General features: G+C 39.2%; 2 long non-coding RNA genes across 2 annotated transcripts; one reads left to right on the top strand and one right to left on the bottom strand.

Annotated features, from left to right (window-relative positions):
* Positions 1–4,573: 4,573 nt before the first annotated feature.
* On the bottom strand, positions 4,574–14,113 carry LOC107812117 (uncharacterized). Its single transcript, XR_001654075.2, has 3 exons — positions 12,538–14,113; positions 12,319–12,392; positions 4,574–4,857 (listed from the first exon to the last, which is right to left on the bottom strand). It is a non-coding gene; the product is annotated as an uncharacterized LOC107812117 (long non-coding RNA).
* A 16,994-nt stretch (positions 14,114–31,107) lies between these two features.
* LOC142179820 (uncharacterized) lies at positions 31,108–59,731 on the top strand. Its single transcript, XR_012708306.1, has 2 exons — positions 31,108–31,922; positions 59,184–59,731. It is a non-coding gene; the product is annotated as an uncharacterized LOC142179820 (long non-coding RNA).
* The last annotated feature ends 12,358 nt before the right edge of the window (positions 59,732–72,089 follow it).

Below are 72,089 nucleotides of genomic sequence, written 5' to 3'. Positions count from 1 at the left end.
ATGCAAATGCGACATATTTTTTTTTATTTTTTATTAATTTAACAAATAAACATGTATACAAAAATACCACATAAATACAAAATTGTATACAAGGGAAAATTGTTTTTTTTTTGAATTTTTTTGGGAGTGATTCTCATATAGGGCAAAAATCACGTGCTCACAGGTACACATATAAGGGACAAGTTAAGGGTCCATTTGCTGAGTTCCTTGAAAGTGAAGTTATAATTGCTCAATATACCATGTCAGTAACACCACAAGAAATGGTGTAGCAGAAAGAAGGAACCGGACATTAATGGACATGGTAAGAAGCATGATTAGCAGATCAAGTTTACCTTTATCCTTATGGAGTGAAGCCTTAAAAACCGCTGTGTATATTTTAAATAGGGTTCCACCAAGGTTGTCCCCAAGACACCTTTTGAGTTATGGAAAGGATGGAAACCTAGTTTAAATCATTTACACGTTTAGGGATGTCCAACTGAAGTGAGGGTTTATAACCCACAACTAAAGAAGTTGGATGAGAGAACAATAAGCGGTTATTTTATAGGCTATGCAATTAACTCTAAGGGATTTAAGTTTTATTGTCCTTCTCAGTCTCCTAAAATTGTTGAAGCAAGAAGCGCTAAATTTCTTGAGGAACATGAAGAAAGTGGGAGTGTTTGACTCAAAGGGTGGAATTGGAAGAAATAAGGGAACCACCTGTGGTACCTTTACCTGAACCCACTGAAGAAGTGTCTGAATCAGTGGGAGTGAGAAAATCCTCAAGAATTCGAAAATCAGCAATTTCTAGCGACTATGTTATATATCTCCAAGAGTCTGATTATGATATTGGAACTAAAAGATGATCCATGCTCGTTTTCACAAGCCATGAGTGGAGAAAACTTCACACTTTGGTATGATGCCATGAAAGAAGAGTTAGAATCTATGGCTAAATATAAGGTCTAGGATCTCGTCGAATTACCAAAGGAATCCTCTCCCATAGGTTCCAAGTGGGTCTTTAAAACTAAAAGAGACTCATCTGGTAATATCGAACGATATAAAGCCAGACTTATAGCCAAGGGTTTTACTCAAAGGGAAGGCATTGATTACCATGAAACTTTCTCTCCAGTATCAAAGAAGGATTCATTGAGAATAATCATGGCATTAGTAGCTCATTTTGATTTTTGAGTTACATCAAATGGATGTGAAAACAACTTTCTTGAATGGAGATCTTGAAGAGGAGGTATACATGCATCGGCCTGAAGGATTTTGTGATAAAGACAAAAGTCACCTTATTTGCAAGTTGAATAAATCCATTTATGGGCTAAAACAGGCTTCCCGCCAATGGTATATTAAATTTCATAATGTTGTTTCTTCATTTGGATTTACGGAGAACATCATTGATCAGTGTATATACCTTAAGATAAGTGGAAGCAAATATATTTTTCTAGTCTTATATGTGGATGATATTTTGCTTGCAAGTAGTGACTTGGGATTGTTGCACGAGACTAAACGGTTCCTTATCCAGAATTTTGAGATGAAGGATATGGGTGAAGCCTCTTATGTCATTGGCATAGAGATTCACAGAGATAGATTTCAAAGATTACTTGGATTGTCTCAAAAGGCCTACATTGAAAGAATTCTGGAAAGATTCGGGATGAAGAACTATTCACTTATTGCAGCACCTATAATTAAAGGTGACAAATTCTCATTGAATCAATGTCCACAAAATGCATTGGAAAAGGAGCAAATGAAAGACATTCCCTATCCTTCGCTTGTTCGGAGCCTTATGTATGCACAGGTCTGTACTAGACCTGATATTGCTTTTGCGGTAGGAATGCTTGGCAGATATCAAAGTAACCCTGGTCTTGACCATTCGAAGGCTGGTAAAAGGGTCTTGAGATATTTGCAAGGAACCAAGAATTTTAAGCTCACATACAAATATTCTAACTCATTGGAGGTGATTGAATATTCAAACTCTGATCTGGGTGGATGCAAAGACACTGGTAAATCTACTTCAGGATACATTTTCCTTCTTGCTGGAGGTGTTGTGTCTTGAAGAAGTGTCAAGCAGACCATTGTTGCAACATCCACAATGAAAGCTGGATTTATAGCATGCTATGAAGCTACATCACAGGCGTTGTGGTTGAAAAACTTTATTTCCGGCCTTAGGATTGTCAATTCCATTTCATGGCCATTGAGAATCTTTTGTGACAATTCAACTGTAATTTTCTTTTCTAAGAATAATAAAAGTGACAGCCGAAGCAAGCACATCGACATAAAGTACTTGATGGTTAGAGACTATGTAAAGAAGTAAGATGTGAATTTTGAGCATATTAGTACTACTTTAATGATTGCTGATCCTATGACTAAAGGTCTGCCAGCTAATATTTTCAAGGATCATGTAATGGGGCTTAGTAGCTCAATTTAGTCTTGCTTTGCTTTCTAACAGTTTGTCTAGACATTATGTTTATTTTGATATACATGACAGTGCACACTTTTGTTTTTTCATGTATTATTTGTGATCATTGGATCAATAAAGTTGGACTCTCAATGACTTATATTAAGTTCATTCATAAAGTTGTTAGACACTTTATTAGAATATATTGTACATTTTAATACATGGAAGGAAGTGTTTGTTTAAAAGCATGACCGTCATGATTCGTGTAATAATATATTCTAGTTAAAGTGATTGTCGCATAACTTTTAGTTGAGTGATAAAGTTTATGGTCATATTATATGTTTATCTCTCATAAAGGATTATCTAATTTTAAATATGTGGGCCAAGTGGGAGAATGTAAGAAATTCACCATCTCTTTATAGAGATTTCTTAGTGTGGCCCACATATAAGGTAATTAATTATTTACCTTGTCTCCCAAAGGAAATAATATATTAGATAATATTTTGTAGTTATGCATGTATGGTAGTTTCTTTGATGGAAAGAAATTACCATATATTAGTAGTCCCTAGGGTAATTATAATTTATGGAGAAGTCCCTAGGGCTAAAGTATTTGCCCAAGAGTCCCTAACCTACTTATAAATATGTCTGTGACTCCATCAGTCTGGCATCCTACGATAGGCACAAGCTAGAATATTCCTTAGTTTTTTTCTCAAGGTTCTTCCAAGGAATTCCCTACACCACTTGAACAACTATGACTGAAGGTATGTTCCTATTAATATTCTGCTGCGTTGGCTCTATGTTTGTATTCGAATTTCAACAAGTACTTCACTATAACATCCAAAAATATTCGGAACAAAAAAGACTGTTATATAGAGATTTGACTGTATATACACTTCTATGAAATTATGGCATCATTGCCAAATTTGATAAGCTCGTTTCCAGAACAATCTTCTTTCTACATATTCTATAGATTTATGCTTCATCTCTCAACTTAACCAATCTAGTTACGTTGACTCTAATCCAGACACACTTTTTAGCATGTTGAGGTTATACATGTGTTCTTTCTGCTCCAAGCTTACCCTGTAGCCGGAGCAGAGTGAAAAATTCAAACACAAAGAGATATTAGTCAAGAAACAATTAATAACTGGTATTAATAATTAAAGAAAGCCTTAAAGTAACTATCCATATATAGGCAGAATCTGATAATTAAAATTCTGAATTCGGCAAGATTCCTAATCTAGACAAGACTCTAGTGAATTAGAAGTGCTTGTCTTACATCACAAATCATATCGAATTGTACACCAAACTTCATCATATATATGTCCCAAAGAAGTGCTACGAAATAAGTAGATTTAATTTGCCTTTTCAGTGTCCATTTTATTCTAATCTCGACAGTGAAAGTTACCAAAAGGTAAACACATATTTCGTCTCGTGAATAAAACTGAACATATCACAAACAAGTTTCTACTTAACATTTGTGTGAGCGAGTGGCGGAGCTACCTTTGTTTAAGGAGTGTTAGTTGATACCTCTTTGCAAAAACAATTATATTGTAAAGTTAATTGAATTTTTTTATAGTATGTTATATTTTCTTGTCTTTTCAATTTTTTATTTTATACCTCCTTAATAAAAACTCTAGGTTTGCCACAAAGTGTGAGGACATCCCAATCTAAATAGACTATTTACAAGCCAAACTAATCGCGGCATCTTTGATACAATGGGCATGTTTCTGCTGGTAATTTGAAAGCCGCTAGTTTGTGACCATTGTTCTCATATGTACGTTAGAGTAGTTTGTAAGTACGTGGAAGTCCCACGTCGATGGCCACATGCCATTTAGTTGGCTTTATAAAGTTTGGCTCATTAAGTCCATTAGAATGAACAATTGACATATTTAAAAGGATATGTGTGTTTAAATAAATGACTTGGATTTGACCCTGGATTGGGTCGGATATTTAAATAAAGATTTTATTTTCGTATTTTATTTGGAACATCGTTTTGTTATTTAAAATTTGAATTTAAATTTAAATTTTAATTAATAAAAAAGTTATGACTATTCGTGAAAAGGGGCCTATCTTCAGAAAAGTCTCCTTTTCTTATTTATACTAGATGAGTGCTTAAGCACGGGCCCAACATATTCGAGTCTTGAAATTTTGATACATTACTAATAAAGATATTATGTAGCTATGTAACATCAGATATAATATAGTACAGCACATAGAAGTGACATTGGATTGTTAGAAGGACTCTCCATCGTAAAACAGATTAAAGTGAACAAAAAACCAAGTCACAAAATTCTTGAAATTGTTGATCATCAAACGCGAACAAGCAAATATCTATCTTTACTTCTAGAAGATTTACGAGAGATACAATATTTATTTTCAAGAGTTAAACTTCAACAAATATGAGATTTCTTTGAGGAAACGTGCAACACTCGTAGAGCTAATAAGAGACAAAGCTCACGTCCTACTCCATCCCATTTAACCTGCACACCAATATTAAATGCATTAATGACCACACATTTAAGCCACTAAAACAGTTGATACTGATATTATTTGGCCATCCGAAAGAGATAATATTTTTCTTTTAATGCACTAATCCTATTGGAAAAGGGCTTCTCACCACAGTTAGAGATGTATGAATGCTCCCATACAGTGTATATCAATAACATACACTGTGTTGGAAAAAATATTCTGAGTCATAACTTTGTCAAAGAAATGAATATGTGAAACATAAAACAAATATAATATAAATAGAAATAGTCATTAGTCGAAGTTTATCAATAATTTCAAAGATACAATTTAAAGAACGAGAAAAGATTAAAGAAAGGTCAACACTCCAGGAATAATGTAGCACTTAGAAATAGCAGTGCTCCCTACATATCTTGCACTTCCCAAAACACTTGATATTCCAAAAGAAGAAGAAAAAATAGCAACTCGATTTTGTATCTTCTTACACTTGTCTTCTGAGCAACCATTTACAGATGATGACCAAACATAACGGTTAATGTGTTTGTCATTTTATAGACTGCTCTTGAAACTAATTTATTTTAAAGTCACTATTTCTGAGAGGAGATAAAATGTAGTTGACGTAGGGAAAGAACATTACATAAGTAGAAGGTGATTTACATGCTATTGGAACAATATGTACAATTCACGAAAATATGATAAAGTTTTTATCCCTGTTTGTGTTGCACTATTTTGAGCGATTTATGAGAAATCTAACATAGTTTGGAAAACATCATCGATTAATAAAATCTCCATACCGAAGGAATGCCTGAAATAAATTACCACAATGAGGCCTAGCTCAAGATGTATCAACCTAGCATTAGATTTTACATGAAAAATAATATTGAATTTTTTCCAATTTCCAACTGAGGCTAAGTCAAAATATAAGGAATTAGAAAATTCTCACAACTTAGGAAGAAATAGAGGTTCTTCCAATAGAATAAACCACGTCCTAGTTTTTTTTTCTAAAAAAGAGGAAATACGTCATGTCTTCTTATCAAACATGATGATACAAATTCTCGGCATCTAAAGTTAATGGTTAACATCAGAACAATATCAGAACTTTAGCAGAATATATAGGTCCTATTACCATAAGCAGTCATTTCCTTTTCAACTGAGGGTAACATATATCTTTTGGCAAACAAAAGGAGTAACATATATCTTTTGGTATCTAAGGACAACCGGGTGCACAAGGTATCATGCGTTATGCAAGGTTTGGAGAAGGACCGCAGCCCGAGGAGTGTAATGTAGGCAGCCTACCCTGATGCAAGCATTAGTGACTAATTCCACGACTTGAACCTATGACCTATAGGTCACACGAAGGCAACTTTACTGTTGCTCTAAGAATCCCCTTCAAATTAAAAAAAAATATTAAACTGAAATATTGTACTTCGAAAAGAAGACATGATTTACTTACTAATTTAGAGAGCTTTGTTTTGTGTTCAATACTTAAAATTGAAGTAAAAATACTTTGTCCAAATGGTCCTTCAAAATTAAACTTCTCATGGTAATTAAAGTAATTTCTCTCAATCCAATTGCACCTCCAAACTATAATTAAAGCGATCCATATGTTCTTATACGACAAATTCCAAGATAACTGAGTTGACTTAAACGTGTACCCATTTGACGAACCTGTTGAAGTTTGGCAAAATGCCAAAGTCCCACATTGGTTGGGAGTTAAGTTTGGGGGGATTTTTCCCCTATAAAAGAAGGCCTAATGTTTAGGATTGAAACACACCTCTCATTTGCCTTCTCATCTGTTTAAGGCATTTGTATCTTCTCTCTTTAGTATTATTTCACTTGTATTTTTGGAGTGAAATAAAATATTGGTTGTGTCCGAGGAGTAGGCAAAATTAGCCGAACCTCGTAAATTCTGGTGTTCCCTTTATTGTTGTTTTATTGTCTTATTTATTATTTGGTGGCTGTCATAATTTTTGGTATAGTAGTTGTGACTTATTCACACTATATACATTTGGCTTACGCAACAATTGGTATCAGAGCCAAGGTACTGTCTAAGTATGCTCTGTGGTTGCAGCATAGTCTGATCTTCCACATCAGAAAAGATTTATCTTGGTAACTGAGTCAAGGTTCTGTCTGAGTATGCTCTGTAGTTGCAGCTTAGTCTGATCTTCTACATCAGAAAGGAAATAATCTTGATTTGTGTCGTCAGCTATTAAATAATATTTCTGTCAAATATGGGGGACAATAAACAAGAAGAATCTACATCAAGTGTCAACAATACGTCATCATTGGCATCTTCGCTTATGACAAGAATTGTGTCAAATGCGAAATTTGCGGTAGAAATTTTTGACGGGTCCGGACATTTTGGGATGTGGCAAGGCGAGGTTCTAGATGTCCTTTTTCAACAAGGGCTAGATCTGGCCATTGAAGAAAAGAAACCAGATGTTATTGGAGAAGAAGATTGGAGAATTATCAATCGTGTTGCTTGCGGTACCATTCGATCCTACCTTGCTAGAGAGCAGAAATATCCATACACAAAGGAAACTTCTGCAAGTAAATTATGGAAAGCACTGGAGGATAAATTTTTGAAGAAAAACAGTCAAAATAAATTGTACATGAAGAAGAGACTGTTTCACTTCACCTATGTTCCTGGTACCACGATGAATGAACATATCACCAGTTTCAATAAGTTGGTCACAGATTTGCAAAATATGGATACAACTTATGATGATGGTGACTTGGCCTTAATGTTGTTGGCGTCACTTCCTGATGAGTACGAGCACCTTGAAACTACTCTACTCCATGGAAATGACGAAATTTCTCTCAGAGAAGTTTGTTCAGCTTTGTACAGCTATGAACAAAGAAAGCGAGAAAAACAGAAGGGCGGAGAAGGAGAAGCACTGTTTGTGAGGGGTCGTCCTCAAAATCAAACGAGGACAAAGAAGGGAAGATCCAAGTCAAGATCCAGACCCAGTAAAGATGAATGTGCCTTTTGTCGAGAAAAAGGGCACTGGAAGAAAGACTGTCCGAAGTTGAAGAATAAGGCCAAACATAACAATGGAAAGGCTATTATGGATTCAAATGTAGTTGATTGTGATGATTCAGACTTCTCATTAGTTACAACAGAGTCATCAACATCATCAGACATATGGTTGATGGACTCGGCTTGTAGCTATCATATGTGTCCCAACAGGGACTGGTTCATGGAATTTCAAGAAGGAGAATATGGAGTCATCCACACAGCGGATAACAGCCCTCTTACCTCATATGGCATTGGTTCAATACGATTAAGGAACCATGATGGAATGATCAGAACATTGATAGATGTTCGATATGTACCGGATTTGAAGAAGAATCTCATCTCTGTGGGAGCCCTAGAATCAAAAGGGTTCAAAATCATTGCAGAAAATGGAGTGATGAGAGTATGCTCCGGTGCACTAGTGGTAATGAAGGCTAATCGGAAGAATAATAATATGTACCGCTATCGTGGCAGTACAGTTATTGGGACAGCGACAGTAACATCCAGTGACGACAAAGAGGCAGAAGCAACCAAGCTATGGCACATGCGCTTGGGACATGCTGGAGGAAAATCCTTGAAAACTCTATCAGATCAAGGATTGTTAAAAGGAGTAAAGGCTTGCAACTTGGAGTTTTGTGAGCATTGTGTCAAAGGGAAACAGACAAGGGTTAAATTTGGTACAGCGATCCATAATACTAAAGGCATTTTGGATTATGTACACTCTGATGTTTGGGGTCCTTCCAAAACACCTTCATTGGGTGGGAAGCACTATTTTGTAACCTTTGTTGATGATTTTTCTCGAAGAGTGTGGGTGTATACAATGAAAAACAAGGATGAAGTGCTGGGAATTTTTCTCAAATGGAAGACGATGGTGGAGAATCAAACAGGCATGAGGATCAAGTGTATTCGCACAGACAATGGAGGTGAATACAAAAATGATCATTTCAATAAGGTCTGTGAAAATGATGGCATCGTCCGACACTTCACTGTTAGACATACACCACAACAGAATGGAGTGGCAGAACGTATGAACCGGACCTTGCTGGAGAAGGTACGGTGTATGTTGTCCAATGCTGGCTTGGGCAAAGAATTTTGGGCTGAGGCAATTACATATGCATGTCACCTCATTAATCGTCTACCATCTGCTGCTATTGATGGCAAAACACCATTTGAAAAATGGTACGGAAAACCTGCTGTAGATTATAACTCTTTGCACGTGTTTGGCTCAACTGCATATTATCATGTGATGGAGTCAAAATTGGATCCAAGGGCAAAGAAGGCTATTTTTATGGGAATTACTTCTGGAGTCAAAGGATATCGCTTATGGTGCCCTATGACAAAGAAAGTAATATTCAGCAGAGATGTTACCTTTGATGAATTTGCTATGGTAAATAAGGTAACAGAAGATACCAAACAAAATGAAGGTGCTTCTAAGCAGGTGGAGTTTGAGGGAAAATTTATTTTTCCTACACAAGAAGCAGAGGAGGAAACAAATGAAGATTACCCTCTGGAAGGAGAGCCAGTAGAGGAGATTCCAACTCAGGAATCTCAACAACAACTTGAATCAATAGCAACCAGCAGGCCAAAAAGAACAATAACGAAACCTGTTCGTCTCATAGAGACGGTTGCTTGTGCAACCTCAATTGTAGCTGATGATGTTCCTACTACTTATAAAGACGCTGTTCAAAGTTCAGAAGAAGATAAGTGGAGGATTGCCATGAATGATGAGATACAGTCCCTTCATCAGAATCATACATGGAGATTGGCCAATCTCCCGAAGGGAAAGAAAGCAATTGGGTGCAAATGGGTATTTGCAAAGAAGGAAGGATTTCCTAACCAAGTAGATGTTCGCTACAAAGCAAGATTGGTGGCCAAAGGATATGCTCAAAAGGAGGGAATTGATTACAATGAAGTGTTTTCTCCAGTTGTAAAACATTCATCCATTAGAATTATGTTGGCTTTGGTAGCACAATTGGATTTGGAACTAGTTCAGATGGATGTAAAAACTGCGTTTTTACATGGAAACTTGGAGGAGGAAATCTACATGACTCAGCCAGAAGGATTCAAAGTTGCTGGAAAAGAAAATATGGTGTGCAAACTTGAAAAATCGTTGTACGGATTGAAACAATCTTCTAGACAATGGTACAAGCGATTTGACGAGTTTATGTTGCGGCAAGGGTACAAGAGAAGCAAATACGATCATTGTGTGTATTTGCACAAGCTTAAAGATGGTTCCTTTGTATATCTTCTCCTATATGTTGATGATATGTTGATAGCTTCCAAGAATTCGGAAGAAATTGATAAGTTGAAGATTCAACTGAAGAAGGAGTTCGAGATGAAGGATTTGGGTGAGGCAAAGAAAATTCTTGGCATGGAGATAATTAGAGATAGACGTTCAAAGAAACTCTGTTTATCTCAAAAGGAATATTTGAAGAGAGTACTTCAACGTTTTGGCATAGATGACAAGACTAAGCCAGTTAGTACTCCACTTGCTTCCCATTTTAAGCTAAGTACTACTATGTCGCCAATGGATGAAGCTGAACAAGAGTATATGTCAAAGGTACCATACGCAAATGCTGTTGGTAGCTTGATGTATGCAATGGTTTGCACAAGGCCTGACATTTCACAAGCTGTTGGAGTTATTAGCAGATATATGCACAATCCAGGGAAGGAGCATTGGCAAGCTGTGAAGTGGATTCTACGGTATATTCATAATACTGTAGATGTCGGGTTAGTTTTTGAGCAGGAAGACAATCAGTTTGTAGTTGGATATTGTGACTCAGATTTTGCGGGTGATATGGACAAACGAAGATCAACTACTGGTTATGTGTTTACTTTTGCAAAGGCACCAGTTAGTTGGAAGTCTACTTTGCAGTCAACAGTTGCTTTGTCTACAACAGAGGCAGAGTACATGGCTATTACAGATGCTGTGAAAGAGGCAATTTGGCTTCAAGGATTGCTAAAGGAGCTTGGTGTTGAACAAAAAGGTATCACAATTTTTTGTGATAGTCAAAGTGCTATTCAATTAGCGAAGAACCAAGTTTATCATGCAAGGACGAAGCACATTGATGTTCGGTATCATTTCGTACGAGAAATCATAGAAGAAGGTGGAGTCACGGTGAAGAAAATTCATACTACAGAGAATCCTGCTGATATGCTGACAAAGGTGGTGACTGCGGTCAAGTTTCAACATTGTTTGGATTTGATCAACATTGTTGAACACTGAAGATTGAAGATGAAGACACAACCAAAATTTGTTATTGAGAGAGAATTGAAAATGTGGAATTTTGCCAAGGTGGAGATTTGTTGAAGTTTGGCAAAATGCCAAAGTCCCACATTGGTTGGGAGTTAAGTTTGGGGGGATTTTTCCCCTATAAAAGAAGGCCTAATGTTTAGGATTGAAACACACCTCTCATTTGCCTTCTCATCTGTTTAAGGCATTTGTATCTTCTCTCTTTAGTATTATTTCACTTGTATTTTTGGAGTGAAATAAAATATTGGTTGTGTCCGAGGAGTAGGCAAAATTAGCCGAACCTCGTAAATTCTGGTGTTCCCTTTATTGTTGTTTTATTGTCTTATTTATTATTTGGTGGCTGTCATAATTTTTGGTATAGTAGTTGTGACTTATTCACACTATATACATTTGGCTTCCGCAACAGAACCCACTTAAAACAGAACTTCGTCATATCAAGGTATATCGAATTCAAACACCTGTCTCAAATGAAAAATATCAGCATTCCTAGAATACTTAAACCTTCTTTATTTTATTTTCATTCTAGCATGCCAATTTGTAAGACGATCCTTACATCCAACTAATCTCAACAATCCTCTCATATGCTAAAAGAAAGAAAGAAAAATAATAATTAACAAACACATATATCACTATATTATTACAACATAAAAAGGAAGAAAAAAGAGAAACAACATTAAAAAAAAAAGATGCAACTTAAAATAATTATTTCTTCTTATCATGACAAAGCTTACAAGGAAATAATAAAATAATAGATGTTGAGTAAAATTGAGATAATCAAAAGCTTAGGCATCTTTTAGGTCAAATGTGGCTCGGTGTCTAGTGAAATGATTCGCTTACAATGCTTTCTACTTACTATCAAATGAAAGGAACCTAGCTATAACTACTTAATATGAGTATCTATAGAATCTTTTTTGAATTCTAACTAACATGACATACATAAATATGCCATTTTATTTTAAAATTATTCTGGTAGAGAATCTCCCAACCTCCGATATAACCAAAACAGATACAGGTGATTCATCCAAATGAAATGAAACTCGTTGATGATCCTCCATGACTAAAAGATCATTTTTGGTTGTCATTTTCACAAACATGCCAAAAGTATTTCAAAAACTTTTACATTATATGTAAAAGTATTAGAATCTTAAAGGCATATAAAGTTTAGCTGAGGGATTCAAAAAGTAAAAGACATGACAAACAACTTACCGTGAAGGGTGAATCTTTAGAATGAAAATCCATCATATATTTTGGTTCTTTCGAGCTTAGACTTAAGATTTCACCTGATATAAAGCGTCAAGAATCAAGAAGGAGATAAGAAACCCGATCGTAACAATAAGTAATCCCTGAGGAAATACTTCAAAAAATGGATATTACAAAACAGTAAGACAAAAGGAAAGAACTACCAAAGCAATTCAAGAACCTCACTTTGATAATTTAGATGCAATTAAAGAGCGGTCAAAGTGTTAAGGAGAAACCAATTCGATAAACCCCTCTCATCCCTGCAAATTTCTGGAACAGATGAAAAAACACACAAACAAAAATTTCGAAAATAAATATAATTCAAAAACTCTCAGAGAAAAAGAAAATCATAATTAAACCCCATAAGACAATTGCAAGATAAAATTCTCATACACAGAGGCAGATTTAGGATTTGGAAGTTACGGGTGCCATTATTTATATATATATATATATATATATATGTATGATTCACACACCTACCACTAGCCAGAAAGACAGAATATGACAACTAGATGATTCAGTTATTTTTTGGTTATTCCAATTAGGTCTTTTATTTAAAAAAAAGCCAAAGAAGTTCAATTTTAGTTCAATTTTTACGTTTGGTTTACTATTTTCTAGGATAAAATAGCCAAAAAAAAAATAATTTTATGAAAGTACGCCTCCATATAGAAAGTTTTCTTAAAGAGTAGCTTAATTACTAGTATATAATTTTTGTTTGATTTTATTAATTGATTATTATTCTTGGTTTAATTTTTTTAATTTAATTATTGAGTTATATCACAATTATTTTCAAAGCCAAAATTTTGAAATTAGCAATCTATGAGAATCAACTTAAAACTTCTTTTAATCATGAATTTTTTTAAAAAATCAACAAATGATACTGTTCAATTTATACTCCAATATATAAATTAGTAATATTGTATCACTAAAAAAAGAAACTATATATTACTTAGAATTTTAAAATTATGCATCGAAAGAAATTGCTTATGAAACAATATAATTGTAGGAAATAAAATATAGGCTAATGTAAATAAATTTAAAAAAAGAAAGAAGATGGAAGATTTACTAGCAAATAACGAGAAAAAAAAACGAGAAGAAAAAAAGAGTAAAATGAAAGAGGAGGAAGAAGAAGAGATGAGGAACCCAGTAGAGAATGAAGGAAATTTAGGGTTAATAAGTACGAAAAAGATTTTAAAACAAAACAAACAGAAAAGTGCTGCTAAAGGGAATTGAACCAAGACGCATACGATTAATGAGAAACTTCAGCACCGACGCCGAACCATGGCACCCACACAGAGTTTCTGTTATCAGGGTGACACTTTTTATATATAACTCATTTTACATAGAAATTAATATATTTATTTAGAATTTCTGCTGCAGCGTGCGGGTGGCGTACCACCCCAATCCTATAAGGTAGATCCGCCCCTGCTCATACATACAGAAACAAATAAATAGATATTCCAAATGGAAATAAGGAAAATAGAAGTAGGCACATGAGTTTTAAGTTGACACGACAAGAATGACAAAAGGACATCATTATGGAGAAACCTTCTTTCAAGAACTATAAAAATCATATAATTAATAAAAGGGCAGTTGGTACTCAGCTGAAACTACAACCAAAGAGGCTTGAATCATGGATTAATTGCCACCCAATTAAGAAGATGAAGAGATTCGAGCAAAAAATTGAAGGAACATTTCTTTGTGAAAAGAGATGAAAGACCCGATGTTTCTAGATCTACCATCAGTGTGTTGGAATGGAAACTTGAAGTGAGCAAGCAGTGGACACCTAAAACATTTTATTTTTATTCATCTTACCAATTTAACCTTTCATAATTAATGTAATTACAATTTTACCATTGGTCGACCACACTTGACTTTTCTATATAATAAATATATAAAATATAAATATAAAAATACGGAAGACATCCTAGAAGTAGAGTATTCAAGTTGCACGTATGTTTCAGGCTTTGTTGTATCCTGATAGAGAATTGCTTGTAATCCCTAAAGTATATATAGGCAATAACTCTTGAAAAATAGTGATCTTTCACGCTTCAAAGCCTTTAATTCTCTGTTACTTACCTATATTTTCTAACACTGTATTCGACAAAAGAGAGAGAAAAGCTTTCACATTATTAGTTGTGTTTTTTACATTATTTGGCTCATTCATTTGTTTTTTTATATCAATTTAAAATAATTATATGTTAGTATCTGGAACCCCTTTCTCCCATAAATTGCTCATTTATTTGTTAAATGTTAGAAGATCACTTATAAATGAGGATTGATCAGTTGATATTGCCGAGACGTCTTCATGTTACGTTGGATTAATAAGTTGAAAACTCAAGTAAATTACTGGAGAATCGTTGTTGATTCCTTAACTATGTAAGTTTAAAGAAAACGTAATACTTTGCCTTCTTTTTTACAAAAGACTTACTAATTTGGTCTATTTGACAAATAATTAATTTAACTATAGAATAATAGTTTTTGATCTTATGAATGATTTGAACATTTTAAATCTAGAAACAGATGTTTAGTGATGTTTGTATATGTCCAAATTTGGCAACCACGATAACGGATAAGCAAGACATGGGACGGGGTCACCACAACACAACGACTAAATGTCGTTGTGACAAAGGACGACAACCAAAAGCGGGCAACTGAAATAAGATAGCAACGGTAGTTTAAACTTAGGAAGAGACATGAAAAATATGCCTTTTGGATATTTCTTATATTGTACTTTTTAGAATTTTTTGGGAAATGTCCCTTATAAATAGGAGGAGATAGTGAACAAAAGGGGGGTCTGTCATTTCAAAGAAGAGAGAACACATTGTAAAAAGAGAGAGAAATATACGAAAGAATTGTCTTATTCGCTTTACTCAAGCACATGTTGATTAACTTTTATCCTTAAATCTGAATATTCCACATTCATATCGGCTGCATATCTTTTCACGTCATCAGAAAGAGGATGTAAGGCCCCGTGAAAATTTTTACTCAAAATCCGAAAGCTCGTAGTGCCTGCGGTTCGGACCCTTTGGATTGATCTGTGCATTAAAAAGTAGGAACAATGTTTTCCAGAAAAGTGCATTTCTACGGTCTATTATGCGATCGCAGAATAGCTATGCGGACCGCATAGTCACAGCAGAGCCAGGCAGTTTGATGGTTAATTTGAGGTCAACTATGCGGCCAATTATACAATCTCATAATCAATATGCGGGCCGCATAGTCATTGCATAATCCCCTTGGAAATTTTGTGAGGGGTAGTTCTGCGGTGCATTATGCGACCGCAGAACAGGTGTGCGGGCTGCATTTCTGTCGCATACTCGGGCAGTTTGTTCAGGTTTTGTGGCCATTTTTGCGGTCCATTCTGTTGGGCGCATGTCCATTATGCGATCGCAGATCGTGTCGTGGTTCCTATTTTCTAACTTTTAAAACCCGACCCCATCCCATTAAAAATACCCTCATTAGACCCATTTTAAGATATTCTTCTGCAAAAAAACAAGTGAGAGGGGAAGTTCTAGAGAGAGAGAGTGATCTTCATCAAATTCCCACTCAATTCTTGCCTAAACCCTTGAAGATTATAAAATAAAATTTGCTAGGCCTTCACCCCAAGAGATCGAAGTTGCTAGAAAATTTCGGAATTTATTATAAGGATTTAAGGAAAGCTCTATTGAGGTATGTATGGCTAAAACCTCCTCCTCTTAGAAATTGAGCCTCCATGGTGCCCGTGCAAATGTTGTAAGTCCGAAATTTGATTGATGTAGTACTTGTTATGTCAAATGAATTGATGTTGTGAAAATGTATGTGGAAGGTGTTTCTCTATGTGTTTAATGTGATTCTTTGTAAATTGAGGATGTGTGGAGAACATGATCTATGTGCTAAATGCTAAATGTCAAGTCAAAGTTACATTGTGATTAATATGCCGAACTAGATACATTCCTCTCTATTCTTGTAACTTAAATTGCTTTTGTATGTGCCTATGATCTTAAATGGCAAAGTTAATGTTGAAAATGAGAATAATGTGTAACGTGAGTTATGGAATGTGGTAATTGTGGCCCCAAGTGCCGATGAACTAACACATGTGAAACCAAAGATTGAAGTGAGATGATTAACGGATAAGGGTAACGTCTTGGTGAGACGGCTTAGCCGATCGGGCCATGTTATACGCACATGGTGGTAATGTATTGATAATTGAAACTGGAAAGTGAGAATGAAATAAGGGTAACGTCTTGGTGAGACGTCCGCTCAAGGAAGCGGTGATATTGTGGATGATGATGCAACAATATGGAATGCCCCAACCTAAAACTTCGGAAACTATGTGAACCTTTTATATTGCTGACGTGGTGTTTGTTTGAAGCTTTGTAGTCCATATGATTTTTTTTACTCTTGTATGGTTGTTCTCTCTAACAGGATGGTGTTTAGTTATACATACTAGTACTATTCCATGGTACTAATGTCCCTTTTGCTGGGGGGCGCTACATTTTTGAATGAATGTAGGTGACTCCATAGCGGACCGTGCCGATTGCGCATAGCGGAGTATCCTCCTCTTAGAGTCTTGGTGAGCTCCCCTTTTATCCTCCAAGGGGTTATATTGTACATCTTTTGTTGTAGACTTCCACTTTTGAGGTATAGTCGGGGCCTTGTTGCCGGTATTGTCATAATTGCCTTTTTGTATCTTTAGAGGCTCCGTAGACGTTTGGGTGGGTTGTGTTCGGATGGGACAATGTATTGTATTGACATTTTAAACTCTAGTTCTTCTAAATGGTAACTGTGTGAACCTTAAAAACTTAACCACGACTTAAGGTTCGTGATATGAAAATGAATTAACAATGTTGAATGTACGGTTTTGCTATTGTCTAAATAAATGAAAGCATGATTTCTTAATCGTATTGAGTTGGGTAGAAATTGTTAAAAAGGCTTGCTCAGTTGGGTTCACTCGATTGAGCACCAGTCGCGCCTCCCGAGGTTGGAGCATGACAGAGGAGGCACCTAATCACACAATCATTGGGTGACAGTCCCTTTATACTATAACCATTGTCATTTCTTGCATTCATTGTATTTTTAGGATATTATATATTTTGTTAATCATAATGTATTGAACATATAACTTAACGCTCCTAAACTGTTCTCATTATATTATAATCTCGTTCTATTTGATTTAGAAATTATTAAGTTCAACTGAGATTCACTCCATTAATTTGTTACTAATTAGTTTAGCATTTATTTGCTCAAATAATTTGGCGCCGTCTGTGGGGAGTTTTCTAGTTGAAACTTGTGTATACACTAAGGAAACCGGCTTTGTGTTGGTTATGTCTTCTTCACGTGAAGGAATCTCTACTTGCACCGCCTCCTCCCAACGGCAATCAGCCTTCACTTTCTCAGTTTCAGATATTAGGTTGATGTATCGAGATATAGGTTCGCATCGTCCCGGAACAGAAGAAGGTTTTTCGACCTGGAAATCTGAAGATGTTTCACAAGTCCCAGGAATACACTCCTCAATATGAGGTGGTACAACCATTTTGCTCTTAGAGGAACGTGATGACGAAGGGGCTTTGTCCTTTTGGGGGATGATTTTAGAGGTTTTTTCCATTCTTGCGGTAAAATCTCAGAAGGAGAAGAAGAAATCGGATGAGAAATGAACACACGGAACAAGTGAGCGTATAAACATAGTTGCTAAAATGTCTGAAGACGTTTTGAAAGGTAAAGGTTTAAGGAACGAATGATTAAGGCATTTATAGGGATAAGTCATGCTTGTCGAAGAAGGTAAAAGGACGGCCAACCACCGTTTTCAATTTAAAGCTTTTCGAGAAACATACAGGCGTGACTTTTGCATGTTTTTTCTGTCAATCACTAACCTCACGTGACTGGCATCGTGATGGGGACATCGAAGAGTCAAAAAATTAAAATCGTTTCTTATCACTTCATTTTAAGAAACGCGGGGACTATCTATATGCGGTCAATACGGGAGGCCCCGATATCAAGGCCTCTATGGCATGTCAAGACCAATCTCGAGGGGCTTGGAGTAAAAACTGAAGTTCGACCCTAAAATGCATACCTCGAGAAAGCATGTCGAAGGCTCATCGCGGCCTACCTCAAGGCATTATAAAATCAATGACCGTCATAGAAAGGCGGGGAAACTCCAAAGGACGCGTGGTCAGAGCTGATAAGGTCAACAAAGATAGTACAAGCCCGTATAAGGCTATTACGCAGGTGTAACAATAGCATTTCTCTGTCATGATTAAACGTGCATTGTGTTGGGATTCACCCCTCCTATATAAAGGGAACCCCAACACTCTTGTAGGGGATAATCCTTTTGACCATAATAGAACATTTTTCTGCTTTTCTCACACTCAACACTGTTTTTAGCTTTATTATTTTTCATTTATTTTTCTTCATTTATTGCTATGATCGGACCCGAGGTCCCTGATTCCATTGAGTTCGAGACCCCAGTCCTTCATCAATATTGGTTTGCATACCTTATTATCTTTACTTACACTTAGAATCTATTGCCTAACAACTAGTATTGAAATAAATCACATATTTTTAGAACCACAAAAATCAAATATAATTGTTAAAACCATTTTCAAGGTAAACAGTTTAGCGCCCATCGTGGGGCTAAAGATAATAGTGATTGTTTTGGTGTTAATTTTCTGAAAACACACGTTATTCTTCACACCTTTTCTTGTCAAAGTTTCTTTGATTTTAGGATTAATCATGTCTAGCACACAGAATGCACCTACTCACGACAGTGAAGGACCTGGAGAAAACAGCGGCATAGGGCTCGGTGTACCACCCGTAAACCTTGGGGGAGTGCCAAATGTGGATCCAGTTGATATCAGCTCCCACAACTCTTTAAACACGGATGTAGGCGCAAACCCCGTAAGGAATGTACATAGGGAAGCCTAGACCGGAGGCCAAGAAACACGAGGACCGGAAGAAGGAGGAGTCAGCTTCCAAGTGATATTTGAAATGCTTCAAGCTCAGCAAGTCGCCATCACTCAGCTTCAAAGTTAGAACAAGACTCCTAACGCTGCCGAACCAGTAAACATGCAGCACGAGCTAGTGCTAGAAAGGCTCGATGAAAATGACTCGGGGACTGACCCCACTATCATGAAAATGCTCTAGAAATTGACTAAAAGAATTGAGTTAGGAGAAAAGAAGATAGAAGACAACGATAAAAAGGTGGAAACTTACAACTTGAGGGTCGATAAGATCTCGAGCGCACCCCCGGTTCTGAAGGGCGTAGATTCCATGAAGTTCATGCAGGAACCATTACCATCAAGTGCGGCTCCGAAGTCCATCCCAAAGAAATTCAAAATGCCCGATATCCTAAAATATAATAGGACCACGGACCCCAATGAGCACATTACCGCTTATACATGTGTTGTAAAAGGGAATGACTTACAGATGACGAGATTGAATCCGTCTTGCTGAAGAAATTTGGAGAAACACTATGGAAAGGGGCCATGGTGTGGTATCATAACCTACCCCCGAACTCGATAGATTCATTTGCCATGTTGACAGATTCTTTTGTGAAGGCACATGCCGGTGACATCACAGTTGCTACAAGGAAGTCTGACGTCTTCAAGATCAAACAAAGGGAGAACGAGATGCTGAGGGAATTTATATCTCGCTTCCAGATGGAGTGAATGGAACTACCACCGGTCTTCAATGACTGGGCAGTGCAGGTCTTCACTCAGGACATGAACGAGCGAAGCTCGATAGCTTCGAAGTAGCTAAAACAGCACTTGGTTGAGTATCCCGCCGTGACTTAGGGATATGTACACAACAAATATCGATCGAAGGTCAGGGTCGAGGATGACCAGTTAGAGCCCCCCTCCGGTTCAGTATATCCAAGCAAGCTCCTAGCTAGGGAACCAAAGTCTACAGAAAGGGAGTCGAGATCAGGCAAAGAAAGGTATCAGCCATGCTTCAAAGATCGAAGAGACACTTCGAGGCAGATTATACCTCGAAATGATTGAAGAGTAGATCGAGGCCAAAATTCCCGGGGACTTATGAGTAAGACCGGGTATGACAGGCATTCGAGGCCAATGGAGGCACCCAGATTGTCGGAATACAACTTCAACATTGATATCTCAAACATTGTATCAGCCATGGAGGGATACAGATGGCCAAAGCCCCCACAGTCAAATCCTTCCCAAAGGAACCCCAACTTGATGTGTGAATACCATGGCATTCACGGTCATAGGACCAAGGATTGTAGGCAGCTCCCAGAGGAGGTGGCCCGGCTAATCAACGAAGGGCACCTTCGAGAATTCCTCAGCAATCGAGCTAAGAACCACTTTCTAGAAAGAGAGGTGAACGGAAGGAATGGACTAAAAGAACCTCAGAACTTCATTTACATGATCGTTGGAGGAACCGACATCCCATAGGGACCCGTGTTCAAGCGGGCCAAAGTATCTACCGCAATGGAAAGGCAAACTCGGAGCTATATATCCGAGGATGCCCTTACATTTAGAGAAGAAGACATCGAGGCTTTGTCCCAACCACATAATGATACACTGATAATTTCTTCTCTTTTGAATAACGTTCAAATCAAACGTGTGCTCATGGATCCATGTAGCTCGACTCACATAATCAGGTTGAAGGTAGTGGAGCAGCTCGGGCTGCTCGATCAGATCATACCCACCTCTCGAGTCCTCAATGGATTTAACATGGCAAACGAGACAACGAAGGGAGAAATCATCATCCTAGTCAACGTGTCCGGTACAGTTCAAGACACCAAGTTCCGCGTTATCGAAGGTGACATGAGGTACAATGCCTTACTTGGTACCATACTGTTATAATTAATGCCCTTCAGGCTAAAAAAATGCAGGAGCTACATACCAACGCCTAGTTAATAAGATGTTTGAACATCAAATAAGCCAATCTATGGAAGCTTACATTGATGGTATGCTAGTTAAGTCCCTGCGCGCAGAGGACCATTTGACTCATTAGCAGGAAACATTCGATATCCTTAGAAGCTACAACATGAAGCTCAACCCCAACAAATGTGCCTTTGGAGTAGGATCAGGCAAAATTTTTAGGCTTCATGGTGTCGAATAGGGGGATCGAGACCAACCCTGACAAAGTCAAGGCCATTGAAGAAATCACAGTGGTGAACAATGTGAAGTCCGTACAGTGGCTGACCGGGAGGGTAGCGGCCTTAGGCCGATTTATCCTGAAATCGTCAGATCGGAGTCATCATTTCTTCTCCTTGCACAAGAAGAAAAATAGCTTTGAGTGGACTCCGGAATGCCAACATACTTTAGAGGAGTTAAAGCGATACCTCTTAAGCCCGCCTTTGCTCCACACCCCGAAGGAAGATGAAACATTGTGCTTGTATCTGGCCGTATCCGAAGTAGCGGTAAGTGGTGTGTTGGTTCGGAAAGACAAGGTATGCAATTCCCTGTTTATTACGTAAGTCGGGCTCTAGGAGATGCTGAAACTAGGTATCCACACTTAAAAAAAAGAGTGCATCTCGAAAATTAAAACCTTATTTTCAATACCATTGTATATGCATTTTAACAACATGCCCTCTTCGAAACATCTATATGCTACCTAAGGAGAACTTATCAGGTATTCAAGGCTTCTTCTCAATCAACCTCGAATACTGGGGGGGCATCCCTCTTGGAGGTTATCTTTTTGAAAAAATCGAGTTACGCCTGAGGGGACCTCGATAGGAAAATATTGTATTAGGCCAAATGGTCGAATGAATTGTGTCCATGTAGAACAATCGAGCCTCCGAAGGCAAGAACATGTGAACATATATCAAGTAATGAAAGAAGCCTCTTTGCTTGTCAAAACGTTGTGTGCCTCAAAGAATTTTACTACTGTCGCGCAAAATGGCTCAAGGGCAAAAAATCCTCGAGAATTCAGGGACTGTCGTCGACAATCAGCTCAATGAAGCCATCAAAAACTTAAATTCATAAGATATCAATAAGGAAATTTCGAGCTCGTAAAACCTCAGTGAGGCAGTACCCAAACTTATACGACCTTAATGAGGCAATACCGAGCTTATAAGACCTCAATGAGGCGTACTCAAATTTATAAGACCTTAAAAAGGCATAACCCTGATATTAGGGCCAAGGCTATATATTCGAACTTGTAAGACCCCTAAAAAGGCATACCCTCGATATAGATGCCAAGGTCACCGCACCTAGGGACTAAAGGCTATGGCCAAACATAAAGGCTACAGTCGAACTAAAAGGCTACTGCCGAATTTATGCGGCTCGGAGACGTCCGACTGCCACCATAAAACTAAAGGCCTTCAAATAATTTGAAAATACTTCGAAATGAACCGGTTAATCAGGCTACCCTCAGCATAAGCAAAGGAGCTTCAATAATATCAGCTCCGAACAATAAATAGGCTTCGAAATCAATCAGCCTTCGATGAAAAGGTTTCGAAAACTCAGCCTACAAGCGAACCTCCATAGGTACTCAGCTATCGTCACATATCGACTCATAATCAAGGTTCTTGTTTGAGACATCGAAGAGTCGGACGAACATAAAATATGCCAAGGCATAATAAACTTCAAAAGTCTTTAGCCAAAATGAGGGAAAACTATAGCCATATTAGAGGTTGCATCGACCCAACCTAAAAAGAGCCTAAGGGCCGATTTGTAAGAGCCTAAGGGCCAACCTAAAAAGAGCCTAAGGGCCGATTTGTAAGAGCCTAAGATCCAATCTAAAAAAAGCCTAAGGTCCAATGCGTAAGAGCCTAAGGGCCAATGCGTAAAAGCCTAAAGGCCGATCTAAAGAGCCTAAGGGCTAATGTGTTAAAACTTGAGGGTCGATAGCCCCAGGTCAAAATTTGACTCGAGGGTCGAACCCCGAATGGTAAACTGTTATCGATTATTCATCAGGCATAAACACCTAATGGGTTTGTATTCTAAGTCCAACACATCGGACTAATCATCGACAAACAACAAAAATTAAACCACAAAGGCAAAGACAAAGGCAAGATGGAAATTTATACAAAGATGAAACAAAGGGATCATTTCCTATAATGAAGGTCGCAAAATATATTTACAAAGCTCCCACATGGAGCCGAAAAAAAAAGAATAAAGCCTAGTCCTCGGTCGGAGTCACTTAGTCGGATAAAGTTCCCTCAAGAGCTGTACCCTCGACAGCTTGACCTTCAGCACCGTGATCATCAACGGCTTCTTCCCCCCTCGGGGACTTCTTCTTCATCTTCACTGCCCTCTGGGCCACTAGTTGAATCCTCATCAGAAGTAAGCAATGTCATCGATTCTTCCTCTAAGGCCTTCACTCTCTCGATCTTAGCGAATAAGTCAAAACCCTTCGCATGTATCTCTTCGAGAGCCTGCCTTCGAGATTCCCACCGAGCATGGTCAAGGGCTCGAGCTAGTTTGAGTTTGGCCTCAGCAGATGCTGTCTTATCTCGAGTATTTGCAGCGGCAACATCATCCCGATAAAAAGATATGAGCTCATCGATCTCAGACTTAATTCGGGACAACTCAACAACTGACTCAGCATGGAGATCTTTGTACTTATGGCTTTCTTCCCCTGCCCCTTGGAGTTGATACTCACCCGAGATCAGCTTCTCTCGAAGAGTTTCTTTATCGGAGGCCACTTCATTCATGCGCTACTTCAGCACAAGGATTTCAGTATCTCTGCCTTTAAGCTCCTCTAGCATTAGGTCATCTTTTTGCTTAAGCTGAAAGAATTAAATTAAGGCATTAAAACGCTCAATTGACTAGAGCACAAAGGTAAGCCCACGAAGGTCGTATTACCTGCTCATCGAGATCGGCCCGCTCTTGAGACATCCTCTCCAAATATGCTCGAAGGTCATCTAGCTCCCCCTCATTTTTGGCATAAAGGGCCTTAATCCCGTTCAACTCAGAAGTGAGCTTCCTAAACTCGTCTTTATAGTGAACCAACTCAGCTTGTGACTTAGAAAAACTTGGTTGAAGAGCATCAAGGCCTAAAAACGCAGAAAAAGGAGTCAAAAAAGCAAGGATTGAAACTCAAAATACAATGGTCAAGTCAAGATTACCTATTTTCGAAGCTTAGCAGCTTCTTCAAAATCAATGAGGCATCGATATCGGGGCCTTCCTCAGCCCTGGCAAAAAATATCCTTCAAACATATCATTCTCTCCGAGGGATGCCCCCACGCCGGGAGTTTCCATATCTTAGGCATCCCATATTTGCCTAGGAGAGAATGATGGGCCCGATGGAGACTCATCTACATTGATCACCTCGAGCGGTTTAACTGGGGCCCTCTCTCTACTTCGAGGGGCGTCGTTATGGGTTTCTTCGGGTTCATTAACTAAGTGCCCTTCGACACCCGATGTATTTTGGTTGTTGGTCTGCCCGGGGACTTCGTTTGAGCCCCCCTTCAACGATTCCCTCAGCTCTAGTCGGGACCACCTCAATGGCCTCCGTTCCAATAGCCTCCGACTTAGCCACCTTCGACTCAGTAGACTTCGAAGCAACATCACTTCGTCTACCCCTAAATGCTAACAGGAAGTCATCATTATCTTCGCCCTCGGCACGAGGACTTTTGACCGCTTCCCGAGTTAAGGTCACCGGATCGGCCTCGAGCTTTTGAAATTTAGCATTCTTCGGCTTCGCGGTCTCAGCTGGTGATTTCTTCTTTCTCTTTTTGTCCATAGCAGGCTTCGGGGTATCTGCTTCCCCAAGCGGGGGTTCCCTCATCAAAATGGCCTCTCTAAAGCCTGCATAAGCATAACGAGTGAGAGTACTATCAAGAGATAACTTCCCTAAGGAGCTCGAGTATGATAGAAATAAAAACTCACCATGGTTTTTGGCGTCCCAACGGGTTTTAGCCAGATCACGCCACACGCGCTTCACATATGGGCATGTCGAATCGAGTTGTCGGACCAGCCCAGGAGATCCTTTCACAGCACCAAGGTACCACTCGATAGCTGCATCATCGAAGGGAGTTAATTCGAAGGAAAGAAAAGGTATCTAATTAGCAAAACATGTTTACCTACGTTTCATATTCCATTCCTCGGGGAATGGCATTTTCTCAGCGGGGATTAGGTCTGAGGTCCTGACTCGGACAAAGCGGCTCATCCACCCTCGGTCCTTATCCTCATCAATGCTAGAAAAAAAGGCCTTCGGGGATCGACGTTTTAACTTAATCAGGCTACCTCAATAAAGTCGGGGGCTATACAGTCTAATCAGATGATCAAGGGTAAAAGGCATCCCCTCAACCATGTTCGAGAAATACCCGATCAGATAAACGATGCGCTAGAATAATGGATAGATTTGTCCAAGCGTCACCCGATATTGCCTGCAAAAATCGAGGATCACTGGGTCTATCGATGGCGAGGAGGCTCCTACCGGGCCTAAGGTTAAAGGATATATGTATACACTAAGAAAACCGGCTTTGTGTTTGGTTATGTCTTCTTCACGTGAAGGAATCTATATTTGCACCACCTCATCCCAATAGTAGTCAACCTTTACTTTCTCAGTTTTAGTTATTAGGCTGATGTATCGAGACATAGATTCGCATCGTCCCGGAACAGAGGAAAGTTTTTCGACCTGGAAATCAGAAGATGTTTCACAAGGCCCAGGAATACACTCCTCAATATGAGGTGGTACTACCTTTTTCTCTTAGAGGAGCGTGATGACGAAGGGGCTTTCTTCTTTTGGGGAACGATTTTAGAGGTTTTTGCCATTCTTGCTGTAAAATCTCAAAAGGAGAAGAAGAAATTGGTTGAGAAATGAACACAAGGACGAAGTGAGCGTATAAACATAGTTGCTAAAAGGTCTGAAGACATTGTAAAAGGTAAAGGTTTAAGGAACGAAGGATTGAGGTATTTATAGGGATAAGTCATGCTTGTCGAAGAAGGTAAAAGGATGGCCAACCACCGTTTTCAATTTAAAGCTTTTCGAGAAACATACATGCGTGACTTTTGCGCGTTTTTTCTGTCAATCACTAACCTCACGTGACTGGCATCGTGATGGGGACATCGAAGAGTCAAAGAATTCAAATCGTTTCTTATCACTTCATTTTAAGAAACGCGGGGACTATCTATATGCGGTCAATACCGGAGGCCCCGATATCAAGGCCTCTATGGCATGTCAAGACCAATCTCGAGGGGCTCGGAGTAAAAACTAAAGTTCGACCCTGAAATGCATACCTCGAGAAAGCATGTCGAAGGCTCATCGCGGCCTACCTCAAGGCATTATAAAATCAATAACCGTCATGGAAAGGCGGGGAAACTCCAAAGGACGCGTGGTCAGAGCTGATAAGGTCAGCAAAGATAGTACAAGCCCGTATAAGGCTATTACACAGGTGTAACAATAGCATTTCTCTGTCATGATTAAACGTGCACTGTGTTGGGATTCACCCCTCCTATATAAAGGGAACCCAAACACTCTTGTAGGGGATAATCCTTTTGACCATAATAGAACAGTTTCTACTTTTCTCAAACTCAACACTGTTTTTAGCTTTATTATTTTTCATTTATTTTTCTTCATTTATTGCTATTATAGGACCCCAGGTCCCTGATTCCATTGAGTTCGAGACCCCAGTTCTTCATCAACATTGGTTTGCGTACCTTATTCTCTTCACTTACACTTAGCATCTATTGCCTAACAACTAGTGTTGATATAAATCACATATTTTTAGAACCACAAAATCAAATATAATTGTTAAAACCATTTTCAAGGTAAACAAAACTATAGTTCTTTCTGGATCAAAAAAAACATGTCTTCCTCGTTTTCACCACTAACAATGGAAGGAAAAGGAGATGCGAGGTTGAAAACGATAGCAGGTATCACTACCAACATCTTGAACACAATCAATGAAGATGGCAAGGAAAATGACGAAAACGCGACACCGAATGCTACACCCAGGCGGAGTGCTTCGCCTCCCCCCCGAGAGCATAACTACTTCACGCGAAAAGGGAACCTCCACGTCAACAATAGAGGAAGCACCACCAATAATAAAAAGACTACTGGAAGAGTGGCTAACAAGCACTCTGAACAACATACTCGCTAAACACGTCCAAAGGGAGAGCGGAGACACTACGCACGTAGATATCATAACAACTACTGGCGAACAGGATGCCCGCAAACAGGTAACACTCATGCCAATATTGGCACAGGTAATGACGCACTCCCAGTCATTCTGAAGAAAATGGAAGAAATGGAAAATGAACAAGCATACAGCAAAGGAGCAGCCCCCCATTCCATTCCAAAAACCTTCAAGATACCACCATATATGAAGATATACGATGGTACTACGGACCCAGAATATCATATCATTCACTCTGCCATGGCGGTGAAGGGCAATGACCTTTTGAAGGAGCAAGTACTATCAGTTTATTGAAAATATTTGGCGAACTCTAATAGGAGTGCCCTAACCTAGTACTCACAACAGCCGGCGCAGTCAATAGCGACATTCGAGGAAATGGCGGACAAGTTTATCACAGCTCATGCAGGGGCTAAAAAGGCGGAAGCCAGGATGAACGATATATTCACCGTTAGGCAATCGCCTGGCGAGGGACTCAGAAACTTCCTCACCCAGTTTAACAGGGTGCGAGTAAGCCTGCCAAATATATCAGAGGGGATGGAAGTACCAGCCTTCCAGAATGGGTTGAGCAGGAACGGGTCGAGAGCAACCAAAAAACTACTGAGCAGACTCATGAAATATCTTCCTACCACTTGGGAAGAAATCCACAATGCCTATTACGCCGAGGTAAGAGCCGATGAGGACGACCTCAATGGTCCGATCTAACGGCTGAAATCAATTCAAGCAAAATCAAGGAAAGATCGTCGTAATGATGGTCGAAGGGATCAATTGGGTCCCCGTCTCGACCGAGAAAGACATAAACCCTACATCAAAACAGCCATCCCACCACCACCTCGGCACATGGATGGCCCGCCCCGTCATACAGGGACTCAGCGAAATGAAAGAGGTATGTCTCCACTCTTATCTGCTCACATTTTTTGTGTTTCTCTTTCAGAAATAGTGTACGCGCTAGATAAGCTCAGCACAAAGGTACAATGGCCGCAAAAGATGAAATCAGATCCAAATACTCGGAACTCGAACGCTCTCTATGAATTTTACCAGGAGCGAGGTCACAAAACCGAAGATTGCATAGGTTTGCGGCATGAGGTAGTGAGAATGTTGAACCAGGGACACCTGAGAGAACTAATGAGCGACCGAGGGCGAGCCAACTTTGCCCGCGGACGCGAACAACCCCAGAGACCTCCAAAGCCCCCCTCCCTCGCTGCACTATCCAAATGATCATCGGTGGAGGTCACGGGGCAACAATCAACCATATGAAATTCAGCACTATTTACAAACTCAAGTGGTCGATCACTCACGAACGGTATGATGACCTCGAAGATAGTATCATCTTCGATAAGTCAGATACCGACGGTTTGTCTTTCCCTCATTACGATGCTCTTGTTATTACTTTACGTATTTCAAATACTACTATGAAAAGAATAATGGTGGACGATGGAAGAGGCACGTGTATTATCCATCTTCGAGTCCTCGTACAGATGAGGCTCGAAGATAAGATAATACCACTTTTCATAACACTAACGGGTTTTAATAATGCAGTCAAGCAAACTTCTGGAGAAATAATGCTACCCGTTCTAGCCGGATGAGTCACCTTAGAAATAATGTTCCATATCATGGACCAAGATACGGCCTGTAACGCCATTATAGGGCGGTCGTGGATACATTCCATGAGGGCCATCCCGTCAAACCTCTATCAAATAATCAAGTTCCCTACCTCATGGGGAATATTCAGCATCCTAGGCAAACAACGCACTGCGCAAGAATTCTACCGCATCACTCAGGATTGCACATACACCCAGCAACTAAAGGAAGCGAACACAGAAGCATAGCAATTAGCAATGTCGGGAACCAAATCCGATGCACAGACAGATGTTATTAAGGATCCCAACATCATGGAAGCTGTTGAGTCGACAATAAAAGATCTTGATCCCGTCCAACTAGACAACAGTGACGGCACAAAGAAGGCTTATATCAGACACAATCTCTCGGAACCAGGTATATTTCATAAATTCTTAACTGACAATGCCGATTTGTTTGCCTTCTCCCATTCAGATATGCTGGGCATTCCGAAAGACATCGCTACGCATAAAGTGAATGTCGATCCATTCTATCCACCGGTATGACAAGTAAGGAGAAAGTTCAATACCACGATCAATGAGGTTGTCAGCGTTGAAGTTGATAAGCTGCTCACCAACGGTTCTATCCGAGAATCAAAATATCCCCAATGGGTCGCAAATGTGGTCATGGTAAAGAAGAAAAACAGGAAATGGCAGATGTGCGTAGATTTCACAGATCTGAACAAGGCATGCCTGAAAGACACTTTTCCCCTGCCTCATATCGACCAACTCATCGATGTAAGGGTAGGGCACGAACTACTAAGCGTTTTGGATGCCTACTCGGTTTACAACCAAATCCTCATGGAGGAGGAAGACCAAGAGAAAACTACTTTCATCACCCATTAGGGAACGTATTGTTACAAAGTCATGACATTCGGGTTAAAGAATGCAGGGGCCACATATCAAAGGTTGGTCACCAAAATGTTTAAAGACCAACTCGGCAAAACGATGGAGGTTTACATCGATGACATGTTGTCAAATCCGAAAGGAAAGAGGACCATATCGACCACCTTATAGAGGCCTTCGGCATATCAAGACGATATGGAATGAAGCTAAATTCTAAAAAGTACGCCTTCGGCATAACCTCGTGCAAATTCCTCAGTTTCTTGGTATTACAAAGAGGCATCGAGGTCAATCCATACCAAATCAAGGCCATCAAAGGAATACTCGAAATATTAACCAGCAAAAAACAAGTACAAAAACTAACTGGCCGGATAGCCGCCCTGTTGAGGTTTATCTCACGATCATCCGACATATGCCATAAATTATTCAATGTGCTGAAGAAAGACAATGGGCTCCAGTGGAATTCAGATTGCATCAAGGCCTTGAGAAAACTAAAAGCATACTTGTCCTCACCACCACTACTCGCTAAGGCAGATCCCGACGAACGCCTCCTAATCAACCTAGCCATCTCGGAAGTCATGGTAAGCGCAGTTTTGGTCCGCAAAAATAAAGGTACACAATCTCCGATTTATTATATCAGCAAAACCTTGGTCGACGCCGAAATGACGTATCCCCACCTCGAAAAAATAGCCCTGGCATTGGTCATAGCTTCACGAAAGCTTAGACCATATTTTCAATATCACCCCATATCGGTGGTGATGACTTTCCCCCTCAGGAGTGTAGACATGTGATTTTTGACCCTTCTCGAAATTTCACCTATTTTAGCGTAAAATATTTAGTTTAGGCCTAACCTCGATATTTTAAATAATTTTGACTCTTTTACTTTATTTCGTCATAAAAAATAAAAATTACAAAAATATTTTAGTTTACGTATCTTTCGTAAATTTAAATAAAAAATATACAAAAATAGTACCTTGTCTTTACTTTTTTATATAATTTTGAAAAACAAATACCAAAAAAATAGTTTTATTTTAACAGTCAGTCTTATTTTAATAATTATTTTTACTTAAGTAGGGCTAATTAATATTTTTGATAATATTTCTATGTGTAAAATATTTTAGTTAACTAATCTAATTTTAAGCATAGCTAGTCATAAAGACCCAAGTTTCTGACTCATTCCTTAAATCCAATACCTAATACCCATTAAGCTAACCATAGGGACCCTTCTAAATTCTTCTTTGGAACAAAAAATAAATGAAAAGACCCTAAGAACCTAAGAGCAATTAGCACAAAAATACACATTTAGACCTAGACCTATATAATAGGATAACACCTATCAGCTAAGAGGAGGGCACCCAAAAAAATCCCAAAAGCTAAGAACATCCTCCCTTCACAAAATTAGCCATGCCCATCATCTTCTACACAAACAAACCCACATAGATAGAGAGCAGAACCATACACTCATTAATTTGTTAATTGTGAGCTAAGTTTTGATCCTTTGTGTAGTAAATTGATGGATGCTCAAGATTGATTTCCAAAACTTGCATTTCAACACCCATCCTTCCCGACACACCGGCATTCCATGAATCTAATTACAATCTTTACATAACCCAAATGCCGAACCAAATCCCTTAACTTTACCAATCCTTTCTTCTTCAATTCCATACCACTGCTTCTCATGCTTTCGCTTCTGCATAGCTCTTCTCTTTACGTTGCTCTTCCACACAGCTTCATCGCTCCACGCCGATCTAGAAGATCTTGTCAGAATTTAAATTTTCTGGCGACCCTCCTTTGAATCCGGCGAAACAGAACTCAAACCCAGCAGTAAACCCACTCACAAAATAGTCCTAAAACCAGTCTGCTATCTCCAAAAACCAAGATGCTCATTTGAGAATTTTCGTCGCCGGTTCGAGTTGAGTTCTTCGTTCGAGTTAGAAGTTCTCCGGTTGAGGTCTTGTTCGCGTCTATGATTTCGATGCGATGGTCAGATTTCAGTTTTTCTAACTGAATAGTCATTGCAATTGTATAAAGTTTGGCTTGGATTTCTCTTTGTTAATGCATTGAAGATTCATTGCCTACCAGTGAAGGTCCGTTTTTTTACTTTGCCTATATTTTTTTAAAATGAATAAATGCATGTTCTTTAAATTCTCAGTTCATTACTTGCATAAAAATGGCCCACCCTTTGTAGATTTCTTCTACCTGTAGTATATATGCTCTGTTCAAATTTCCTACACACATTAGGATAATTAAACTTGTTAATCTCAAACTTTAGGGGAAATCAATAACTGTACATTCGTAGTTTGCTTTAGGCGCGTTATTTTAAAAGTTACCTTCCTAAAACTCGGATGTGCATTTATGTAACCCAAATCCAAATCCCAACAACGTTAAATAAAATGTGTCGTGGACCGCGGGTGCATTTATGTGACGTGGTTCAAGACGTGTTTTAGATGTCGTTGAATCTCTTCTAAAAATAATAAATAAAAGCGATTTTAAAGTTAAAATTGCACCATAGGCTAAAATATGTACTAAAATCAAGTAAATAGGCCAATTATAACAGTTGAGCGACCGTGCCAGAACCATGAAACCCGAAAATTCCTAATACCTTCTCCCGGGTTAACAGAATTCCTTACCCGGATTTCTGTGTTTGCGGACTGTAATACAAAGCCAACCTTTTCCTCGATTCGGGATTTGAACTGGTGACTTGGGACACCATAAATTATCCCAAGTGGCGACTCTGAATTTTAAATAAAACAACCCCGTCTCGACCGTCACTTTAATTGGAAAAACTCTGTTACACTCCCTCTCGGGGTGTAGGAAAAAGGAGATATGACAAGGAGCATCCTGCATAAACCCGAACTGTCGGGAAGATTGGCCAAAAGTGCCATATAATTGAGGAGCACGATATAACATATCAGTCGCGAACATCGATAAAGTTGTAGGTACTCGCCGACTTCAGTGCAAAAATATTGTTTGAGGTCGAGCAGGAAGCACTTCGCACCTCCCCTAGGCAACCCGATGTCACGCCTTCTTTTTTCCACTTTTTGATGGGGAAGTCCGGGTTTCGACACTCATGGGGGAAATAACTTGTATTTTTGGGAATTGGGTATTTGAAGAGTCGCCACCTAACAGATTATGGTGTGTTAGGGTACCTAGAGTGATTAACTCATGTAATTAGTTTGCATTACTAGAGATTTAGGGTAAGAGCTCGAAATAACCTTGAGGGGAAGGTTAGGCACCCCTCGCGGTCCACGACGGTGGGTCCCAGCCGAACTTAAACTATGTGAATTAGTCATGTTAACAAATAAACAATTTTAACACATATTTGTAAATAAAGGCATGTTTTTGACATTCTAAGTACATGTATGATTCAAGTAATGAAAGTAAGGGAGAAGGGTTTGAACAATTTGCACATATATAAAGAAAGTAAATTCATTTAAACAACGAGAGTTGGGAAAAGGGGTCCTAGGTTGGTTAGCCTACCGGATCATACCCACACAATGCCCTGTAATCACTCCTCAATGAGGGGCTACACGTGACATTAGCGCGTAGTCATCATATCCTTACTACCCAATTCCCTCCCTTTGGTCATAGCCTAAAGCGTTCTAGAAACCTCGAAAGATATCCTATGCCTGCACTACCCGTCCCTTCCTTGTGGCCCTATAGGTATTTAGGACCTCTAATTTAGGTGGTTCTAGACCATCCTAAAGTACTTAAAGGAGAAACATCTAGGCGTCAATCAAAATAGTTAGGACTATATTAAAGAGAACAATTAAAGGCTCACATTTACCTCCACAAACATAACAAATCAGTGCACGTCTCAAACAACAATTTCAAGTATTTAAGAGAAAACCTTAGAACATGATATGTAGGTGAGCAAAAATTATACAGTATTGAATTAGGACCAAAGTGTCAAAGACCTATTCAGCTTGCCTACTGATTTTAGACCTGTTTGAATATGAGCAATCACAGATAACATAACATAGTTTTACAGTTGCAGGATTTTTAAGCGCTCTATAGGCTTGACTAAGCGTATAATAATGATGTCCTATGATCATGGTATCTATTATTGATTAGGAAGGCAGTAAATCAGTAAACAATTTTAAACGAGTAATAGGCATGCTTTCTAGTGATATTGATTAACACGAAAAGAGTAGGTTATTTAATTAAACTAATTAAGAACTTACCAGTATAAGCTTAGAGTTAAACTGATTTTAGGTCTAACTAAACTGGTTTTAGATCCTATAGGCATGCTTTCTATTTGAACATAAGGTGAAGCAAGCAGGAGTTATTTCATCAAAGATAAATCCCTATAGGCATGATTTCTATTAAAACTGATTTTAATCCTATAGGCATGATTTCTATGGAGACGAATTTGAATGCATGCTGTAATGAAAACTGAACTTCAATTACTTTACACCCTATAGGCATGATATCTAATTATAAAGCTGATATAGGCATGGCTTCTAATTGTGTAAAAGTAAAGCATGCAGAATTTATTTAAACCAAAGTAGATCCTATAGGCATATTATCTAACAAACATATTTGAATCGAAATAGTCCCTATAGGCATGTCATTTACCCGATTTTACCCATAATATGCCACTACCCACCCTTTTTCACTAATCACCCCAATGTTTGTTTACAATAATTATTACGGACCAAGAACTGAATATAAATTACATAAATAAAATAGAAGTTAAGTTATAGGGAGCCTGAAGCAGGCCCAAAACAGTCATGATGTACCAAGCCCTTACTGATCTCAAAAGCCCAAAGTTCCATGGCCCTGTTCATGTCTAGGTGTGTCAGAGTTCCCTAAGGACCTCAAGGATCCCGGGCAGTGCTTACACCTAAACGTCCCTCAAACAAAGACTGATTATATGCAGTGTGGAAGTGACAGCCCTGATATGCCACAGTTCAGAGAGATCTCAAGGGTCTCAAAGTAGTACACATACGAGAGGGGCAGGACTTAGTAATGTAAGAGTAATGTGAGAGTGCATAATGATTTGAAAGAGTTTGGTAAGCAGTGGCAAGAGGGCCTTAGGGATGAAAAAGGATTTTTGAAACCAATAGTTAAAGTGGAAAACAGTTTGAGAAAACATGAAGAACATTTTTTGGGATCAGAGAGCAAGTCACAAAACACACAGTTTCATAACAGACTCCACACAAGGAGAAAGGGGTAGGGGACACCTAGAATGCACCTTAGTGATGACAAACAAATACACAGATTCCTCAAGAAGTTATGGAATTGACAAGTTAGTTACAAAGTTATGTTGAGAACACACAGGTCTTAGATAGATATAGAATATCATTAGTGAAGTAGAGCAAGTTAGACTTAGATGAACAAACTAGACAAACACTTCATGAAGCATTCAAGGTTTTAGAAATACTAATCATATACAGAACAAGTAGAATTTAGACATGCTGGGTGAGACAGTAAAGACACAATGCAGCTTGGACATACTAGTAAACAAATTATCTAAAGCAGGATTGGCATGCTAAACAGTATACTAGCTATAACTTTTAACAGAATAAACTTAAACATGCTGAGTGACACAGCAATCTAGGCATGTTGATTACTCATTGAATAGAATAGCAAATAGAACTGGAAATCACAACTAATGAACTGCAGCAACAAAGAAAAACACATAGTTTTGGAATGGGAATTGAATCAGGACATACCAGTTAAGGAGAGAATACAGAGTATAGAGCAGAGATGGTGCAAGTAGCCAGCCTTGGCTTACAACTGGCTGGATTAGTGAGAATTACAAGTGACAGAAGAGAATAGAGAGTTTTTTAGAGTGTGAGAGTGTAGATGAACTAATGTTCGTGTCCAAAAGTGAGGAGTAAAGGAGAGTATATATAGCAGTTAAGAACAAGGAAAATAAGGTAAAGGGAATCAACCCTTCTGCAATTAAGGAAGCCACATAATCAATTATATACCAATTAGTATAATTTTTCCTTAATTAAGGGTAATTAACCAACGGTAAAGGAAGAATATATTTAAAGAAAGAAAATCAAACGAGCAATTAAGGGTAAATAGACAGAAGTTTAATTAAGGAAATGATCAGTAAAGAATCAGAGAATATCACGATTATTTGAATAAGGTAAGAAAGCTAAACAAGATTGTAAATAAAGGGAATAGTTAGGAATTAGTACATAGGTCTTAACAAAACAAACTAATAAATCAAGAATCTAAATCAATAACTGATTTAAGGAGAAAAGTATAGGTTTACCATGAATTGGCAAAAAATGAACATAGACATATAGAATCAGTAGGAAAGTCGAACCAAGAACATCGATAGAGGCACATTAGGATAAAAAATCAAAAGACATCGAATTTAGGCTAAAGAAGAATCACAGAAACCAAAACATAGGACAAAGTCAGTACACAAGTAATCTAGACAAACTCAGAATCCAAACAATAATGTCGAAAAATTAGGGCTTTTAGCATAAACAAGTTAGGGTTAGAGCAAACCTTACGAAATTGGTTATAACACATAAGAAACTGAAGGTTAAACACTCAAAATTATTAAACATTTTGGGGAATTTTTTTTCCAGAAAACCCTAGCATAGAAGTCAAAAACTTGAAGTATTGTAGTGTTTAAAATTGGTCAGTAGTAGATAATAAGAGAAACTTAAAGAAAAATCACAGAATCTTTGAAATCACTTCAAGTATGTAGAGATTCAAATGGTAGATAGCAGAGAACCCAAAATATAGTGATAAAATCGGTTGACAGTAAAGAAGCAAGAGATCTTTAAAGAAAATTCATTGACAAACTTAGAATCCTTTCAGATCTACAAAGATCGGGATGGATTCATGTCCAAAGATTAGAGTTTTGAGGAGAAATGGGAGTGGTAAAGAGAACCTGGTTTTGAACCAGAGATTTGAACCGTGGAACTTCAATAGAAATTACTCGCAAACCATGGACGAACCCTTAAAGAGCTTTGAACAAGATCTGGACCAGATCTCTTCGATATTCTTCCCAAAAAAACAATATAATCGAACAACCAAGGGAATAGGAGACAAGTAGAGGCTTCGTGTAGCCATAGGACGCCATAGAATGGACATGGATTTAGAGGATTAGGGCCAATTTTGGGTGACGTCAATTAGGGTTAGGGGTTGGTTTCAGAGATAACCAGAGAGAAGGGGATCCAAAGGCGGCTATTGGTGAGAAATGACCATGTTTGGGGGTCGTTTGGAACTAAAAAAGGAGAGGGTTGATTGTGGCCATTGATCTTTGTGATCAACGACCAAGATTGAAAGGGTTTGGGGCCGGTTCGGGTATTAGGTTTGGGCTGGGTATGTTTTGGGTTAAAATTAGGCTGAGTATTGGGTCCAATTTAGAATCAAAATTGAATAGAAAATGGGGCCAGAAATAGCCAATTTTGACAATTAAATAGTTTATAAAAAATAATAAATGAGTACCAAAATGTCTTTGTGCACTAAAAATAATTTAAAATAGTTATTTAATATTTTAAAAATATAAAAGATCATTTTATGCATAAATAGTGCAATTATATTTTAGTATGGGCTATTTTTGCAAAAATGTGCAATTTAGCTTAAAAATATAACGTAATTACAAAAAATGCAATAAAAATATTTAAATACTATGGCATACATAATGAATTTAGGTGACTAAATCCTGACAAAAATAGTATGAAGGATAATTATTGGATATTTATATAATAAAAGAGAAGAAATAAATTAATTTTGAGCCTTTAAAACTATAAAAAAAATTATAAAAAAATGTGTATTTATGTTTATAACTGCATATGTACTATTTTAAAAGTATATATATATATATATATATATATATATATATATATATATATATATTAAAAATATGAAGGGAAAAATTGGGTATCAACAGCTGCCCTCTTTACCCGGGAAGGATTGAAAGAGTTTTCGGGGAAAGAAATGATGGTCAATTTTGACTGAATGGGATGCTTTGAAAGACAAAGGCCGGACTATGGTCTTTGAGCTGCCTACATATCTCTGGTTTTATAGGAATCAGGCCACGTATAGTTCTGGATACATTGGCGAAATATATCGATGAAGTTATTACAAGAACGGACGCGAGATTTTGGAATGGATGCAAGAGTGGTTATGGTGAACGATTAAGTTTGAGATAGTTTGAAGGAACTGGAGTGAGGTCTCTCCTGCTAGAATAGCGGTTGCTTGTTGGTCACCTACAGATAAAGAGATGCTACAAACACATATTTGTGCGATATTTTAAACATGATGCAGATTTCCCTTGGACCATGAAAGTTGCCTTCGGACGGTTAAGGATGAAGTCCTCGGACCATGATGTCCTGGGCCATGAATTGTTTAGTGAGGGATTTGCAGGCCATGAAATGATGTTCTCATGCCATGAAGATTGTGCCTTCGAACCATGACGCCTTTGAATAATGATATGCAAAATTTGAGGGATCCTAAGGCCATGGCATGGTGTCTTCCGGCTATGAGGATGATGCTTTTTAGACTATGATGTCTTTGGATAGATTGGTGATATTTCAGCTCATGAGATGCAATAATACGATGTTAACAAGACAAGGCTTAGTCTTGTGAAATGAAGAGCAGAGCTTAGACCAATCGAAAAGAAAATAGACAATACTAGAATAGAGCAATATTCATGCAAAGAGGAACAATGCTTAGTCCCGTGCAAATGTGGAGGCAAGGATTAGCCTCATGCAAATGTGGATGCAAGGATTAGCCTCATGTAAATATGGGGGCAAGGATTAGCCTCATGCACATATGGAGGTAGGGATTAGCCTCATACAAATATGGAGGCAAGGATTAGCCTCATGTAAATATGGAGGCAGGGATTAGCCTTGTGCAAATGTGGAGGCAAGGATTAGCCTCATGCAAGTATGGAGGCAAGGATTAGCCTCATGTAGGTATGGAGGCAGGGATTAGCATCATGAAAGTATGGAGGCAAGGATTAGCCTCATGCAGATATGGAGGCAAGGATTAGCCTCATGCAAGTATGGAGGCAAGGATTAGCCTCATGCAAATAGGGAGGCAGGGATTAGCCTCATACAGATATGGAGGCAGGGATTAGCCTCATGCAAGTATGGAGGCAAGGATTAGCCTCATGCAAATAGGGAGGCCGGGATTAGCCTCATGCAGATATGGAGGCAGGGATTAGCCTCATGCAAATAGGGAGGCATGGATTAGCCTCATGCAGATATGGAGGCAATGATTAGCCTCATGCAAATATGGAGGCAAGTATTAGCCTCGTGCAGGTATGGAAGAAAGGATTAGCCTCATGCAAATATGTGGGATAAGGATTAGTCCCATGCAAAGAGCGAGTAGCAAATATGAGTAGTATATTACTTAGCTAGAGATATATTCGATGTCTGATGGCCGGATCGATAGTGAATTTGCTTTGTGTAACATGTTTGAGAATGCTATCGCTACGTCAAATGTGCCTGCGTTCAAAGAAAAATTGTAAGTTTTGTGAGGGGAGGTTGGTTTGTGCTTCTGTCTATTGGCCTTGCTTTGTTCCGTTCTGAAGGCCTTATTTGAGTTTCCCTGGGTAACGCCTGACTGTTATGAAAAATAGAATTTTTGAAAATATGTAATTATTGATAAAAAAAAATATAGTCATTTTAGAAACATATTGAGATATCAAGTGAGTTTTAGATGAACTAGTGACTGTAACATATTTCAGAGACATTGCAGTTTTCCCATGTAAGAATTTTAAAATAGAGTCATTTTAGAAACATATTGAGATATCAAGTGAGTTTTAGATAAACTAGTGACTATAACACATTTCAGAGACATTGCAGTTTTCTCATATCCTCAAAATTCTGCCCCAGTTTCTTAATCGGTTTTTGACCGTCTGACATATGTTGGCGTTTGCTGGACTTGCTCTGGAATTTTGAGGGTCCTCCTCAAAATTCTGCCCTAGTTTCTGATTTTGGGGAAATTGAAAATTTTATTATGATATGACCGAACCCATAAGGCTGCCTACGTCTCCCATCTTCAACGGGAATCAGGTCAGGCGTAGTTCAATTACATAAGATGAGTAAATGTAAATAGTCTAAGCATAGTATCTCTTGACTGCGTCTGAATTGATTGGTTTTGGCCAAATTTCTCCGTCTATTTCTGCAAGTATAAGTGCTCCTCCTGTTAGCACCCTCTGAACCATGTACGGACCTTGCCAGTTGGGAGAGAATTTCCCTTTGGCTTCATCTTGGTGTGGGAAGATCTTCTCCTGCACTAACTGTCCAGGTGCAAATTGCCTTGGCTTCACCCTTTTGTTGAAAGCTCTAGACATTCTGTTCTGATAAAGCTGACCGTGACATACTGCTGTTGATACCCAATTTTTTCCTGTATATTTTTATATGCAAAGTACTTTCAAAATAGTATACTTATGCATATATAAGCATGTCCAAGTGTTTTATTATTTTTTCAATTTTTAAAAGATTTTAAATCAATTTATCGCCTTATTTTATCAGAAAAACCAATAATTATTTCCCAAATTATCATTTTTGGTAACTCCTTTATTGAATTCTCATATTTATACCAAAATATAGTTAAGGTAAGTTTTGCACATTTTTTTACAGATTTATTTAGCCTTTTAAATTTAAATTGCATATAATTTCAATTTTAGCCTATTTTAAGATTTAATTATGTTTATAATTACAAATTTGATTCTAGTATTTTTAATTTAATATTTACATATTATTAATCGATTTTGTATCTTTAATTTATTTTCAGAAATTATTTTACTATTTTTATAAAATAAATAAGGAAAAATGGCTATTTAAATGTTAGCCCCGTTTATTTCAATTTTAGCCCTATTTGAGCCCCAAATGATCCCAATTCCCAATCTCAATTCCCCAACCCAATTTTAATTTAAACCCGCCCCCAACCCGATTAAATCCTACCCGACCCATACCCCTCTCATCCTGGCCATTGATCTCTGAGATCAACGGCCCCTATTCACTCTTACCTTTTTTAACCCAAAAGACCACCCTAACCTTCTCATTTCTCACCTACCATCCGCCTCTGAACTCTCAAACTCTCTCGAACATTCCCAAACCCTAACCACTCTTACCACCACCTCCACCTTGAAACCCACCGGAATCCATGGCTTCTCAGGCTATGGGAGTCTTATACTCATTTTCTCTTGCTCCCACGCGCCTGATACCTGAAGATTTGAGGCCTGACCTCAAAGGTTTTCATCCATACCTCTGTTGATTCAAGGTTCCGCGTCCATCTCCGGCTTTATTCCGGCGTACCATGGTGGTTTGAGCCTGATTCCGACCTCTCCGACTCAGATCGGTGACCTTTCAAAGCCTATCTCACTTCTAGGGTTCTTTTGAAACCCTAACCCTTCGAATTTTTCTCCGATTTCCTTAGATCCGTTGTGTATCTATTCTCTCCTTGAGTTTTCAAACGATTTCCCTAACTTTTCTTTCAAAAATTACTTTCAAAACTGCTTCATTTCCGATCTAGGGTTTTCTGAAAATGTTTAAGTGTTTCTCTGACTTTCTCTCCTTTGTCTTTTTTGTTTATTTGCTTCTACTGTGTTCTTATGTTTTCTTCTACCTTGTATGTTCTTCTATTGAGTTTTTACACTCCGTTCTTGTATGTTCTTCTACTCAGTTTTTACACTCCGTTCTTGTATGTTCTTTTACTGAGTTTTATATACTCCATGCTTGTATATTCTTCTACCATGTTTTCCATACTATGTTCTCATATTCTTTTCTACTGTGTTCTTATATTTTTTGTCTTCTACGTTCCAGCATGTTTCTCCTACTGTATTTTCCTGTTAAGTTCTTAAGTTTCCTTATTTTCCTTCTATTAAGCCCTATTTAAGTTTCTTCTGAAAAATCTCTTAAGCATGTTTCTTTTACTGTTCCTATTAGTGTTTTTATTTTGAGTGCTTCTACTGTGTTCCGAATGTTACTTTGCTATCATGTTTTTCTCATGAGTTTCTGTTGATGAAAGAAGCATGCAAAAGGTTTCAACTCTGAAACCTCTGAGCCTGTTTCAACTACTTGCCTTCTCATCTCTGTACTTGATTCAGTATGGAAACCCTAGAATTTGGGGGTTCCGCAAGCTTGATTATGTGATTTGATTGAACCTAGGGTTTATTTTAAAACCTGTAACTCTTTCAGACCCATTCCTTGCTTTCATATGACTCTGACCTTTTGCTAAACTTTTCTATACTGGATTTTCTACTGACTTTACAATGACACTACAGTCTTCCTTCATGCTTAACATGTTCGTATGCTCCTTATATATGATAAACTTCCCTTTAAAATAGCTTCTGAATTTGTGATTAGTTCCTACTTCCCTCTGAATATGGGTCAAATTGAATCCCTTTCCATTGTCTGTTGATTTCCCTTAAGTTAAAAACCTTTCCCATCTTTTGACTCGGTTCATTCATACAAAATCTCAGACGCTTTTGATTTACTGGTTGTTAATTGATCTTCTTACCTTATTCGCACAAACCGTATATTTCAATAACCCCGTCCTTAAATAACTTTTATGTATTCACCCCTAATTGCCTACTTTGCACAAAGTGTTTGATTAATTTCTTTCCTTAATTGGTTTATACCCGTTTGAATCTGAATCCCTTAACTAAGGGGAGTCTTGTGTAATTGATTGATAATCAGCTCTTCAATTATTTCTTACCTTATTTATACTTGGTTTTTACACTATAAAAGGGCACAAACTTTCTTCATACAGCAGATGACACAATTCACAATCTCTTATGAACTCTTACTCACATAACAGAACTCTCTCTTCTTGTCTGCACTAAGGTTTTTAATAGACTACTACATTTTCTCTATTTGTTTCTTTGAAATTGATATGCCCTAATTTCAAATTTCAGCATCCCCACAATGTGTTTACTTACAGCTTTCTGCATCTATGTCTACTTTACTAATTCTGCAGAGTTAAATACTTAAACTAGCATGTTGATTCCCTTTTGCTTTTTTCTGCTATGAATCCCTATTCCCTATTTCCTTTTAGGTGCTTTGAGTTACAGTTTAAGACATGACAATATACAAGTTATTGTCTATGGATTGAACTTGATCCCTTAGGGGATCCTAACCTCTAAACAATGTGTTCCAGTAGGCCTATGGGTGTGCCAGCATCTCCCATTGTTGGGTTATGCCCACTAGCCTACTTTTTACCTCTTGCAACTCCTCATTCCCCGTATCCCCATGTGTGTTGTTTCCTTTTCCCTTTCCCCCCTTCAGAATTCTGCACTTACACTCTCTCTTAGTTCCTAAGTTTTGCCCCCCTCTTATGAGCCTTGACTTGGGACCTTGAGTTCCCTCTGAAATTGGACGCCTGAGGGCTGGCCCTTCCACACTGCACTTTGGCTTAATACGGTGATACATTTGGCTTTAAGCACTGCCCGGAGTTCTTATGAAACTCTTAGGGAACTCTGACACACCCAAGTGGGAGAAAGGCTTTGAAACATGACCTTTGGAGTTGGTTTACTTCATACTTCAGACAGGAAGTCTGAATCAGGCTCTCCTTGGTTGTAATTTTTAATTTTTGATGTATTTTTCTTTATTTTATTTGGACTGTAATAACTTGTAATAACTTTTGGGGATGGTTAGTGAAAATGGAAGAGTAACCATGCATGTAAAATGAGTAGATATCCTGCTCATAGGGAATTTCTGATTTCTGCATATCATATAGATATCCTGCCTATAGGAATTCTGATGTAGATACTATGCCTATAAGGAATTCTGCACCCATATAGATATCCTGCCTATAGGTTTCTGATTTCTGCATATCACATAGATATCCTGCCTATAGGAATTCTGCACTTTCATATGTAGATACTATGCCTATAAGGAATTCTGCACCCATATAGATATCCTGCCTATAGGTTTCTGAAATTCTGCATTCATATGGATATCCTGCCTATAGTTAAATTTCTCCATCTCTCATATAGATACCATGCTCATAGTTAATTGAAAATCCGAATCCTGCATATGCATCTATTACTAGGCAAACCTGTTTATAAGGCTTAAACAACTAACTGCATTTAGATATCATGTTCATAGGCTTAAACAAAGTACAACATTTAGATGCCATGCCTATAGGATTTCTACACTCTTGCTATGTTTGTAAAAGTGTTTAAAATCAACAGCGCCTAGAAAGCATGCCTATAGGAATTAATAACCAAGTTTGAAGCGTCTCACTCGCCTGCAAATCTAAAATCATTGTCTAACGTCTGCGGAATTTATGATCTTTTGTCAAAACTCGTCTTTCCTGAATAACTGACAACCTTTTTCTAAAATTAGTATACTTCATCTTTTCTGACATCAGTAGATATCATGCCTATAGGTTTTCGTCTAACACTTAGGCAAGCCATAGGGTAGTTTATAATCTGAATAAGATTTTATTAACTACAACCAGCAGGCAGACCTGATTCGGGCTTCTTATCTGAAATATGCAATAAATCAGTATGCCCCAACTTTTAAATCAGAGCCTAATCAGTACGTGTAAGACATACTAAACTATATGCTTTTCTTTGATTTAAGGAGGTCTGTTGGAGCCCTTTTATCTGTTTATATGCTTCCCCAAACTTGTTATATGTGTTTTGTTTGTCGCCTTAGTATTTTATCTTTTGAAACCACAAATAAGCCCAATACCTCCTCCCTCTAGGATTAGTAGTCCCAAGTGCCTCCGGGGCTGATAAGATTGGGGTGGGTAATAGCATGCAATAAGTAAACAAGACCATTCTACGCTTTAATACCTTAACGGGGTGGGAAAGGTAGATATAGATATGATGACCACGCAATAACATCACGTGTAGCTCCCTTACTGAGGAGTGATTACCGGATGTTGTGTGGGGTGATCCAGATTATTAATAAACCTAGGACCCCCCCCCCCCCTTCCTTTGTTTTCTTTGTTTCTTTTAATTTTTTTTAAACCATTTCTTTTTAAAAAATCAACTCTTTTAGTTCCTTTTTCTTACTTTTGTTTATTTGTAACCATTATGTGAAAATCCCCTCTTATTTGAAGCCTTTATTTGCCTATGTGTTATATGCACTTAAGTCACAACAATAGTTTGGCTAGAAACCACACTAGTTGATCCTGAGGGGTGCCTAACACCTTCTCCTTGGGATAATTTTAAGCCCTTACCCAATCTCTGGTTACTTAAAACAAACCCCTCCTAGTGTCCTAATGCACTTTAATCATTAGGTGGCAACTCTTCAATTCAAACTCAATTCCCGAAAGGGAACGAGTTGTCCTCCCAAATGTCACAAACCCGATTTTTGCGAAAAAAGGAGGCGCGATAGCGTGGCGACTCTGCTGGGGAATGATTTTTAGGCTTTTACCATTTCAAGCTATTACTGTGACTTTACATTTCTTATGTGCTTTATTTGTTTAATACCTTTAAGCATTTAATTCCCTCTTCTACTGCAAAAACTAACTTGTCTCTTGTTTCTTTCCCTTGTTTCTTTCATTGCTTTCCTTTACTGCACTCCTTTATTACTGTTTTAAATTATTGTAATTACTACTTTATGAACGTGCAAATACGTGACAACTTGTTTTAATTATTGCATATGCATGTTTCCAACATCATATTCCGCTCGTGCCAAACAAATACCATAGCAACGCTTATAATGAGTGGTTGCGCTCTTCCAATATTATCACCCTTTAAATCTGGCAAAGGCGTATTTGCGGTAAAACCAGTCGATCAACGGTGTAGTTGACGGTTCCGTGCCTTTCCCTCTTGAGTTCTCCACTCAAGGGTACCAGTCTAAAACCCCGTTGAAACCTTACTCTGTTTAAACTGTGCATGCATCATGTTCAAACCTAGCCGAGTCAGTTATGTTGTCCACATAATGACTCTTTAAGATAGCCTTGTCCAAAGTCCACTGGGTTTCCCAAAAACCCAAACGGACACTATCACGCTGTGTGCATTTATTTGGAGAACTAAATGCTTTTATGCCAATTATTGGTATTTAATAGTCGAGTCTAGTGGGGGTAAGGGCCTAACCCTTTTGTCTTGCAGAAACATGAGGCACGAAGTCCCTAGATTCGGCATGGTCACAAACAACCACCCAAGGTTGCTAAGCTGGTGGGAGGATCTTCATTCCAATGATCAGACCCTTGTCTGGAAATACCTAGGAAATCTACCTTTCCTCCTGGAGGTCCAACCCAACAACAAATCATAGAAGTTGGTACTCTATTCTGGGATTGTGATAGGTTTGTGTTTCGCTTCGGAGAGATTGAGATGACACCCCTGCTAGAGGAAATAGGAGGATTGGCTGGTATATCATGGGAGACCCTGGGTTTGTTAATGCCGGAAAATCGCAAGGGTAGAGGTTTTCTCAAAATGATGGGCCTAAAGATGAATCCAGACTTGACATGTTTGAAGGAGTCCTACATTCCCTTTGATTATTTGTACGAGAGGTACGATCACAACAAATCCTACCGTACTTATCCGGATGAGTTCGCCCTTACATCGTTGGGGCATATTCACCGAAGGGTCTTTGTCTTCATGTTCTGCTTCTTGGGGATGATAGTGTTTCCAATGAAGAAAGCAAGGATCCACACCAGGCTAGCCATGGTCACCAAAACTTTGATGGAGGGAATTGGTGGACAACCATTTAGCATAGTGCCCATGATCATCGCAGAGATATACCGAGCCTTGGAAAAGTGTCAACAAGGAGCCCAACACTACGAGGGCTGCAACTTGCTACTCCAGCTCTGGATCATGAAACATCTTAAAAGGGGTGAATATCGGCAAGAGATTCAGCGTAGAGACTGGGACGATCATATAGCCTTCCATCAACCAAGGCGAATGAACTACATGCCCAACATGTTTGCTCAGCCAGAAGATGCCAAGGGGTGGGTGGAGCTGTTTGAAAATCTAACTGAGGATCAAATACAATGGATGTTTGAGTGGTTCCCTACTGAAGAGTTCATCGCCCGATCCAGGGATGCACCATTTCTGATATTGATCGGTTTGAGAGGAACCTACCCTTATGTCCCTCTTCGAGTTATGAGACAGGTTGGTAGGAAGTAGGTTATACCAAGGGTCAAAAAGATGAGTCACTTCCAGACTGACTTCCAAGCTGACGACAGTCCTTATAAGTGCCAAGCTAAGCATATGTGGCATTGCAAGATCATCATGGGAAGAGATACTATCGAACCAAACAGATACCATACTGGCTGCACCCCATACTATTCAGGGAGGCTGGAGGATAATCACAATGGTCTGGGCCAACCCGGGTTTGTTCAAGGTCACAGAATCATCGATGAAAGGGCTGAAGCACAGGTCAAATACAAACAACTGCGCAAGAGGATTTGGGAATGTGAAAGCGAGCACCGTGAGATTCAAGAAGCCCACCAAAAACTGATGGAAGAGTGGAAAGACATGGTTGTCTGTGCCAACAAGCGATTAGGATACCTGGAACGAGGTTTAGTGGAGCTGGAAAGGAAGTTTCTCAAGAGGATCGAGGACTGCCAGAATGCTGAAGGAAACGAGGGTGGACACCTGGCCAGAGCCTACCTGCTGCTGGGACTTCGTGAGCTGGTGAAGCTATTCGGTGGAGCCAAAGATGCCGAGTCTGGGGAAGGTCCTTCTGAGACCAAATAGATAGGAGTTTTCTTTTACTTTATGAAATGTAATAAGGCCAATGGCCACTAATAATATTTTATTCCTTGTTATTTAGTTTCGTTTTGGGATTCGTCTACTTTTTATCAATAAAATGAGGCATTTAGCATTTTAAGTTCTCCAAATCAATTTGTCGCTAGGCCTACCTCGGGCACAACGAGGCTCTCAAATTAGGACGCGATTTACATTCTTGCACTATGTGTTTAAATATCGCAACTCTTTCTTATAATCCCCATTGACTTGACACCTTTTTTTTTTACTTTTTGTTTATTTACTCCCCTTCCCAAAGGTTAGTTTGTGCACTCTAGCATCGTCATCATATTCCACAAGATCAAAGGGCCCTCCACCCACTCCTCTTCCTAGACCTATCAGAAGCAGGAACAAAGTAAAGATGGAAGATTTGAACAACATCAGAAAGGAAAACTCAACTGAACGGGTAGAGGTCACTCATGGTGCTCAGGTCTCCAAAGAAAGTGCATCCCAACTCGAGCAGAAACGGTTGAAATTTCAGAAGGAACTTGATCGGGTCCGGAATCTGGCAAACTAGTCATTTTCCCTCACCACTCCGAATGTCAATTTTCCAAATGCTCAGAACCCCATGCCTCCACAAAATATCCCAAAACCACAAAACCATTTCGCTCCTTACCACCACTGCAATACATGCCACATATCCAGATGTACTCCATTGCTCATCCCAGAACCTCTGAATTCCACAAATAACCATTTCCACCATAACACCCTCATCTATGTGGAAACCATGCCACAATCCACCCAACCTGTCTCAAGCACACCCGAGTCTGATGATAAAGACTCACTCATCAGAAACCTCGCTGCGAAACTCAAGAAATTGACTAGTCGAATTGAAGGTGTCGAAGGAAGTAAGGGGATTGAAGGTTTGAACTATGGAGATCTTTGCATAAAACCAGATGTCGAACTGCCCGAGGGGTACAAACCTCCTAAGTTCGAGATGTTTGATGGTACTGGGGATCCGAGAGTCCACTTAAGAACATACTGCGACAAGATGGTCGGAGTAGGGAAGAACGAAAGGATTCACATGAAGCTTTTTATGAGGAGTCTGAAAGGAGATGCTCTGTCTTGGTACATTAGCCAAGACCCGAAGAAATGGTCGAACTGGGTGAGTATGGCATCCGACTTTATGGACAGGTTCAGGTTCAACACAGAAAATGCACCAGATGTGTTCTACATCTAGAACTTAAAGAAGAAGCCCACGAAAACATTCCGCGAGTATGCCACTTGGTGGAGATCAGAAGCTGCTAAGGTCAGACCTACTTTAGAAGAAGAACAAATGAACAAGTTTTTCGTCCGGGCTCAAGACCCGTAGTACTATGAAAGGCTGATGTTGATTGAGAACCAAAAATTTTCCGACATCATCATCCCACTATCAATCACCTCCCACACACCAAAACTTTCCTGGACCTCAACCAAATTTTGACCGCGGATCCCCCATACAGTATACCGCCATTGCTGAACCAATTGACCAGCTATACGAAAGGCTCAAAGATGCTGGTTATGTCACCCCTATCCTTGCTATAACCCCGGAAAACCCTTCTCAATGGGTCAATCCAAATAAATCTTGTGCATACCATTCTGGCATGAAAGGGCATACCATTGATGAATGTCGCTCTCTGAAAGACAAGATCCAGACTTTGATTGATAACAAGATCATTGTAGCAAAGGAGCCTACTCCGAACGTCAATATTTGTCCATTGGTAACACCTAGAACATTGGGAAAGGGTCTGCATGAGATCAAGGATAGGGCCATCAATGTCAAAGCTTTCGATGGTTCCCAAAGATCCACCATTGGGGAAATCCCTGTGTTTGCAAATGGGGCCTACTTGGTTCGACGTTGATTTTCAGGTTATAGACGTGCCAGCATCTTACAACTTGTTGTTGGGACGGCCGTGGATTCATGTCGTTGGGGCCGTAGCGTCAACACTGCCTCAGGCGGTGAAATTTGAGTGGAACCACCAAGAGGTGATCATTCATGGTGACAGGAGCAATCCCATATACAGTCGTTGAACCATCCCCGCAATTGGAGGAAGGAGAAAGATAGGCAGGGAAACCTATCACTACATCGAGCAAGTCAACGCCGTTGACAAAGATAAATGGTGGGACAACAAAATTGAAAGCATATTGAACTGGAGCGAATATGAGCCTGGCAAGGGACTTGGCAAGAAACTCCAAGGAATCGCCAAGCCGATCAAACTGAAGAAACATAGCACCACTTTCGGTCTGGGATATGAGTATACTTGGGAGGAATTCAACAACTGGTCGCCACTATGGCGCGGCCTATACTACCCGCTGGAGTAGCCAATACCATATTTGGAGCAGACTTTCCAGCTGGACGATGTTATCTATGGGTCGGAAGAAGAGGAAGCACTGACAACAGTGAGGAATTTATTCCTAGAAGAAGATGGCATGGATTGTTGTGCCATTTTCGAGGAGGAGGGAGAGGAAGGCCCTTCCATACAGGTTGTAAGCCGAGGAGCACGCCTCAACAATTGGACCATCAGAACCATCAGAGTTTGGAAAGCCTCGGGGTAGCAAGGCTGAACAAAGCATTATGCACTATCTTTTATTTTTACTGGTTGATTTTCCTTTTGCATTTTTGAATTTTCGCAATAAGATCTTCCAATGTTCAAAACAGTTATGAAATTTATCAAAGCATTTTGGTTTCCTTACAAATCATACTCTTATTATTTTCTCTCATTACTTTACTTATACAACATTACTATTACCTATCTTGATGAACCAATGGATGTGACATGCAACGAGACAACGCAACAGACGGGCATAGATTCAGACGAAGATGATATACCGGAAGATATTGTTAAAGAGGTTGAAACTTTTGAGAACTGACCTAAGTCCAACCTGGACGAGACCGAGATTGTTAACTTGGGAGATGTAGAAAATATCAAAGAAACTCGGATCAGCTTTCATTTGCCACCGTCAGAAAAGGAAGAATACACAGAATTTCTAAAGGAATATGAGGACATATTCGCCTGGTCATATGATGACATGACTAGTTTGAGCACATCTATTGTGGCCCACAAACTGCCAATTGATCTGACATGTCCACCGGTAAAATGGAATCTCAAAATTTTTAAACCCGACATGAGTCTGAAAATCAAGGAAGAAGTCACTAAGCAGGTCAAAGCTAAGGTCCTCAGGGTAGTAGAATATCCGACGTGGTTAGCCAATATTGTGTCGGGGCCGAAGAAGGATGGGAAGGTCAGAGTCTGTGTCGACTACTGGGATCTCAATCGGGTCAGTCCAAAGGACGACTTCCCCTTACCGAACATACACATCCTGATCGATAATTGCGCCAAGCATGAGTTGCAATCATTTGTAGATTGCTTCATTGGATATTATCATGTCTGGATGGACGAAGAAGATGCTGAGAAAACGGCTTTCATTACGCTGTGGGGGATGTATTGCTACAAGATGATGCCATTCAGGTTAAAGAATGCAGGGGCCACCTACATGAGGGCCATGACTAATATCTTCCATGATATGATACATAAGGAGATTGAGGTGTATGTAGATGATGTCATCATAAAGTCCAAGAAAGCAACTGACCACATGGAAGATTTGAGGAAGTTCTTCAACAGACTGAGAAGATACAACTTGAAACTGAACCCCGCGAAATGTGCATTTGGGGTTCCTGCCAAAAAACTAGTTAGGTTCATTGTGAGTCGCCGAGGGATAGAACTGGATCCATCTAAGGTCAAAGCTATTAAAGAACTGCCATCGCCAAAGAACAAGAAGTGCCTATACTACATATCTCATATCAATAATGGATCCCTTGAAGTACATCCTTCAGAATCCCATGCCCACTAGCAAGCTGGCCAAGTGGCAAATCCTGTTGAGTGAATTTGACATTGTCTACGTAAGTCAGAAAGCAATCAAAGGACATGCACTAGCAGATCACCTTGCTGAAAATTCCGTGGATGGAGAATACGAACCCTTGATAACATATTTTCCTGATGAAGAGGTATCATTCATAGGAGAAGACATTGCAGAATCCTATGACGATTGGAGAATGTTTTTCGATGGAGCAGTAAATTTCAAAGGAGTTGGCATAGGAGTAGTCCTAGTATCAGAAACCGGTCAACATTATCCAATATCTGCCAAGCTCAGGTTCCCGTGCACCAACAACATGGCCGAGTATCAAGCCTACATCTTAGGGCTCAAGATGGCCATTGACATGAACATCAAAGAGTTGCTAGTAATTGGGGATTCAGACTTGCTTATACATCATGTCCGAGAAGAATAGGCGACCAAGAACTCCAAGATACTCCCTTATCTGCATCATGTTGAGGAGTTGAGAAAGAGGTTCACAAAGACAGAATTCCAGCATGTTCCTAGGGTCCAGAATGAATTTTCCGATCCACTAGCTACCCTATCATCCATGATACAACATCCAGACAAGAATTTCATTGATCCCATTCCGGTAAAGATCTATGATCAGCCCGCTTACTGTGCTCATGTCGAAGAAGAAGTAGACGGAAAGCCTTGGTTTCATGATATCAAGGAATACTTGGCAAAAGGAGAATACCCAAAACTCGTGAACGCTACTCAGAAGCGCACGCTTTCGAGGTTATCCAACAATTTCTTTCACAATGGAGGAATCCTGTACAGGAAGACTCCTGATTTGGGATTACTAAGGTGTATCAACGCAAAGGAAGCATCCAGGTTATTAGAGGAAATTCATGCAGGGACCTGCGGTCCACATATGAATGACTTTGTTTTAGCAAAGAAAATACTCCGATCTGGTTACTTTTGGATAACTATGGAAACAGACTACATCTAGTATGTTCGAAAGTGCCACCGCTGCCAAATACATGCGGACATGATAACGGTGCCTCCAAACGAGCTTAATGCAACAAGCTCGTCGTGGCCGTTCGCCGCCTGGGGAATGGATGTTATCGGACCAATCTAACCCGCTGCATCAAACAGACACAGGTTTATCCTAGTAGCAATTGATTATTTCACCAAATGGGTTGAAGCAGCATCTTACAGGGCAGTGACTAAGAAAGTCGTGGCGGATTTCGTCCGCGACCGTATCATGTGTCAGTTCGGGATTCCAGAGTCGATCATTACTGATAATGGCTCCAACCTCAACAGTGATTTGATAAAATCCATGTGTGAAACCTTCAAGATCAAACACAAGAATTCTACAGCTTACAGACCTCAGATGAACGAAGCCGTAGAGGCCGCCAACAAGAATATCAAGAAGATACTAAGGAAAATGATAGAGAAGCATAAGCAGTGGCACGATAAGCTATCATTTGCTTTATTGGGATACCACACCACAGTCCGTACATCGATAGGAGCAACCTCTATATGCTGGTCTATGGTACAGAGGCAGTCATTCCCGCTGAGGTAGAAATTCCTTCCTTAAGGATCATACAGGAAGCAGAGCTCGACGACGCATAATGGGTGAAGAGTCATTACGAGCAACTAGCTCTTATAGACGGAAAGAGAATGAATGCAGTTTGCCACTGCCAGCTCTATTAGAATAGAATGTCCAGAGCCTTCAACAAAAGAGTCAAGCCGAGACAATTCACACCGGGGCAGCTGGTGTTAAAGAAAATTTTTCTGCATCAAGATGAAGCCAAAGGGAAATTCTCTCCCAACTGGCAGGGTCCGTACATGGTTCGCCGGGTTCTGACAAGAGAAGCCCTCATACTTGCAGAAATGGACGGAGAAGTTTGGCCAAAGCCAATCAATTCAGACGCAGTCAAGCGATACTATGTGTAATCTTTATGCTTTCCTTATATGATGTAATTTGAACTACGCCTGACCTGATTCCCGTTTAAGAGGGAATACGTAGGAAGCCCTATGGGTTCGGTCACAATTCAATAAAATTTTCATTTCCCCCGCAATTGGAAACTGGGGCAAAATTTTGATGAGGACCCTCAAAATTTCGAAGTGATTTCAGCCATTCGCCACAAGCAGCCGCCAGAAGAAGCAGCCCAGTAAATTAGGGTAGAATTTTGAGGAGGACCCTCAAAATTCTGGAGCAAGAGAAGTTGCAATGTCTTGAACCACGTCGCAGTCGTCGGTTGAACTAAAGAAAACTATTCTTAATTAGGTATTTATGTTACATTTTCTTTACTAAAATCATGCATCTTTATTTCTGAAATCGCTCTTTTTAGCAACGTTACCCCAATGACACATGCAATATCACCAGATCAAAATCGAGCAGTTCAAGCAAAGCCAGCAGGGATACGAACTAACCTTCCCCTTTACAAACTCACGACTTTTTCTTTGAATGCAGGCACTTGAGTTGCAAAATCATCAAATATACTATACGCTCACTCACAAAGTTCAGGAATACAACTCTCCGAACCATTACACTTGCTCGCAACTGCTGTCCGCACACAACAGTGTCCCCAACAGGCACAATATCCCCAACAATCACGATACCACAATCCGCTATCAGCTAAGAAAACTCTATTGCCATTTGCTATTTTTACTTCCGGCATAAGGCTACCATTCTGCCTTCCGAGACTAAGCTCTGTCTCCAGCTGCATTCTCTGCATTGCATAAGGCTACCATTCTGCCTTCCGAGGTTAAGCTCTACCTCCATCTGTATTCTCTGCATTGCATAAGGCTACCATTCTGCCTTCCGAGGTTAAGCTCTACCTCCATCTGCATTCTCTGCATTGCATAAGGCTACCATTCTACCTTCCGAGACTAAGCTCTGTCTCCATCTGCATTCTCTGCATTGCATAAGGCTACCATTCTGCCTTCCGAGACTAAGCTCTATCTCCATCTGCATTCTCTGCATTACATATGGCTACCATTCTGCCTTCCGAGATTAAGCTCTGTCTCTATCTGCATTCTCTACACTGCATAAAGCTACCATTCTGCCTTCCGAGGTTAAGATCTACCTCTATCTGCATTCTCTGCATTGCATAAGGCTACCATTCTGCATAAGGCTACCATTCTGCCTTACGAGGTTAAGGTCTACCTCCATCTGCATTCTCTGCATTGCATAAGGCTACCATTCTGCCTTCCGAGACTAAGCTTTGTCTCCATCTGAATTCTCTGCATTGATAAGGCTACCATTCTGCCTTCCGAGGTTAAGCTCTACCTCCATCTGCATTCTCTGCATTGCATAAGGCTACCATTCTGCCTTCCGAGGTTAAGCTCTACCTCCATCTACATTTTCTTGCATTGCATAAGGCTACCATTCTGTCTTCCTAGGTTAAGCTCTACCTCCATTTGCATGGCTGAAAGATCGCCACCTCTACATCTTGCATGACTGAAAGATCGTCACTTTATTTACATCTTGCATGGCTGAAAGATCGCTACTTCATTTATATCTTGCATCGGCTGAAAGATCGCCACTTCATTTACATCTTGCATCGGCTGAAAGATCGCCACTTTATTTACATCTTGCATGGCTGAAAGATTGTCATTTCATTTACATCTTGCATCGGCTGAAAGATCGCCACCTTATTTACATCTTGCATTGGCTGAAAGATCGCCACCTTATTTACATTTGCACTGGCTGAAAGATCGCCACCTTATTTACATTTGCACTGGCTGAAAGATCGACACCTACTACGTCTCATAGGCTGAAAGATCGCCAAATCATCCAAAGGCATCATTGTTCGGAGGCGTCATTTTCATAGCCCGAGAACGCCATGCCATGGCCTGAGGACCCCTCTTATCTTTTGCATATCATTATTCAAAGACATCATAGTTCGGAGGCATCATTCTCATATCCCGAGAGCACCATTTCATGGCCTATGAATCCTTATTATACACTTCATAGCCCAGGACGTCATGGTCTGAGGACGTCATCCTAACCGTCCAAAGACAATATTTCATGGTCCAACGGGAACTTGCATCATGTATAAATTTCCGCACAAAACATTGTTCATTTGCAGGTAAACTGGCGAGCAACGACCGTCTCAGCAGGAGCAATCCTGCTCTAATTCCCGCAGCCCTATTAGACTTTAACCATCCATCCTAACCCAAATATCGCGCCCGTCTTGGAAAATCTCCATCGGCATATTCCGCCGACGGATCCTGGACTACATATGGCCTGATTCCTGTAAGACCAGTAATATGTAGGTAGCTCAGGAGCCTGAGCTCGGTCAAATTCTTCAAACCATTCCGTTCGGTCAAAGATTGCCATCATATCTTTACCCGATAACTCTTTCATCCTTCCCGGGTAAAGAGGGGCTGCTGTTGATACCCAATTTTTCCATGTATATTTTTATATGCAAAATAATTTCAAAATAGCATACGTATGCATATATAAGCATGTCCAAGTGTTTTATTATTTTTCCAATTTTTAAAAGATTTTTAAATCAATTTATCGCCTTATTTTATTAGAAAAAACCAATAATTATTTTCCAAATTATCATTTTTGGTAACTACTTTATTGAATTCTCATATTTATACCAAAATATAGCTAAGGTAATTTTTACACATTTTTTACAGAATTATTTAGCTTTTTAAAGTTAAATTGCATATAATTGCAATTTTAGCCTATTTTAAGATTTAATTGTGTTTATAATTACAAATTTGATTCCAGTATTTTTAATTTAATATTTACATATTATTAATCGATTTAGTACCTTTAATTTATTTTCAAAATTTATTTTACTATTTTTATAAAATAAATAAGGAAAATGGCTATTTAAATGTTAACCCCATTTATTTCAATTTAGCCTTATTTGAGCCCCAAATGAACCCAATTCCCAATCTCAATTCCCCAACCCAATTTTAATTTAAACTTGCCCCTGACCCGATTAAATCCTACCCGACCCAGACCCCCCTCATCCTGGTCGTTGATCTCTGAGATCAACGACCCCTATTCACTCTTACCTTTTTTAACCCAAACGACCACCCTAATCTTCTCATTTCTCACCTACCATCCACCTCTGAACTCTCAAACTATCTCAAACTCTCTCGAACATTCCCAAACCCTAACCGCTCTTACTGTTGATACCCAATTTTTCCCTATGTATTTTTATATAGAAAATACTTTCAAAATTGCATGTACATATAAGCATGCCCAAGAGTTTTGGTATTTTTTCCTAATTTTTAAAGATTTTAAAATCAATTTATTTTAGCAGTACAAAACACAGAATTATTCTCAAAATCATCAATTTTGGTGAATAATTTATTTTATTCCCATATTTATACCAAAAATATAGTTAAGATAATTTTTGCATATTTTTTACAAATTTATTTGGTATTTTTAAAACTAAATTGCATATAATTGCAATTATAGCCTATTCTACCATTGATAGCATTTTTGCAACTATAAAATCCTTTCCAGTATTTTTAGATTAATATTTATATATTATTAATTAGTTCAGTGCTTTTAATTTATTTTTAAATCATTTTGACTATTTTCATAAAATGAAAGAGGGGAAAATTGGCTATTTAACACATAGCCATTTCTATTTCAATTTTAACCTCAATTTGACCCCCAATTCCACCCAATTTAAAACGACCCAATTCCAATTTTAACCCAACCCCTTGACCCGTTTTCAGACCTGCCCGGCCTCCCTTTTAATCCTGGTCGTTGATCATTTTGATCAATGGTCGTGGTTCGTTCTTTCCTTTTTTAATTTCCATACCCCCTAACCCTAGCTCATTTGTATCAAAGACGCAGCCTTTGAACGCTCTTCATCTCCCAAATCCTCTCTAGCCCTCCCCGAAACCCTAATCGATTCCCACCTACTTCTGTCATGTTTCCACCGGAATCCATGGCATTCCTGGCCATGGATGGCCTGTGCTCACTCTCTCTCACCATTAAACATAAGCCACTCGAGGTTTGAAGGCCGATTTCAATGGCTCCCTTTAGATCTGTCTCAGATCTGTAAGATCTATGGCCTCTCGGCCATTTTCCGGCGTATTCGAGCAATATGAGTCTCTTCGAATCAGGATCCGACTTTCCTCAAGACCTTCTCATTCTAGGGTCTTCTCTGCTTTTTTTAAGCCGTCTAAGGTTCTATACTTACTTATTTTTTTCTTAGATATGTGCCATGCCTGGTCTTTACTTGACGTCTTAATATTTTCCCCCAAAATTTCCTCTTCAAAATCGTTCAAATTCGATTTTTAGGGTTTCTGGAAAGTTTCTTAAAATGTTTTCTGACTCCTTTGTTCTCTCTTTATGTGTGTTTATACTCGTATGTTTATTTCTTATTATGCTTGAGTTTGCTCTCTTTTGTTTCTTTTCTGATTATGAAAGACCTTTCTATTCTTTTTGTCACTCTCATGCTCACATGTTAACTCGGTTTGTTGTTACTCATTCTTTGCTATATGTGTTTAAGTTTGAGCTCTTTGATTTTGTTTCACCTTACTAAATTTTGTTGATGTTCCTGCTAAGCATGTTTTTACCTGCTTTGTTTAAAACTCGTAGCCTCTCTTTCTTCTGAATTCGTTTGTGTATGTTTGCCTCTCACAAGCCTTTGAACGGGGCTTCTAAGCCTCTCTCAATGACTTTGATTTCTCACCTCTGATTCTATTTGAAACCCTAAAGATTTGGGGATTTTCTTTGATAAGTGGCACTAGAGTTCCACTTTGGGACCCTAGGTTTGCAGACTCACTATGAGCCTGTAATCGAACTTGAATCCTTTTGTTTGTGACTCTGAAACTTTCAGTAACTCTTTTCTAGGGTAAACGACTCTTTTGCTTGGTTTAGGTGCTTTATATATGAGAAAAACTCCTCTTTCAAAAGGTTTTCACAACCAAGTGATTGATTCCTAAATCCCTTTAATAAGGCTAATGATTCCTTACTGATTTCTTTCGATTGAATCTCTTTTACCCTACTGGCTGTTTATTTTGATCTTTTTGTGTAGAAATTCTATGCTTGTGATGTTTTCCTTAAATACATGGTCTCCTGTATTCCTTCGGTAATTCTGTACCAATGTTTGAATTATTTCTATACTTATATGATTCTTTCCTTTATTACCTTGATTCCCTGTGATTACAATTGGATCCGGAATCCTCTTGATTGATTTTCGAACTGATGCCCTATTTTTACTTTATAAATACACTATTATTCCAATTTTCCTTAATTACCCACTATGTTTTTGACCTTGTTTATGAACTATGTGGTTTCTCTGCCCTAATCAGCCCTATTGAACTAATTTCTTTCCTTATTCTGTCTTGACTAACCGTTTGAACTAGATTCCTTAATTAAAGTATTCCAGTTGTCTTAATTGACACTAATTGATTGCTATTTCCATGTTTGTGCATCATTTGCCTATGTATTACTTGTTTTCAAAACTATATAAAGACCTAGTCTTCCCTCTTTACACACACTGAAATACACACGAACAAAAACACTTCTGATTACTTACTGTCTTGCAATACTGTTTGAATTCAATACTTGGCTTTGCTTGAGATCTTTTGGAACTACTTTGTTTGTAACTTGGATCTCTCAAGGCTACTGTTTTCTTACTTATTTTCCTTTGAAACTGGTATGCCTTTTATTTAATTTTTTGCCTCACCCCTATGTGTTCACTCTACAGTTTCAGACTTTTTGTTTACTTTACTGCTCATGTTTAGTAATTTGTGCTAAATATTTTTCTTCCTTGCTTCTATTTCTGTTATGAATCCCTACCCTTATTCCTTTATATATGCCTGAGTTAAGGTCTTGGCCTGACAGTATCCTAATTACTGCCTAGGCCATAACCTGGTCCACAATGGATCCTAACTCTCAATGTTTGGCTAGCAGGTTGGTCAGGGGTGTGCCAGCATTCCAATTGCTGGGTTTGACTACCAGCCTGCCATGTCTCTCCCTGATTCCTTTCCCCCTGTGCACTTACACTTATTCTTAGACTCTTAAGTTCTGCCCCTCTCTTATGAGCCTTGCTTTGGGACCTTGAGTTCCCTCTGAACTTGGACATTTGAGGGCTGGCATTTCCACACTGCACTATGTTCTTAATTCTGCAATGTTTTGGGGTGTAAGCATTGCCCGAGTCCCTTTGAGACTCTTGGGAACTTTGACACACTCCAAATATGAGAAAGTCTTTTGGAAATCTGATCTTGGAAGTAGGTTTATCTCATATTGTTGGACTTCGAGTCTGAATTAGGCTGTTTAGATGTAGTTGGAACTTCTGATGTAATTTTACTTATCTTTCTGATTCACTCGGGTCTGTAATAATTTGTAATAACTATGGGTGTATAGTAAAAAATAGGGTAGGGTCTCTCATGTTATGCATATGGGGTAGATATCATGCTTTAGGTTCTATTTCTGCAATCACAACATTTTTCGTTTATATATCTACATTTAGAAATTCTGCCTATAAGGTTGTTTCATCATGCATTTAGAAACCCTGCATGTAAGTCTTTATAACTTCTCCATTACTGCATTTAGAAAACATGCCTATAAGTCCTGCATTTCTGCATTTTAGAAAACATGTTTATAAGTTCTGCTTCTTAGAGATTATGCTTATAGGTTCTGCATTTAGAAAACATGCCTATAAGTCCTGCATTTCTGCATTTTAGAAAACATGCTTATAAGTTCTGCATCTTAGAGATTATGCCTATAGGTTCTTCATATAGAAAACATGCCTATAAGTTTATCTGCACTTCTGCATATACCCGCCGTTAGGCAGACAATCTTAGGCTTAATAATAACCAATCAATTCTAGATATCATGGATATAGGGTTCTTGCATTTATGTAACTTTTTAAAACCCAATGACACTTAGAGACCATGCCTATAGGAATAAATCAACTAAACCAGTCCCGTTTTAAATCTAAAACCAGTCTTAAAGTCTGCGGATCCTTTTTTATAAAACCAGCAAACTTTTTCCTTAAAATCAATACAACTCTATTAGATGTCATGTCTATAGGCCTCACTTAGGTAAACTATTAGGTGATTAATTAACTGTGTCAGCCTTTGATAACTACATCTAGACAAGGCCAATTCGGACTCCTCATCTAAGAAATATGTGATAAATCAGCCTATCATGCGCCTTAATTTAATTCAGACCAAACCAGTACTTGTAAGTCATGCTAAATAATTTGTTGTTTTGAATGAGGAGGCCTACTTGAGCCTCAACTGCTATTTTTTCCCCCTTCAACTGCTATTTGTTATTGCTTGTCGCCTTGATTTTTATCCTTTTGAAAACTCTGGAAAAGCCCCAACTCCCTCCCCTTTAGTATTAGTAGTCTTAATGCCTCTGAGGCTGATAGGATCGAGACGGGTAATAGCATGCAATAATCAACGATACCATTCTATGCCTTAATACCTTAACAGGTTGGGAAGGGTAGATATGGATATGATGATCGGTGCGCTAATACCACGTTTAACCCCTCCTTTGTGGACTGATTACCGGGTATTGCATTGACGTGATCCATATTAATCATAAACCTAGGACCCCCCTCCCTTTACCTGTCCTTATCTACTTTCTTTAGAATTGCTTAAATCTTTCATAAATTTCTTCCCTCTTTACTGTTCCTCAAAAGTTGTCAATTTATTTGCAATATTATATGCAAGCCCCTTTATTTGAGCCCTTAATTGCTTACTTGATTATGTGAAGTCACAATTGTAACATGGCCGGGAACCATACTAGTGGATCTTGAGGGGTGCCTAAAACCTTTCCCTCGAGATAATTTCTAGCCCTTACCAAAACTCTGGTTCTTCAAACTCAAACCCTTCTTAGTGTCCTAATGCACTTAATCATTAGGTGGCGACTCTTCAAGTTCCAAAACCCAATTCCCAAAAGGGAACGAGTTATCCTCCCAAATGTCACAAGCCCGATTTCGCGAGAAAAAGGGGGCGCGACACTTACCACCACCTCCACCTTGAAACCCACCGGAATCCGTGGCTTCTCAGACTATGGGAGTCTTATACTCACCTTCTCTTGCTCCCACACACCTGATATCTGAAGATTCGAGGCCTGACCTCGAAGGTTTGCACCCAGACCTCTGTCGATTCAAGGTTCCACAGCCATCTCCGGCTTTACTCCGGCGTACCATGGTGGTTTGAGCCTGATTCCTACCTCTCCGATTTAGATCGGTGACCTTTCAAAACCGATCTCACTTCTAGGGTTCTTTTGAAACCCTAACCTTTCGAGGTTTTCTTCGATTTCCTTAGATCCATTGTGTATCTATGCTCTCCTTGAGTTTTCAAATAATTTCCCTAACTTCTCTTTCAAAAATTACTTTCAAAACCGCTTCGTTTCCAATCTAGGGTTTTCTAAAAATGTTTAAGTGTTTCTCTGACTTTCTCTCCTTTGTCTTTTGTGTTTATTTGCCTCTACTGTGTTCTTATGTTTTCTTCTACCTTGTATGTTCTTCTACTGAGTTTTTACACTCCGTTCTTGTATGTTCTTCTACTGAGTTTTTACACTTTGTTCTTGTATGTTCTTTTACTGAGTCTTATATACTCCATGCTTGTATGTTCTTCTACCATGTTTTCCATACTATGCTCTTATATGCTTTTCTACTGTGTTCTTATATCTTTTTCTTCTACTATGTTCCAGCAGGTTTCTCCTACTGTATTTTCCTGCTAAGTTCTTAAGTTTCCTTATTTTCCTTCTATTAAGCCCTGTTTAAGTTTCTTCTGAAAAATCTCTTAAGCATGTTTCTTTTACTGTTCCTATCAGTGTTTTTCTTTTCAGTGCTTCTACTGTGTTCCGAATGTTACTTTGCTATCATGTTTTTCTTATGAGTTTCTATTGATGAAAGAAGCATGCAAGAGGTTTCAACTCTGAAACCTCTGAGCCTGTTTCAACTACTTGCCTTCTCATCTCTGTACTTGATTCAGTATGGAAACCCTAGAATTTGGGGGTTCCGCCAAGCTTGATTATGTGATTTGATTGAACCTAGGGTTTATTTCAAAACCCTTAACTCTTTCAGACCCATTCCTTGCTTTCATATGACTCTGACCTTTTGCTAAACTTTTCTTTACTGGATTTTCTACTAACTTTACAATGACACTACAGTCTTCCTTCATGCTTAACATGTTCGTATGCTCCTTATATATGGTAGACTTCCCTTTAAAATAGCTTCTGAATTTGTGATTAGTTCCTACTTCCCTCTGAATATGGGTTTAATTGATTCCCTTTCCATTGTTTGCTGATTTCCCTTAAGTTAAAAACCTTTCCCATCTTTTGACTCGGTTCATTCATACAAAATCTCAAACCCTTTTGATTTACTGGTTGTTAATTGATCTTCTTACCTTATTCGCACAAACCGTGTATTTCAAAAACCCCGTCTTAAATAACTTTTATGTATTCACCCCTAATTGCCTACTTTGCACAAAGTGTTTGATTAATTTCTTTCCTTAATTAGTTTATACCTGTTTGAATCTGAATCCCTTAACTAAAGGGAGTCTTGTGTAATTGATTGACAATCAGCTCTTCAATTATTTCTTACCTTATTTCTACTTGGTTTTTACACTATAAAAAGGCACGAACTTTCTTCACACGGCAGAGGACACAATTCACATATCTTATGAACTCTTACTCATATAATATAACTCTCTCTTCTTGTCTGCACTGACGTTTTTACCAGACTACTGTATTTTCTCTATTGTTTCTTTGAAACTGGTATGACCTAATTTCAAATTTCAGCATCTCCACAATGTGTTTACTTACAGCTTTCTACATCTATGTCTACTTTACTACTTCTGCAGAGTTAAATACTTAAACTAGCATGTTGATTCCCTTTTGCTTGTTTCTGCTATGAATCCCTATTCCCTATTTCCCTTTATGTGCTTTAAGTTACAGTTTAAGACATGGAAATATACAAGCTATTGTCTATGGATTGAACTTGATCCCTTAGGGGATCCTAACCTCTAAACAATGTGTTCCAATAGGCTTATGGGTGTGCCAGCATCTCCCATTGTTGGGTTATGCCCACTATCCTGCTTTTTACCTCTTACAACTCCTCATTTCCTATATCCCCATGTGTGTTGTTTCCTTTTACCTTTCCCCCTTTCAGAATTCTGCACTTACACTCTCTCTTAGTTCCTAAGTTCTGCCCGCCTCTTATGAGCCTTGCCTTGGGACCTTGAGTTCCCTCTGATCTTGGACACCAGAGGGATGATCCTTCTACACTACACTTTGGCTTAATACGGTGATACATTTGGGTGTAAGCACTGCTCGAAGTTCTTATGAAACTCTTAGGGAACTGTGACACACCCAAGTGGGAGAAAGGCTTTGAAACATGATCTTTGGAGTTGGTTTACTTCATACTTCAGACAGGAAGTCTGAATCAGGCTCTCATTGGTAGTAATTTTCAATTTCTAATGTATTTTTCTTTATTTTATTTGGAATGTAATAACTTGTAATAACTTTTGGGGATGGTTAGTGAAAAGGGAAGGGTAACCATGCATGTAAAATGAGTAGATATCCTGCTCATAGGAAATTTCTGATTTCTGCATATCACATAGATATCCTGCCTATGGAATTCTGATGTAGATACTATGCCTATAAGAAATTCTGCACCCATATAGATATCCTGCCTAAAGGTTTCTAATTTTTGCATATCACATAGATATCCTACCTATAGGAATTCTGTACTTTCATATGTTGATACTATGCCTCTAAGGAATTCTGCGACCTTATAGATATCTTGCCTATAGGTTTATGAAATTCTGTATTCATATGGATATCCTGCCTATAGTTAAATTTCTGCATCTCTCATATAGATACCATGCTCATAGTTAACTGAAAATCTGAATCCTGCATATGTATATGTCACTAGGCAAACCTGTTTATAGGGCTTAAACAACTAACTGCATTTAGATATCATGTTCATAGGCTTAAACGAAGTACAACATTTAGATGCCATGCCTATAGGATTTCTGCACTCTTGCTATGCCTGTAAAAGTGTTTAAAATCAACAACGCCTATAAAGCATGCCTGTAGGAATTAATAACCAAGTCTGAAGCGTCTCACTCCTCTGCAAATCTAAAATCATTGTCTAACGTCTGCGGAATTTATGATCTTTTGTCAAAACTCGTCTTTCCTGAATAACTGACAACCTTTTTCTAAAATCAGTATACTTCATCTTTTCTGAAATAAGTAGATATCATGCCTATAGGTTTTTGTCTAACACTTAGGCAAGTCATAGGGCAAGTTATAAACTGAATTAGATTTTATTAACTACATCCAGCAGGCAGGCCTGATTCGGGCGTCTTATCTGAAATATGCAATAAATCAGTCTGCCCCATCTTTTAAATCAGACCCTAATCAGTACGTGTAAGACATGTTAAACGATATGCTTTTCTTTGATTTAAAGAGGTCTGTTGGAGCCCTTTTATCTGTTTATATGCTTCACCAAACTTGTTATACGTGTTTTGTTTGTCTCCTTAGTATTTTACCTTTTGAAACCACAAATAAGCCCAATACCTCCTCCCTCTAGGATTAGTAGTCCCAAGTGCCTCCGGGGCTGATAGGATTGGGGTGGGTAATAGCATGCAATAAGTAAACAAGACCATTCTGCGCTTTAATACCTTAATAGGGTGGGAAAGGTAGATATGGATATGATAACCACACAATAACATCACATGTAGCCCCCTTACTGAGGAGTGATTACCGGATGTTGTGTGGGGTGATCCATATTATTAATAAACCTAGGACTCCCCTCTTTCCTTTATTTTCTTTGTTTCTTTTAAATCTTTTTTTAAACCATTTCTTTTAAAAAATCAACTCTTTTAGTTCCTTTTTCTTACTTTTATTTATTTGTAACCATTACGTGAAAATCCCCTCTTATTTGAAGCCTTTATTTGCTTATGTGTTATTTGCACTTATGTCACAACAGTTGCTTGGCCGGGAACCACACTAGTGGATCCTAAGGGGTGCCTAACACCTTCCTATTAGGATAATTTCAAGCCCTTACCCAATCTCTGGTTACTCAAAACAAACCCCTCCTAGTGTCCTAATGCACTTTAATCATTAGGTGGCGACTCTTCAATTCAAACCCAACTCCCGAAAGGGAACGAGTTGTCCTCTCAAATGTCACAAACCCGATTTTTGTGAGAAAAAGGGGGTGCGACAACTGCGTTCATCCTTTTCCATCTATGAGTGCCAACTGTTCATAGCGGCTCCTTTGTTAATTCTGCGTTGCTCAGTTCAGCTTCCTGTATGATTCTTAAAGAAAGGATCTCTACCTCGGCTGGGATGATAGCCTCGGTACCATAAATCAGCATGTAGGAGGTTGCCCCGGTTGATATGCGAGCTGTGGTGCGGTATCCTAACAGAGCAAAAGGAAGCTTCCCGTGCCATTGTTTGTGGTTTTCTACCATTTTCCTTAGTATCTTCTTGATGTTTTTGTTGGCGGCGTCTACGGCTCCATTCATCTGAGGTCTATAGGTTGTGAAATTCTTGTACTTGATTTTGAAAGTCTCACACATAGCTCTCATCAGATCACTGTTAAGATTGGCAGCATTATCGGTAACAATGGACTCGGGTACTCCGAATCGGCAAACAATACCATCTTTAACAAAGTCTGTGACATCCTTCTTGGTTACAACTTTGTAAAATGCAGCCTCTATCTACTTTGTGAAGTAATCAATGGCTACCAGAATAAACCTATGCCCATTTGAAGCAGTGGTCTCGATCGGACTGATGACATCCATTCCCCATGCGGCAAATGGCCAAGGTGAGCTTGTTGCATTGAGATCGTTTGGCGGTACTTTTATCATATCGGCATGCACTTGGCATTGGTAGCATTTGCGGACATACTGGACGCAGTCTGTCTCCATGGTCATCCAAAATTAACCGGCCTTGAGTATCTTCTTGGCTAGGACAAAACCATTCATGTGCCCACAGGTCCCAGCATGTACGTCCTCAAGTAGTTTAGAAGCCTCTTTTGTGTCGACACATCTTAGCAGTCCCAAATCAGGAGTTCTTCTATACAAATTTCCTCTGCTATGGAAGAAGTGATTGGATAATCTCCGGAGTGTGCGTTTCTGAGTGTGGTTTGCATGCTCCCGATATTCTCCTTTCACCAAATACTCCTTGTTGTCATGGAACCAAGGTTTTCCATCTGTTTCTTCTGCAATATTGGCACCATATGCCAGCTAATTATGAATTCTCACTGGAATAGGATCAATATAATTCTTATCTGGATATTGTATCATGGATGATGAAGTGGCTAATGGATCGGCAAACTCATTCTGAATTCTGGGTACATGTCGGAACTCTATCTTCGTGAACCTCTTTCTCAATTCCTACATATGGTGCAGATATGGCAATATCTTGGAATTTTTGGTGGCCCGTTCTCCTTGTACCTGGTGCACGAGCAAATACCGGATAATGTTGACCTATTTCTGATACCAAAACTGCTCCAATGCCTACTCCTTTGAAATTTGTAATTTCGTCGAAGAACATCCTCCAACCGTCGTATGATTCGGTAATGTCCTCTCCTACAAATGACACTTCTTCATCAGGAAAATACATTTTCAAAGGTTCATATTCTCCTCCCACCGGGTTTTCAGCAAGATGATCTACCAATGCTTGTCCTTTGACTGCCTTTTAAGTTACGTAGACGATATCGAACTCACTCAACAGTATCTACCATTTGGCTAACTTTCCAGTCGGGAGGGATTTCTGAAATATATACTTCAAAGGGTCCATCCTGGATATGAGGTATGTAGTATAGGCGTAGAAGTAATGCCTCAACTTCTGGGCCGTCCAGGTCAAAGCACAGCAAGTGCGCTATAGCAGAGAGTACTGTGCTTCGTAAGGTGTGAATTTCTTACTTAGATAGTATATGGCTTGCTCCTTTCTCCCTGTCTTGTCATGTTGTCCCAGAACATATCTGAAGGCTCCATCCAATATAGATAGATAGAGTAGCAAAGGCCGTCCTGGTTCCGGAGGGACTAGAACTGGTGGTGTGGACAAGTACTCCTTGATCTTGTCAAAACTTTCTGACAATCCTCGGTCCAGCTTGTCTCGACATCTTTCTGCAGCATCTTGATGATAGGTTCACATATAACTGTGGATTGTGCTATGAATCAACTGATATAGTTGAGACGTCCTAGTAAACTCATCACGTTCTTTTTGCTTCTAGGTGGCGGTAATTCCTGAATGGCCTTGACTTTAGATGGATCCAGGTCGATCCCTCGATGACTGACGATGAATCCCAGTAACCTTTCTGCGGGAACCCCGAATGCACACTTTGCGGGGTTCAACTTCAGATTGTACCTCCATAACCTGTCAAAGAACTTTCTCAAGTCTGCTATGTGATCTGCGGCCCTCTTGGATTTGATAATGACGTCGTCCACATACACCTCTATTTCCTTGTGTATCATATCATTGAGTATAGTTGTCATGGCTCTCATGTAAGTAGCCCCAACGTTCTTTAGACCAAATGGCATCATCTTATAGCGGTATACCCTATATGGTGTAATAAAAATTATTTTCTCTGCGTCTTCTTCATCCATCCAGATTTGTTGATAACACACGAAGCAATCTACAAAAGATTGGAGTTCATGCTTGGCGCTGTAGTCGATTAGGATGTGTATATTTGGTAGTGGAAAGTCATCTTTGGGACTTGATCTGTTTAAATCCCGTTATTCAACATATACTCTAACTTTCCCATCTTTCTTCGGTACTGGCACAATGTTAGCTAACCAGGTTGGGTACTCAACAACCCTGATGACTTTGGCTTTGATCTGCTTGGTAACTTCCTCCTTGATTTTTAGGCTCATATCTGGTTTGAACTTTCTGAGTTTATGCTTCACTGGCGGACACATGGGATTAGTTGGCAACTTGTGAGCCACTATGGACGTGCTAGACCGATCAGGTCATCATATGACCATGTGAAACTGTCCTCACGCTCCTTTAAGAAGCGGATGTACTCTTCCTTCTTTATTGATGATAAGTAAATGCTAGTGCGAGTCTCTTTGACAATCTCGGCGTCCCCCAAATTTACTTCTTCGATTTTGTCCAGGTTGGACTTAGGCTTATTCTCAAAATTTTCAACTTCCCTCACAACTTCCTAAGGTATCTCGTCTTCTTCATCCAAATCACTATTCTCATGTTGCGTTGCCTCGTTACATATCACAGTCACCGGTTCATCAGGAAAAGTAACAATAACAATGTAGAAAGAAAAAATATGAAGATAATAATAAATAATAAAAGGCAATGCATTTGATTAATACTTAAAACATCCAAACGAGTACGGCTTGATGAATCAAGCATTTATTTTGAAACAAGTGATTCTTAAAAACAAATTACTGAAAATCTTAAATGCCTAGAATGGCTATAGGAATAAAATCTGCCAAGCTACCCAGGGACTCGGAGGGCCCGGGATGGTGTGGCGGTACAGTTCCTGAGAACAGCTCACTTCTCCACTCTGAATAGTGAGGCCTTCTTCCTCCTCCTCCTCCTCCTCAATTATTGCACTGCAGTCCATGTCTTCATCCTCTAAGAACAGATTTCTCAGCCCCGCTAATGCTTCTTCTTCTGTAGTTCCCCATATTGTGTCAACTTGGTGAAAAGTCTGATCCAGATGCGACATCGGTTGCTCGAGAGGGTAATAAGGTCTGCGCCATGGAGGCGACCAATCTTCATACTCCTGCCATGTATACTGATATCCGAGCCCAAAGGTAGTACCATGACGCTTCAGCTGTATCGGCTTAGTAATACCCTGCAGATTCTTCCCAAGCCCTTTGCCGGGTTCATACCCAGACCATTCCAGTATGCTTTCTATTTTGCTACTCCACTATTTTCCTTTCTCGACGGCATTGACACGCTCGATGTGATGATAGGTTTCCCCTTATAAGCTTCTTCTATTTCCAATAGCCAGGATGGTTTGACTGGTGTAAATAGGGTTACTCCCATCTCCGTGAATGATCACCTCCTGATGGTTCCATTCAAATTTCACGGCTTGATGTAGTGTGGAAGCCACAGCCCCAGCGGCATGTATCCATGGCTGGCCCAATAGAAGATTGTATGAGGTTGATATGTCGAGCACTTGAAATTCAACGTCGAACCAAGTTATCCGCATCTGTAGACAAAGGTTAATTTCCCCAATCGTGGCCCTTTGGGACCCATCGAAAGCTTTCACATTCATGATCCCTGCCTGTATTTCATGGAAACCTTTGCCCAGTCTTTTCAGAGTATCCAACGGACAAACATTGAGGCTTGAACCTCCATCAACCAAGACCCTGGCAATGAACTTGTCTTCAAATTGCACTGTGATATGCAATGCTCTGTTGTGATTCAACACTTCAGGCGGCAACTCATCTTCGTGGAAGATTATCTTACGACTTTCTAGCACCTTCCCTACCATATTGGCCATCTCCCCGCAGGTGATATTGTCGAGCACGTAGGCTTCACTTAACACCTTCATTAAAGCATTCTTATGTGCCTCTGAATTTTGCAACAGTGACAGTATGGATATCTGAGCTGGGGTTTTGTTCAAATGATCAACCCAAAATCCCAACCCGGTCGTGATGGCGCCTCTCATGAGGACAAGGCCAGCCAATCAACAAAACAGTACATCTCTTTATAATTACTTAGCAGGAATAAGTCTAAATCATGGGCAATATAATCTGAAATGCGAAATAAACGTGATAGAACAAGGAAAACCCTCCCAATTCAGCCCGAAATTGGGGTGTCACAAGTCATGAGCTACTACAGAGTTTACTAATATTTTACAAAGACTGGAATTATCATAAATAACAAAGATAAGGGAGAACACGGGGCTGCGGACGTCAACAGCTACCTCGTTACTCCTAGTCACCACCTGGTCTGGAAAGAATCAGCGCTCAGGAGCGAACTCAGCTCTGCCTGTACCTGCACACATGGTGCAGGGAGTAATGTGAGTACTCCGACCCAGTGAGTAATAAAAATAAATAACGACTGAAAATATGAAATCTCATAACGGCACTATATAGCGCTATCCCAAGCAGTAAAATCAGTTATACAGTAAAATAGTGAGTATCAGATAATTCTTCTTTTAAAACAGTAAAGACAAATAATTTCCACAGTAAGGATAAATCAAAAGCTTGCCCCTCGAGCTCAATATGTAAATCTCAGTATAGTATCAGCCCCTCGGGCTCACTCCCAACTCAGCAGCACACAACATCAGCCCTTCGGGCTCACTCCCAACTCACCACACACAAGCAACGGCCTCTCAGTCCCACTCCCAACTCACCTGGGTACCCTGCGCTCACTGGGGGTGTGTACAGACTCCGGAGGGGCTCCTACAGCTCAAGCGCAATATCAATAGGCCTGAAAGCCTTCACACATCACACACGAGGCCTGAAAGCCTCCTCATATAACACTCGAGGCCTAAAAGCCTCCTCACATCACTCAACATATCCTCATGTATGGCCCTCGGCCTCAATCAGTCCAGAAAATAATCATAACCCTCTTGGGCATCAGTAAAACAATAGTGCTCAGCTCAACAGCATTATAAATATCATTAAATCTCGAGTTGAGTATAAATGTAGCTGAGTTCACAAAATAATATAATTCAATTGGACTGAGTTCAAATAATATTTCAATTCGTGAGGAAAATAGTGATGTAAATTCACAAAAGATTTCAGATAATTGGCACGAAGCCCAAATATGGCAATAAGCCCAATCATAGTGAAAAACAATAAATCTTTATCAATTACGCGGTAAAAATATCAACTGGGATGGACCAAGTCACAATCCCCAATAGTAAATGACCATGCGCTCGTCATACAATGCGTGTCTCATCTCAACATAGCAATATGTTGTGTAATCCGGGGTTTCAAATCCTCAGTGCATCATTTAAAATCATTACTCACCTCAAGACAGTCCAATGTCTACTCCGCTATGCCCTTGCCTCTCGAATTTACCTCTTCGCGCGTCGAATCTGGTCAAAACCACAATGAATACATTACAATAGGCTGAGGGAATATAACCCAATCGAAAAGACTCGAAAAATATCGAAATTCACGAAATTCGCAAAACCCGAGCCCCGGGCCCACTTCTCGAAAAATTACGAAAGTCACATCACCGGATTCCTCGTCTCGCCACAAGTCCCTACATATAAAATTTACCAAAATCGGAGTTCAAATGACCCCTCAAATCTTCAAATCTTATTTTCAAATCCCTAGGCCTAAATCTTCAATTTACTCCTCAAAAACATGTAATCTAGTCGGATTATTCGATGATAATTCAATATTATGGAGTAGAAATAATCACAAGTGATTTACCTCAAGATTTTCCAAGATTTCTTGCTAAAAATCGCCCAAAATCCGAGCTTGGAAGTCAAAAAAAATGATAAACTCGGACTGCTGGATATTGGACACTATTCACTATTCACTGTTCACCCGCGCGGTTACTGTTCACGCGCGGTTACTGTTCACTGCTGCAGAAAATACAGCAGCTTTTAAGAAATTTGCAGTACAACCATTTTTCACTAAAATGGCTCTAACTCTATCATACGAATTCGGAATTAGACGATTCTTGTTCCTATGAGTCACAAATAATAATACGAACATAACCCTTCAATCGAAACTCAATTCGGAGCTCGTTTGCCCAGTTCAATACCCATTTCGCTCGTTAAACAATTAACTCACATTTCACGTCAAAAACCCAATCGCGACTTGATGAAATTAAACCAAAATTTCAGATCAGTCCTATAAGTCATGATTTAAATTTTGGAAGTCTTGAAATCAAATTTGAATCTCTAGAACT

The sequence above is a fragment of the Nicotiana tabacum genome, chromosome 1, assembly GCF_000715075.1.
Source record: "Nicotiana tabacum cultivar K326 chromosome 1, ASM71507v2, whole genome shotgun sequence".
Taxonomy (NCBI): domain Eukaryota; kingdom Viridiplantae; phylum Streptophyta; class Magnoliopsida; order Solanales; family Solanaceae; genus Nicotiana; species Nicotiana tabacum.
Note: the sequence above shows the minus strand (reverse complement) of the source record. Positions and strands in the feature narration are given on the sequence as shown.